We start from the raw sequence: 72,089 nt of genomic DNA, 5'->3' as shown, positions 1-72,089 counted from the left end.
CATTAAAAATCTATTTGTGCAGCCGTCATATTCTAGCTGTGAAAATAACCAACTAGCGCAATCATAGAGAGAGGTTTTCCCTCTGATGACAACTGTGGACAGCGCAAAGAGCACACTGTAAAAAAAAAAAATCCCGTTAAAAAACGGTAATTTTCTGGCAGCAGGGGCGCCAGAAAATGTCCGTTTAAAAACAGAAAAATACTGTCAGAAAAAAAAACATGGATAAACTGTAAAAAAAAAAATTTCTGGCAGGGGCGCCAGAAAAATTATGTAAAATAACCGTAAAATAACCGTTTATTTTAAGACATTTAATAATACATTTATTTTCCGTTATTTTACGGTATTTTTGGGCGCCCCCTGATTTTTTTTTATTTAAAAGAACTCATGCTGAAGTAACGCAGAATTTATAATGTAAATGTAGCCTCAATAGCTATCAATAGCACAACACAGTTGTTTGATTCAAATGATGTCAGTCCATTTCATAAAGCCCACAAAACAATCAACAGATAACCATCATCACCTGATGTAATTTTGTTTTAGCTTTCTTTACTACAGCGAACGTGTTTTACAAACACACCGTCACAGCAGCCAGAAAAAGTGATATTCTAATAAGAGTTGAGACCAACTAATGGAACAACTATTCGCCATTATGGTGACTTCAAATGAAACACATTAGAGTTAACCCTCTGCTAATTCTCAATAACAACCTTTGTTGATGTCTAACATAAAGTCAATCTGGTTAGTAATAAAGTGAAGCTGGGGATGCTGTTTGCAGTGGCGTAAATTAATATGATAGTTTCTTTCTTACATCTGCTACAATGCAATATGCCATTAGTACCGAGAGTATGTATTTTAGTTAATAAATACGAGGATCCGCTTTAAACAGCTCGTTGTCCTGATAGTCTCGTGGCAGTAGTTTCGTTTAGCATGCAAGAAGTTCTGGGTTCTTTTTTTTTCTCATTAAAACCAAAGATGTTCATCAGTGATTGTATATCAAGAGCAGGGAAACGTTTATGTGTAGCTATTTTGTTTTGTGATCTCAACCTAACAAATAGAGAGTCTCTGCAACAGAGCGATAGATTGAAGCGCTCGTCCATGTGAACACGGCTCAGTGTGCACGAGCGCCAAGAGAACACTGTAGCGCCTCTGATAGCAGCGACAACGAGCACTCAACATGATTTCAAAAACAACACATTCTAGCGCCAGATCGCCTATTATTAACTCAAACTGATAATCAACTAGAGGTGTTTCTTTTGTATTACATATCCGTGCCGCGAGAGGTTTCAAAAAGTGGTCGGGACAATATCGACCCTTTCAAAAAGTGGTAGGGACATGTCCCACCCGCGAATTACGCCTATGGCTGTTTGTGGAGTTGTTTAATCATCTTCTGTTGAGAAAATTATTACCCCTGCAGCCCTGCTGTCAGGAAATTACCTTTTTTACGGGATATTTTTATTTAATTTTGAATAAAATACAGTTTATAACCTTTTACATTAAAAAGCTAAAGAAAATACAGAACATTTTATGTAAAATTATGGTTATAAACTGTATTTTATTTTTTTAAAAAAAATCCCCTAAAAAACGGTTATTTTCTGGCAGCAGGGGCGCCAGAAAAATACCTTAAATTAACGGAAAATAAATGTCTTATTAAATGTCTTAAAATAACAGTTATTTTCCATTATTTTATGGTATTTTACTGGCACCCCTGCTGCCAGAAAATAACCGTTTTTTTACAGGATTTTCTTACTTAATTTTTAATAGAATACAGTTTATAACCATAATTTTACATTAAAAAGTTAAAGAAAATACAGAAGATTTTATGTAAAATTATGGTTATAAACTGTATTTTATTAAAAATTAAATAGTTTATAACCATAATTTTACATTAAAAAGCTAAAGAAAATACAGAAGATTTTAAATAAAAACGTCTGTATTTTCTTTACCTTTTTAATGTTTAATGAAGGACATTTACTTAAGACAATAAAACAATAAAATTCCCTATAATTAAGGTTAAATGCTGCTATATACAAATAACCAGTCTTAATTGCAAAATAATGTTTGTTATTAGTTTATTTTATAAAAAGTTTTAAAACTAGTAATGGTTTCAATTACAGCAGTATACTAAATATACAGATACAACAAAGAAAATTATTATTACAGTGGAATAATAATTAAACAGTCTGCCTTCAAAACCTGACCACTGGTCAACAGATGAATTACAAGGAGTCATAAAAAAACAAACAATTAAACAAAGCAGGAAATAGTGAGTGTTCTTAAAGTCCGTGTGACACTGATGAAGATTTCTGTGCAAATGAATGGAGGGCGATTGAAGAATGTTCTCCATGTTTGTCTTCTAGTCATAGTCTGCAGTTTCAGTTCAGAGTGTAAGAAGCTTTTGAATAAGGGTGTCAAACTCAGGGATGGAGCTAAACTCTGCAGGACAGTGGCCCTACAGAAACTAATTAAACACACCTGAACCAGCTAAACAATGTCTTTAGGATTGCTAGAAACTTCCAAGGCAGGTGTTCTGGAGCGGATTGGAGCACTTTGCAGGACAGTGGTCCCCCAGGAGCGGAGTTTGACACATGCTGTGGACTGAGCGTCATCTGCTTTCTTGAAGTTTCTTCTCAGCTTTTGATCCCTTGCGGTTTATCTTGAAAAGGCATCTGTCAATCAAACAACATGAGTAATGAAACACACTCTACTATAGAACTCTTTTAATAAATTAACAGTAAAAATATCAGAATAGTGGAAAAGGACACAAAACGTGTTTGTGGAGGGAATTTGCGAGAGAGACTGTATGAATGCCAGAGGATCTATGTCTACATTAACCCAGATACTTTTGCATATTTCTCTTTATGTTTTGGCCTTCCTTTCACACTGAGTGCTGAGAAAACATGATCATTTCTTACGTTTAACAGCACGCGCAGGAAGATGATTTAAGAGTCTTCCGACATCTCAGTGTGAAAGAGAAACTTTTGGAAAATGCTGGAACAATAATGTGGTCTAAGAACATCTCAAAATTAAAACAAAGTTTTCAAATGTGTCCGGATTAATGTAGATAGAGAGAGTGGATAGAAAATGTAGAGAGAGAGAGTTTCATAACTGTTTTGATGTATGAAATTAACTGCTGGTTTCATACCTCTGCAAGAGCTCCAGCATTGCTCCTTGGCCTATATTTCAGTCTAAAGTTTTATGTAATTGAATTACATTCAAATTTTCCACCCATTTGGATTACATAGTTTTTACACAAACTAATAAACTTAATGTGACTCATATTTGTAAGTCATATGCAAATGAAAGTAAGATTTATCTAATAGTATGCGGAAAACTGCCCAGGTTATATAACACTGCTTAGTGTTCATGTGTTTGCGCACTACTGAGTCAAAATATTGAAGCAGTGTCAGAGTTAATGAGATAATTAAGTGATTAACTGAGTGATGATTGACCATAATTGAAGACACCTGATGATAACAAGCAGAATCACCAAAGGAGAAAATCACTATTTTTAAGCCACCATCACAGAGATGAGTGTTTGTTTTAGTCGGGCTCTTGACCCTTGACTATTTAATGTTAGATTATGTTTGGGCTGTTGTAACAGCTAGTCAAGCAAAGAGAAAAGATGATCAGATGGTGCTGGTTATGATTTCACAAAATCATTATTTGATCTGAATCAGTGAACTCATTTAGAGCCCAATCTCTGAGTTAGATTTACATTATTGATTACAGCAGCACTGTGATTCTACAACACAAGATCAGCTTTATTGATATAATCTGAAGGATTTCACCAAAGTTCTTTTTTTTTTTTTTTTAAGAGACACAGACATCAAGAATCAGCCTGTGAATCTCAACAGCGGTGAGAATAATAAAGCATGTTGGGAGCCACCATTCTGGGAGCCACCAATCAAAATTCATCCATGGCTCCCATCATGCATTGCTGCATGAATAAATTATGAGCTGAATTGTCTTATTAATTTCTTTTATTCTCATATTTTGTTCTGTTTATGTGACTTTTTAGTAGCTTGTTTTCTAATGTTCAGAGTTGATCTGTTGATCAGAATATGTTGCTTGTCACCGTTGTTGAGATTCACAGGCTGATTCTTGATGTCTGTGTGTGCCTAAAAGAATTTTTTTTTTATTATTTATTCGGAACAACTTTTGTGAAATCCTTTGGATTATAGCGATAAAGCTGATCTTCTGCGGTAGAATCACAGTTCTGCTGTAATCAATAATGTAAATCTAACTCAGAGATCGGGCTCTAAATGAGTTCAGTGATTCAGGTCAAATAATGATGATGTGAAAACATAACCAACACCACCTGATTATCTTTTCTCTTTGCTTTACTAGCTTTTACAACAGTCCAAACAAAATCTAACATTAAATAGTCAAGGGTCAAGAGCCCGACTAAAGCAAACCCTCATCTCCACGATGGTGGCTTAAAAATTGTGATTTTCTCTTTTGGTGATTCTGCTTGTTATCATAGGCGGATTCCCTTGCACAAAACTGGACGCGCGCGCGCTCTCTCGCTCAGATATTACATCTGCATGCTCAAACTTTTGTCCTCCTGCATGCAGCCGTGAATCTATCTTCTCTCCAGGATTGAATGTTGCCATAAGCGCAACATTAGTGTTGGCACCCACCGGCAGAAACATTAATCGGCGTATATGCCAAGTTTGTCAACAAATGTAAATCAATATTTACATAGCGTAATAGTTGTAAATTTATCTGTTTCACTTTCATGTGTCCCGCAAAATCACATACTGTCCTGCAACAGATCAATAGCCAGGTGGTCACCCTAAGTCATGTATTATCATGTTTCAGAGACATGGCTCTCGAAAGTGTGGGGGAAACAACAATTTTACAAAAGAAAACTTGTAAATTGACATTTTTTCGACTTTAATCTGTCCTTTTTTAATTTTGGTTTATAAAGATGCAAAACGTAATAAACAAAAATCTGAAAATAAGTCAATATTTATTTTGTGCACATGAAATTTGTGTATTCGGTTTTAATTTAAATTTTGGTATTCACCATAGCATTTAAAAATACAACAACCGTTCGTTTTTTTTCGTTTTGTTTTTTCTTGACGTGGTTAAAAAACGAAAAAGGAATGGACGCAAAAGTACATGGACCCCAAAAGATACACGGACCCACCACCCACAGGACCCAATCGGAATATCAAGTGGTTTTTCTGATTTCTGTGCAAGAACGGGAAAACCAAAATTCAACCCACTGAGCAAATTACGTCCAGAAGACGTCTTTTTCAGGTCTTGTCTCAGGTTGAAAAGACGTCCACTGAGGGGCCAGAATGAAAGTTTTTATGACGTCTTTTTTGGACGTCTTCTGGACATCCGATATAGACGAACACGCACAATCACCAAAGGAGAAAAATCACAATTTTTAAGCCACCATCGTGGAGATGAGTGTTTGCTTTAGTTGGGCTCTTGACCCTTGCCTTATTAATATTAGAGTTTGTTTGGGCAGTTAACTGAGTCATAACAGCCAGACAAGCAAAGAGAAATGATCAGGTGTTGGTTATGTTTTCACATAATCATTATTAGATCTGAATCACTGAACTCATTTAGAGCCCAATCTCTGAGTTAGATTTACATTATTGATTACAGCAGCACTGTGATTCTACAGCACAAGATCAGCTTTATCAATATAATATAAAGGATTTCACAAACAGTTGTTCTGAGCAAAAAAAAAAAAAATTCTCTTAGGCACACACAGACATCAAGAATCAGCCTGTGAATCTCAACAACGGTGACAAGCAACATATTCTGATCAACAGATCAACTCTGAACATTAGAAAACAAGCTACTACAAAGTCACATTAACAGAACAAAATAAAATATGAGAATAAAGGAAATTACTAAAACAATTAAGCTCATAATTTATTCATGCAGCAATGCATGATGGGAGCCATGTGTGAATTTTGATTGGTTGCTCCCAGAATGCACTGCAACATGCTTTTTGATGGTCACCACTGTTGAGATTCACAGGATGATTCTTGATGTCTGTGTGTGCCTAAATTAGAATCTTTTTTTTTTTGTTCAACACACCTTTTCTGAAAAAAGCTGATCTTCTGCTATAGAATCACAGTGCTGCTGTAATCAATAATGTAAATCTAACTCAGAGATTGGGCTCTAGAAAACATAACCAACACCTGATCATTTCTCTTTAGTCTGGCTGTTATGACTCAGTTAACTGCCCAAACAAACTCTAATATTAATAAGGAAAGGGTCAAGAGCCCAACTAAAGCAAACACTCATCTCCACGATGGTGGCTTAAAAATTGTGATTTTTCTCCTTTGGTGATTCTGCGTGTTCGTCTATATCGGATGTCCAGAAGACGTCCAAAAAAGACGTCATAAAAACTTTCATTCTGGCCCCTCAGTGGACGTCTTTTCAACCTGAGACAAGACCTGAAAAAGACGTCTTCTGGACATAATTTGCTCAGTGGGAAGTCATAATTTCGTTTTTCTAAAAAACGAAAAAACAAAAAAGGAGTTGCTTTCTCGTTTTTTTCGTTTTCCTATGTGAAACCAAAAATAAATGAACGAACGATACCTGGACCCGGCATGCATCTGGCGGTGATCACCGGTGATCGGTTCTGTGCAGAATTTGCACATCTCAAACAAGAGATTTTTTTTGTTATGTTGAACACAAATATATTTTGAAGAATGTGTTAAACTGAACAGTTTTGGGGCACCATTGACTTCCATGGTAGTTTTTTTAGTAAATGGTGCCCCATAGCAGCCTGGTTACAAACTTTCTTCAAAATATCTTCCTTTTTGTTCAACAGAAAAAAGAAATTTATACAGATTTTGGACAACTTTAGGGTGAGTAAATGATGGTTGAATTTTCATTTTTGGGTGAACTATCCCTTAAAGCGATCAAATAACAGATGATTGAACATTTGGTAAAATCAGGCAGAGGAGGATTAACCAAACAGCATTACCAGCTTCACATATTATAATAACCAGATTGACTTTATCTCTGTCACACACCTACAGTAGATCTTATTGAGAATTAACAGAGGTTTAGATGTTGATGTTTGTTTCATTTGAAGTCACCCTCATGTAATAACTGTGTTTGTAAAACATGTTTGCTGTGGCAAAAAAAGCCAAGATGAAGCAGGATCAGGTATAATCAGCTCCTTAATTGTTGATAGCAAAATCGTCACAAAATGAGCATCTAATGTTCTGTTTTTAATTTATGAAAATGAAATCACTTATCCTGAAGGTGGGTAATACTGTGCACAAGATTTGATTGAGTTTATCATGAAGTCACACATGGACATCAATATTTTGGATATGATTCACAATAACAGTGACAATCAAAACTAAAAAAGCTTCAGTTACAAAACTCATCCTTGATTGTCACTGTTGTTGGAGGGTGACTTTAAATGAAACAAATATCAACATCCAAACCTCGGTTAATCAGAGGTGTAAAGTACTTGAGTAATTTTACTTGATTACTGTAATTATTTTGGGGGATTTTTACTTTACTTGAGTACATTTAAAAATCAATACTTTTACTTTTACTTGATTACATTTTTGGAGAAAAAAGCCCAGCCAGCAGAGCCATGTGGGGCCCAAATGGGTTTGACCTGGGCTATCTAACTGGGACCCAGCCAGTTTTGCACCCAGTTTCCATGTAGGCCCCACATGGATTTGCCCAGATGAAATGAACACTGCTTAGTGTGCACACTACAGGCTGTTTAATGTAACACTTAATCAGTGTTGGAGGTAATAGATAATTAAGTGATTGAATAATGATTTTGTATTAGTGAAGAACACCTGCTGTTAACAAGCATAATCACTGAAGGAAAGAGAAACACAAGAACTACTTCCAGCCACAGCCTTGGATGAAATCAACTGAAGATAAAATACATTACATCTCTCAAGATCTGATTAAACAACTCCACAAACAACATTAGCTTCACTTATTACTAACCAGACTGACTTTATTTCTGTCAGACATCTACAGAAGTTCGTATTAAGAATTAAGAAGAGTCTTAGATGTTGATTACTTATTTGAAAGTAATAGTTTTACTTGATGTTACCATTGTGGCGATCAGTGTGTGCTTTAGTCAGGCTCTTGACTTTTTAACATTAGTTTTTCTCTTGACAGCTGTGTCTGTTTGTTATGGCGAGAACAGCAAGAGAAAATATAATCAGATGCTGTAAGCTGATGGATGATTAGAATATAATCATCATATATTGGCTTAACTCATTGATATTATGTGGGAGATATGGGTAGTATGTTATTAATTGTGTTTTATTGTTATGATTCTACAGCAAGAGTATAATAGAATTTAATCAGAACAAAAGTGTCCAAAAGTGGGATTTATGCGATAACTGACACAGCAATGCATAATGTATTATAAGATCATTATGTTTGTAGCGTGATCCAATTAAATGTACAATATAGCTTATTTCAATTCAGACCTAGGTATTATTACTATTACTTCACTAAGTCTGAAATATACTGATCACTGTAAATATGATGATCTTAAATTTATTAATTATTAATTTACTATTAATAAATGTGTAAAGTTTCATAAAATGGAAATACTCAATAAAGTAGGCTAACTACGTTACCTCAGATGGTTGAATGGTTGGATTCCACAACTGGTAAAATAAAACATATATAAGACAATACAACATTTACTGTGGGAGCCATACAATTTACTGGTGACTTAAAGGTGCCCTAGAATTAAATATTGAATTTACCTCGGCATAGTTGAATAACAAGAGTTCAGTACATGGAAATGACATACAGTGAGTCTCAAACTCCATTGTTTCCTCCTTCTTATATAAATCTCATTTGTTTAAAAGACCTCCGAAGAACAGGCGAATCTCAACATAACACTGACTGTTACGTAACAGTCGGGATCATTAATATGTACAACCCCAATATTTGCATATACCAGCTCATGTTCAAGGCATTAGACAAGGGCAGAACGTCTGGATCTGTGCACAGTTGAATCATCAGACTAGGTAAGCAAGCAAGGACAATAGCGAAAAATGGCAGATGGAGCGATAATAACTGACATGTGTTACGTCATGAACGTATTTGTTTTATGTATGTACTGTTACGTCATAGACGTATCACTGTGTTGTGTTTTGTATACATTTATTGTAATGTATTATGTGTAGTGCACGCTCTCTCTCTCGCTCTCTCTCCCTCTCTCTCTCTCTCTCTGGCAGCACCGCTTGATTGAGAGACCAGCTGCGGCAAGTTACGTGGAAGAGCGGGAGCGCTTAAATGCAGGAAACGAGGACTGTGTTGTGAGCTGTGTCGAGCGCGTCGTGAGCTCCACACATGTCCTGTCCGCTGTCTCCTGCCCCAGACTGTTAATAATTGTTATGGTGTGACCGATGCTATTGTTGTCTATGTGTGAGAATTGTTTTCTCCCAGTTGTGTGACGGAGACTTTAAACAACGCCCAGTAAGAACTGCTCTATCTCATCATATACTCTTGTTAAATAACGCTTGTTTCTGTTACCCCTTTATATTATATGCGAAGCTGTAGGTGGGGGGAGCGCCACTTTTACTTTGTGCAATTTGTTTTCTCCTGTTTATGGTTTAGTTGGGGAGTTAGGGAAGTTTGTTGTACATTTGTTTATATTTCATTCGTAAGGTAAGTCAGCTTCTCTAAACCCTTAGGTAGATTCCCTTTTGTTTGTTGTTTTGGCATTTGTCCCCCTTCCGAGCAAATGCTTCTGTTCATTTTTGACTTGTGAGAAGAGAATAAAGAAAAGTTTCGTTTCAAAACGTGGTGATTCTTGTGAGGAGGAATTTTCGTTAATTTAGATCTTTTATTATTTTAATTTCTTTGTTACCGATCCGTCCAACCCCTAGATTAGGACGGGTCGTAACACATGATTCATGATAACATGATATTTTTAGTGATATTTGTGAATTGTCTTTTTAAATGTTTTGTTAGCATGTTTCTAATGTACTGTTAAATGTGGTTAATGTTACCATCGTTTCTTACTGTATTCACGGAGACAAGAGAGCCGTCACTATTTTCATTATTAAACACTTGCAGTCTGTATAATGCATAAACACAACTTCATTCTTTATAAATCTCTCCAACAGTGTGTAATGTTAGCTTTAGGCATGGAGCACTATCAAACTCATTCAGAATCAAATGTAAACATCCAAATAAACACTGTACTTACGCGATTAGACCTGCTGCATGACGAACACTTTGTAAAGATCCATTTTGAGGGTTATATTAGCTGTGTGAACTTTGTTTATGCTATTCAAGGCAAGCGCGAGCTCCGTGGGTGGAGAGCACGAAAATTAAAGGGGCCGCAACCTATATATCAGTGCATAGTTAATGATGGCCCAAAATAGGCAGTTAAAAAAATGAATTGAAAAAAATCTATGGGGTATTTTGAGCTGAAACTTTACAGACACATTCCGGGGACAACTTAGACTTATATTACATCTTTTAAAAAGCCGTTCTAGGGCACCTTTAATATAAAAAACTGTTCTATTGCGCTTCTGATTTGGCAGTGAAATTCGCCGATTTTGGGTGCGTAAGATGTGAAGGATTCAATGCTCCAGTTAGAATTTTCACCCCATAATGGCGGCCACGCTACCGGAGCGCCATCTAGTGACTGTTGCCTAAAAAGTGTCAGAGTGTCACCTCTTGGGTTCTACAGTGGGTATGGAAAGTATTCAGACCCCCTTAAATTTTTCACTCTTTGTTATATTGCAGCCATTTGCTAAAATCATTTAAGTTCATTCACACAGCACCCCATATTGACAGAAAAACACAGAAATGTTGACATTTTTGCAGATTTATTAAAAAAGAAAAACTGAAATATCACATGGTCCTAAGTATTCAGACCCTTTGCTCAGTATTTAGTAGAAGCACCCTTTTGATCTAATACAGCCATGAGTCTTTTTGGGAAAGATGCAACAAGTTTTTCACACCTGGATTTGGGGATCCTCTGCCATTCCTCCTTGCAGATCTGTCAGGTTGGATGGTAAACGTTGGTGGACAGCCATTTTTAGGTCTCTCCAGAGATGCTCAATTGGGTTTAAGTCAGGGCTCTGGCTGGGCCATTCAAGAACAGTCACGGAGTTGTTGTGAAGCCACTCCTTCGTTATTTTAGCTGTGTGCTTAGGGTCATTGTCTTGTTCAGAGGTGGGTAATCCAGGGGTCAAAGAGTAAAAGTCCTGCCATATTTTTATTCCACCCACTGAAGCATTAATGAGATAAATAAGTGATTAATTGAGTGATGATTGAGCATTATTGAAGACACCTGATGATAACAAGCAGAATCACCAAAGGAGAAAATCACAATTTTTAAGTTACCATCATCGAGGTCAGGGTTTGTTTTAGTTGAGCTCTTGACCCTTGACTTTTTAATATTAGATTTTATTTGGGCAGTTTTAACTGCATTAAAACCAACCAGACAAGCAAAGTTAAAAGATGATCAGGTATTGTTGGTTATGTTTTTACATAAACGTTATTTGATCTGAATCACTGAACTCATTTAGAACCCAATCTCTGAGTTAGATTTACATTATTGATTACAACACAAGATCAACTTTATCAATACAATTTTTTTTTTTTTGAGTTCTGATAAAAAAAAAAAAAAAAGCAGAGCTCATTTAGATGCACAGAGATCAAGAATCATCCTGTGAATCTCAACAGTGGTGGCCATCATAAAGCATGTTGCAGTGCATTCTGGGAGCCACCAATCAAAATTCATCCATCCCTCCCATCATGCATTGCTTCATGAATAAATTATGAGCTGAATTGTCTTAGTAATTTTCTTTATTCTCACTATTAAAATTTTGCTGTTTTTCTGTGACTTTTTAGTAGCTTGTTTTCTAATGTTCAGAGTTGATCTGTTGATCAGAATATGTTGCTTGTCACCGTTGTTGAGATTCATACGCTGATTCTTGATGTCTGTGTGTGCCTAAAATAAATATATATATATATTTTTTTTGTGATAAGGACAACTTTTAAAAAAAAAAATTCTGTATTGTAAAAGCTGATCTTGTGCTGTAGAATCACAGTGCTGCTGTAATCAATAATGTAAATCTAACTCAGAGATTGGGCTCTAAATGAGTTCAGTGATTCAGGTCAAATAATGATTATGCGAAAACATAACCAACACCTGACCATCTTTTAACTTTGCTTGTCTGGTTGGTTTTAACGCAGTTAAAACTGCCCAAACAAAATTTAATATCAAAAAAGGCAAGGATCAAGAGCTCAACTAAAACAAACCCTGACCTCGATGATGGTAACTTAAAAATTGTGATTTTTCTCCTTTGGTGATTCTGCTTGTTATCATCAGGTGTCTTCAATAATGCTCAATCATCACTCAATTAATCACTTATTTATCTCATTAAAGCTTCAGTGGGTGGAATAAAAATATGGCAGGACTTTTACTCTTTGACCCCTGGATTACCCACCTCTGGTCTTGTTGGAAGGTAAACCTTTGGCCCAGTATGAGGTCCTGAGCACTCTGGAGAAGGTTTTCGTCCAGGATATCCCTGTACTTGGCCGCATTCATCTTTCCCTCGATTGCAACCAGTCGTCCTGTCCCTGCAGCTGAAAAACACCCCCACAGCATGATGCCGCCACCACCATGCTTCACTGTTGGGACTGTATTGGACAGGTGATGAGCAGTGCCTGGTTTTCTCCACACATACTGCTTAGAATTAAGGCCAAAATGTTCTGTCTTGGTCTCATCAGACCAGAGAATCTTATTTCTCACCATCTTGGCAAACTCCATGCGGGCTTTCATGTGTCTTGCACTGAGGAGAGGCTTCTGTCGGGCCACTCTGCCATAAAGCCCCGACTGGTGGAGGGCTGCAGTGATGGTTGACTTTCTACAACTTTCTCCCATCTCCCGACTGCATCTCTGGAGCTCAGCCACAGTGATCTTTGGGTTCTTCTTTACCTCTCTCACCAAGGCTCTTCTCCCCCGATAGCTCAGTTTGGCCGGAGGGCCAGCTCTAGGAAGGGTTCTGGTCATCCCAAACGTCTTCCATTTAAGGATTATGGAGGCCACTGTGCTCTTAGGAACCTTAAGTGCAGCAGAAATTTTTGGTAACCTTGGCCAGATCTGTGCCTTGCCACAATTCTGTCTCTGAGCTCTTCAGACAGTTCCTTTGACCTCATGATTCTCATTTGCTCTGACATGCACTGTGAGCTGTAAGGTCTTATATAGACAGGTGTGTGGCTTTCCTAATCAAGTCCAATCAGTATAATCAAACACAGCTGGACTCAAATGAAGGTGTAGAACCATCTCAAGGATGATCAGAAGAAATGGACAGCACCTGAGTTAAATATATGAGTGTCACAGCAACGGGTCTGAATACTTAGGACCATGTGATATTTTAGTTTTTCATTTTTAATAAATCTGCAAAAATGTTAACAATTCTGTGTTTTTCTGTCAATATGGGGTGCTGTGTGTACATTAATGAGGAAAAAAATGAACTTAAATGATTTTAGCAAATGGCTGCAATATAACAAAGAGTGAAAAATTTAGGGTGGTCTGAATACTTTCCGTACCCACTGTATTTTTCAACTATTTTTATAAAGGTTGTTTAGTTTTTTAAAGACACTCAACTGAATGTGTTCACAAGACAACGTCTTTTACATCCTGTTCATTTATTTGCAATGCTCTATATAGCGTTTTATGTCTATTTAGTTGCTAATTTCTGTTATGTATTAAGTTGTCGACTGTGAACCTAGGTATCTCCTTAGTTTTCAGTGTTTCACTAAGTTTTGCTATGCTCCTTGAAGTTAATTGGTGCAGCTCCTTACTGTAAGGTTAAAGTCTAATTTCTTCTAAACTTTACCTTTTTATATTGTTCTATCAGTTGTTGTTAATACGTCTTTATCTATCATTACTCTCAATGCCAGGGGGATAAGGAATATTGTTAAGCGCAAGGCGTTATTTTTGTTTCTCAAGCAGCACAAATCTGATTTCTGTTTCATTCAAGAATCGCACTCAGTTCCGGACGATGGTAGATTTTGGAGATCCCAATGGGGGAATGATCTGTGGCAGGCTCATGGGTCTGAACACTCTGCTGGTGTTGCGACTCTAAAATAGACTGACTCTTTTATCTGTCAGTGATTCATCAGGTCATTTTATTTTTCAAGTATTAACCATTGAAAGCTTTACTTTGATAGTTATTAATATATATGGCTATAATTCTAACCATGAGAATGACATATTGCTTGAAACCTTAGAGGAGCATATACAAAATACCCTTAATAACTTTCCAAATTCAGGTATAGTAATAGAGGGGGATTTTAACATGATTCTGGATCTCAATATTGACTGTTGGCCTCCACATGTTTCCACTGCAGTAAATGATAACTTAATATTATTTATGAAAAATTTTAACTTGATTGATGTATGGAGATTTAACAACCCTAACATAAGTGCTTTTACTTGGAGTAATAGAAATACCACCAGACGTTCACGTTTGGACTATTGGTTAGTTTCTGATCATTTTAATATTGAGAAAATATCGGTTAATATCATCACAACCCCATTAACGGATCATAATGCAGTCTCCATTTTTATCCCTTTGCACTCTGCCCCCTCCACAAGATGTAGGAATGCTTACTGGAAACTAAACAGTTCGCTTCTAAAACACACTGTAGTAAAATCACATATAAAGAATTTAATAATGAAATTCTGGAATAAAGCAAAGTCCGAGGGTGCTTTTGGTAGCAATTGGGAATTTCTAAACTTTAAAACTGGCCAATATTTGAGGAATTATGGTAGTATTTTATCCAAAAATCGTAAATTGGAGGAAGAGAGAGTGGTTTCTAAAATAATTTCCTTGTACCAGAAGGACCCTGCAGATATATCAGAGGAGGATCGACTACCTTTAATTTCAGAACAACTTAAATTAAATGAGATCTTCTCCAACAAAGCAAAAGGTGCCTTTATAAGGTCAAGAAAAAGGTGGATTGAAGAAGGGGAGCAGAACTCTGCCTATTTTTTTGGCTTAGAAATATATCATGGGAAATTTAATTTGATCCAGCAACTTAATATTAATGATACTGGAACTGATAATCCGAAGAGCATAGCTGTTTTTTGTGCAGACTTTTATAGTAATTTATACAAATCTAAATATTGCCATCAATCATCCACCACATTCTTGAACTCTCTTGTCGTCACCCCAATCTCTCAAGATGATAGGAAACTCTGCGATGACCCTATAACTCTGCAGGATATTACATTTGCAATTGAACATTGTAAAACGAACAAATCTCCTGGTGTTGATGGCCTCTCTGCAGAGTTTTATCAGGCGTTTACACAAGAGTTAGCTCCCTTTTTACTTGAAGTAATTTTAGAAAGTGTTGGAAAAGGTTCTTTACCTCCTTCGCTGACCCAGGGCTTAATTACCTTAATCCCCAAACCCAATAAGGATCCACTGTTTATAGATAATTGGCGACCTATTTCATTACTAAACACTGACTACAAAATTTTTGCCTCAATTATTGGAAAACGATTAAAGAATGTTTTAGACCCTATTATTGATGAAGTCCGATCAGGATTCATGAGAAAAAGACACATCTCAAACAATATTCGGCTTGTCTTAGATATAATTGATTATTCATTTTTATGTCCTGATGATAGTTATATCTTCTTTTTTTTTTTACTTTTATAAAGCCTTTGACACAGTAGAACATAACTTTATATTTCAAACTATTGAGAAATTTGGTTTTGGTGATTTTTTTTGTAAAGCTGTTAGAACAATGTACTGCAAAGGCAATAGCTCTATTAGACTAAAAAATGGGACTTCACCTAGATTTGAGCTGCAAAGAGGCATTCGACAAGGCTGCCCTGCCTCCCCCTACCTATTCATTTTATGTTCTCAACTTCTTTCCACCCATATTAAAAATAGCAGAGGTGGACATTCCAGGGGTCAGAAAGTAAAAGTCCTGCCATATTTTTATTCCACCCACTGAAGCATTAATGAGATAAATAAGTGATTAATTGAGTGATGATTGAGCATTATTGAAGACACCTGATGATAACAAGCAGAATCACCAAAGGAGAAAATCACAATTTTTAAGTTACCATCATCGAGGTCAGGGTTTGTTTTAGTTGAGCTCTTGACCCTTGCCTTTTTAGTACTAGATTTTGTTTGGGCAGTTTTAACTGCATTAAAACCAACCAGACAAGCAAAGTTAAAAGATGATCAGGTGTTGTTGGTTATGTTTTCACCTAATCATTATTTGATCTGAATCACTGAACTCATTTAGAGCCCAATCTCTGAGTTAGATTTACATTATTGATTACAGCAGCACTGTGATTCTGCAGAACATCAGCTTATACAATACAGAATTTTTTATTTTTTTTAAAAAGTTGTCCTTATCACAAAAAAAAAAAAAAATTCTTTTAGGCACACACAGACATCAAGAATCAGCCTGTGAATCTCAACAATGGTGACAACCAACATATTCTGATCAACAGATCAACTCTGAACATTAGAAAACAAGCTACTAAAAAGTCACAGAAAAACAGCAAAATTTTAATAGTGAGAATAAATTAAATTACTAAGACAATTTAGCTCATAATTTATTCATACAGCAATGCATGATGGGAGCCATGGATGAATTTTGATTGGTGGCTCCCAGAATGCACTGCAACATGCTTTATGATGGCCACCACTGTTGAGATTCACAGGATGATTCTTGATGTTTGTGTGTTTAAATGAGCACTTATTTAAAAAAAAATCAGAACTCTTAAAAAAAAAAAAAAAAATTGTATTGATAAAGCTGATCTTGTGTTGTAGAATCACAGTGCTGCTGTAATCAATAATGTAAATCTAACTCAGATTGGGATCTAAATGAGTTCAGTGATTCAGATCAAATAATAATTCTGTAAAAACATATTCAACAACACCTGATCATCTTTTAGCTTTGCTTGTCTGGTTGGTTTTAATGCAGTTAAAACTGCCCAAACAAAATCTAACATTAAAAAGTCAAGGGTCAAGAGCTCAACTAAAACAAACCCTGACCTCGATGATGGTAAAAATTGTGATTTTCTCCTTTGGTGATTCTGCTTGTTATCATCAGGTGTCTTCAATAATGCTCAATCATCACTCAATTAATCACTTATTTATCTCATTAATGCTTCAGTGGGTGGAATAAAAATATGGCAGGACTTTTACTTTCTGACCCCTGGAATGTCCACCTCTGAAAAATAGTACCCTAAAAGGAATTTCAGTTGCTGAAAGAGAAGTTATCCTCACCCAACTCGCAGATGATACTACGTTATTTTTAAAAGATGCCAACCAAGTGCCAATTGCTATCAAAACAATAGAATTATTTTCAGCAGCTTCTGGACTCTGCTTAAATCTTTTTTTCCCTTAAAGAAAGCTACACTTCCCAGATCTGTGGCATACCAATCAAAGATAAGATCACTTATCTAGGGATTACTATAATGAAATATGAGGAGAGATGCTCTGTAAACTTTAATCTGATTAGTGATAAGACAAAGAAAAAGCTTAATCATTGGCTGCAGAGGGATTTATCCTTGAAAGGACGAGTATTGTTGACAAAGGCAGAAGGTTTATCCCATTTTACATATGCAGCTATCCCCTTGTTTGTCAACAAAAAGCTCTGTAATTCCATTGACAATTTACTTTTCAATTTTATTTGGAAAAACAAGATGCATTATGTGACAAAATCTGTTATCATGAACACATTTGAACGTGGTGGTTTAAACTTTATTGATTTTACAACCCTTAATAATACTTTTAAAATTAATTGGATAAAGCAATTTCTAAATAATCCCACATCTACATGGAATTTTATACCTAACTATATCTTCTCTAAGGTTGGTGGTCTAGGATTCTTACTTTTATGTGATTATAAAATAGAAAAAATTCCCTTAATTTTATCTAAATTCCATAAACAAATGCTCTTAGCATGGTCATTAATTTACAAACATAATTTTTCCCCACATAGGTGCTTCATCTGGAATAATCGGCTTATTAAATTCAAGAATAAATCCTTATTTTATAAGACTTGGTTCAATAATAACATCATTTTAGTGTCCCAACTAATAAATGATAGTGGATCATTGCTGAATTATTCTGAATTCCTTAACACTTTTGGCATTCTAATCATCCCAAGAGAGTTTGTAATTGTTTTGGATGCCATCCCATCTGGTATTTTAACTCTCTTAAAAGGGGCTGGAAAACCAGCTTGCCTACCAGATCTGGACCCTAAGTTGACCTCAGTTGGTAAAGTATGTTTTGCAACAACAATGAGGAATAATAATCGTAATATTCGCGCTTTATTCCAGAGAGATGTCACAAGCATACCTAATGTTGTTTCCTATTGGTCTAACTTTGTTGACAACCTGAATTGGGGGAACATTTGGAACCTTCCTTACAAATACCTCCTTACGAATAAAGTAAGAGAAGTCTCTTTCAAAATCATACATAGGTATTATCCTGTTAAGCATTATCTCCTTAGGTTTAAGTCTGACATATGTGTTAACTGTTCTTTTTGTGGAATATGTCCAGAAACAATGGTACATCTGTTCTGGCAATGTCCCTATGCCATCACTTTCTGGAAAGATCTATCCCGATACATTACTGTTAAACTTGTTGCTGATTTTTCTTTGTTTTGGAAAAATGTACTGTTTTGTTTCCATGATAACAAGAATAAAAAACACCAAGAAATATACCTAATTAATTTATTGATCATTTTAGGGAAATATCACATTCACAAAGCCAAATTTAGCAATTCTAAACCTTCTTTTATAGCTTTTGGTAAGGAGATGGAACAGTACATAAATTCCATTTATGATTCAAAAAATAAGAAGGCTGCTTCAGTTATGCTCTATCTTTAATGTATTTATTTGAAATTCCCCCTGGCTCTGCTCTTGTCTTATCTGATATTTCTGTATTAATGACTCTATTTGTTGTGTTCTTATTCTTTGTATCGTAAAGATTTAATAAAAATAAATAAATAAATAAATAAAATTTTGCTTCAAAACTGCTGTTCAGAACTCTATGGGTGACGTCACGGACACTACATCCAAATTTTTTTACAGTCTATGGTCCACATAAACTTCCCTCGTCCACTTCACAAAGTGGAACGCACTTGAAAATGGCGGCAGGGATTCCCCCGAGGGAAAGTGTTTAGGGAAGTTCGCGAGTGCGTGTCTAAAACTGGAGTGGAACGCATGCAGCCTCGGTCTCTCTCGCGCAGGTTCACTTGCTCTTGGACACACTCGGTCTCTCTCGCTCGCGGCGTTCGCCTCGCTTTTGTCCAGTTCGGCACCTCATAAGGCTAGGCCCATCTCAAACAAGCCTAATGTGTCTTCACACAACAAGAAGGTTTCTGGTTTCTGGTTTGAGTCTCAGCTGATCCAGAAAGTCTTTGTTCAGATCTGGTGGTTCAGATGAGGTTCAACAAACGTTGGACATTCAGAAGACGTCATAAAAACTTTCATTCTGGCTCCTCAGCGGACATCTTTTCAATGTAGGCCTAAGACTTTTGTGTAAAGACGTCTTCTGGACTTTTATTTGACAAGATTGTATTGGTAGCACTAATAACATAACCAATTACATATTTTGTGTAGTATAGACTTTATGCACCAGAGAAACAATCGCGCCGCCATCTTTATAATATTGACTTTGAACTTCCGTTTTGCGATAGCTCTGTACATTTAATATTTAGCTAGTGAAGTGGATTTACTTGTTGTAGAGTAGCATAAATCCGACGCTACCTGTATTATTAACTGCAATAGCTTGAAATAATGCATTTCTTTCGAGTGTAAAGTGCGTCACAGCACCATTTGTTTTTATCAGAGGTGGAGATTCCAGGGGTCAGAAAGTAAAAGTCCTGCCATATTTTTATCTCATCCACTGAAGCATTAATGAGATAATTAAGTGATTAATTGAGTGATGATTGAGCATTATTGAAGACACCTGATGATAACAAGCAGAATCACCAAAGGAGAAAATCACAATTTTTAAGTTACCATCATCGAGGTCAGAGTTTGTTTTAGTTGAGCTCTTGACCCTTGACTTTTTTAGTATTAGATTTTGTTTGGGCAGTTTTAACTGCATTAAAACCAACCAGACAAGCAAAGTTAAAAGATGATCAGGTGTTGCTTACATAAACATTATTTGATCTGAATCACTGAACTCATTTAGAGCCCAATCTCTGAGTTGGATTTACATTATTGATTAGCAGCACTGTGATTCTACAGCACAAGATCAACTTAAAAAAAAAAAATTGTATTGTAAAACACACAAACATCAAGAATCATCCTGTGAATCTCAACAGTGGTGGCCATCATAAAGCATGTTGCAGTGCATTCTGGGAGCCACCAATCAAAATTCATCCATGGCTCCCATCATGCATTGCTGTATGAATAAATTATGAGCTAAATTGTCTTAGTAATTTCATTTATTCTCACTATTAAAATTTTGCTGTTTTTCTGTGACTTTTTAGTAGCTTGTTTTCTAATGTTCAGAGTTGATCTGTTGATCAGAATATGTTTCTTGTCACCGTTGTTGAGATTCACAGGCTGATACTTGATGTCTGTGTGTGCCTAAAATAACCTTGTTTTGTTGTGATAAGGACAACTTTAAAAAAAAAAAAAAAATCTGTATTATATAAGCTGATCTTCTGCAGAATCACAGTGCTGCTGTAATCAATAATGTAAATCTAACTCAGAGATTGGGCTCTAAATGAGTTCAGTGATTCAGATCAAATAATGATTAGGTGTAAACATAACCAACTCCACCTGATCATCTTTTAACTTTGCTTGTCTGGTTGGTTTTAATGCAGTTAAAACTGCCCAAACAAAATCTAATACTAAAAAGGCAAGGGTCAAGAGCTCAACTAAAACAAACCCTGACCTCGATGATGGTAACTTAAAAATTGTGATTTTCTCCTTTGGTGATTCTACTTGTTATCATCAGGTGTCTTCAATAATGCTCAATCATCACTCAATTTATCACTTATTTATCTCATTAATGCTTCAGTGGGTGGAATAAAAATATGGCAGGACTTTTACTTTCTGACCCCTGGAATGTCCACCTCTGGACCTATGTTTACATGTGATCATGGAAGCGTTCAGAGTAGCAGTCTTATTTATGTTGGTGCAAACTCTTCTCGTGTGTTTGCATTTGCAAATACAGCTGCTTCATTATGTCGAGGAGCAGAGACGAATGAGTGCTCGGAGACCCGCAATTTTGCAAAACTTTGAATCACTTCAAGAGGAATTCGGGATTCTTTTTCGGGATTCTGATTGGCTTGCGTGGGCTTGAGCTGCTCGTTACACTCTTGACGTCATATATACACGGGTACGTGTAAATTAACAGTTTTCTGAAAACTGACATGTGTGCACGATGTTATTTTTGAAACCGGAGAGGTTGAAATGTCCGTTTATGAAAATAGCCGCCCACGTGTAAACGTAGCCTCACACTCTTATTTTAACACTTTAACACTCCGGAGTATGGTCTCACATATACTCCCAGGAGAGTTAATTTAACACTGCAGTTTTTGCTGTGTACTTAAGTCCAAAGTAAACTCTATTAACAGCTCAACGTACTGTACATAATAGTGTAGGGCTATCCATAACTGTACAGCGCTCTGGATGAATATTAACACACGCTCCACCCCCGGCGACACTGGTGGTACGATCCACCCACGAGCGCTCATTATTAATGGAAAATCAGAATAATGAATCATATTTTATGTTTGTTCAAAAATCAGATTCAGACGCAACAACCCAAACATGTAGAATCGAAAATTAAACTGAGTGACAATTATCCGTTTGTGATGTATCCTAAAAAAATGAAAGTTTGAAGCCAACTTTTCATTTGGTTCATTTTGATGGTGCAAATTGAACAAAGAACTGCAAAGCGTTAGGTCAGAGAAAATGTGATCCAGTCTCAACATAATTTGATGATGATATTGTCATCATGGCCTGATGTCTATTAGAGTCTAAATCTCTGACCATAGGCTTGATGTGTAGCTTTAGTATTAATGGTTGTAGACCTGTGATTTCACAGTTTGAGATTGTGGGATTACAAATTTAATAATCTGTTTAAGATCTGTTGATCCTACATACTGACATCACCTCACATGAATTACTAAGGTGAAGTACATTGTATTTAGCATTTTAAGGTAAAGATGACCACATCAGACGAATGATTCTGTTTAGCAAAGTTTCTAGCAAGAGTTTTCTGCCAGTTCCTGTTCTCTTTATTGTATGTCTAATGAGACAGATTACTGAGATTCTCACCTTTAGTCGTTAATGGCTCTTGGAGCCCCTCTCCCATTCTTTGAATAGGTATGCTGATTGGATTAGGACTTGTGACACTCTAGAGTCTAGAGTCTGGGGCCGGTTCCTATACCTGAATACTTCATTTGCATGCTTTGTTGTCTCCCTGGTGCTTTGTCTCTATCACTAAGCACTGTCCCATAAAATGTATATAAACTTCAATGTACACTGCCTTAGTCAGATTTTGGATGACCACAGCGACGCACAGCGTGTTTCTCAATAAAGAGTAATTTCTGCTTAAAGATATCCCAAAGTCTCCTGGTCTATGCTTCTGAGATTTCCAACAGTTTTGGTGCCGTGACCCGGATAGAGCTTCTCACCTCAATCCAGATTGAAACTTCAAGCACAACAAAGATCTGATCCAAAAGAAGATCCAGGCTGAATTTTCCTGTACACCCAAGGGTTGGTGAGTGATACTCTATCCAAAAGAACCATTAAGACCAGTACAAAGTTGTTATCCTCTGCGCCGTCAGAGAAGAGTTAACAGACAGCTGTAGGGTTTGGTTAACTAAGTTATCCTCTAAAAATGTTCTTTTAGAGATGAAGTTTATCCTCTGTTCAGGCAGGGAAGATTGGCATTAATTGCTAATATTGGTATCCTTTGTTCAGGAAGGGAAGTTTTAGCATTATGTGCTAATATTGGTATCCTCTGTTTAATAAGGGAAGATGGTGTGTTAACAGAATAGCCATCCTCTACTTGGCTAGAGAAGAGAGTTCATCCTCTGTTAATTCAGGGAAGGTTACAACTGTTACAGTGTGCTAGCAAGTTGGTTGTACTCTGCTCACCAGAGAAGGTTGAATACATTACGATGTGTATTAACTAGGTTAACCTCTGCTCTGTCAGGGAAGTGTTGAAGTGTATTGTTGTGCCAGAAAGACATTACAAAATGTTGAGAAAGAATGCTAGACTAATTCCATCAACTGAGAAAGGTGGACTAGCTACTCCTTTATGGACAGATAGTGAGTTCAAATCATTAAGTTGCGCTCCAGTTTTTTTTTTTTTTTTAATGTTTTTTTTTTTATTATTTATTATTTTTTTATATATATACATTTTTATTATTATTATTTTGTATCATTCCTCACTTGCAGGCATATAAGGGGCTAACACTATAGCTAAAATTAAACTTGTTCAGTCAGTTCTGGTTTTCAAAACCCCCAATAGCTTGTTCTCCATTGTTGCATTTCCATGGATGAAACATACAGATAACTACATACTGTAGTTCAAAGATTATTCAACCTTCATTGAATTTTATGTATAATGTATGTATAATGTTATGTATAATGAACAGAGGTGGGTAATCCAGGAGTCAAAGAGTAAAAATCCTGCCATATTTTTATTCCATCCACTGAAGCATTAATGAGATAAATAAGTGATTAATTGAGTGATGATTGAGCATTATTGAAGACACCTGATGATAACAAGCAGAATCACCAAAGGAGAAAATCACAATTTTTAAGTTACCATCATCGAGGTCAGGGTTTGTTTTAGTTGAGCTCTTGACCCTTGACTTTTTAATATTAGATTTTGTTTGGGCAGTTTTAACTGCATTAAAACCAACCAGACAAGCAAAGTTAAAAGATGATCAGGTGTTGTTGGTTATGTTTTCACCTAATCATTATTTGATCTGAATCACTGAACTCATTTAGAGCCCAATCTCTGAGTTAGATTTACATTATTGATTACAGCAGCACTGTGATCCTACAGCATGAGATCAACTTTTACAATACAGAATTTTTTTTTTTTTAAAAAGTCCTTATCACAAAAAAATTATATGTTTTAGGCACACACAGACATCAAGAATCAGCGTATGAATCTCAACAATGGTGACAAGCAACATATTCTGATCAACAGATCAACTCTGAAAATCAGAAAACAAGCTACTAAAAAGTCACAGAAAAACAGCAAAATTTTAATAGTGAGAATAAAGAAAATTACTAAGACAATTCAGCTCATAATTTATTCATACAGCAACGCATGATGGGAGCCATGGATTAATTTTGATTGGTGGCACCCAGAATGCATTGCAACATGCTTTATGATGGCCACCACTGTTGAGATTCACAGGATGATTCTTGATGTCTGTGTGTTTAAATGAGCTCTGTTTTTTTTTTTTTTAAATCAGAACTCTAAAAACAAATAAATTGTATTGATAAAGTTGATCTTGTGCTGTAATCAATAATGTAAATCTAACTCGGAGATTGGGCTTTAAATGAGTTCAGTGATTCAAATAATGATTATGTGAAAACATAACCAACACATGATTATCTTTGATTATCTAACATTAAAAAGTCAAGGGTCAAGAGCTCAACTAAAACAAACCCTGACCGCGATGATGGTAACGTAAAAATTGTGATTTTCTCCTTTGGTGATTCTGCTTGTTATCATCAGGTGTCTTCAATAATGCTCAATCATCACTCAATTAATCACTTATTTATGTCATTAATGCTTCAGTGGGTAGAATAAAAATATGGCAGGACTTTTACTCTTTGACCCCTGGATTACCCACCTCTGTATATATATATATATATATATATATATATATATATATATATATATATATATATATATATATATATATATACACACACACACAGATGTTCTTGAATATCAAACTTAAATTTCACATATTTCATCTTTTACATTCACACAATAAGATCTCACAGTATCAATGTTTGATTTGTGAGAATCTTTTATCTGTCAGATTCAGCATTAAAGCTGTGTTGTTTAGAGCAGAAGTCAGACTGTGAGGTTCATGTGAGCAGAAATGGAAAAATAAAAGCGCTTCATCCACACGCTATTCACACGTTCACAAACAATCATCAACCACAAACCTCCAGTATCTGACACATGCTCATGCAGAAGCTGTTTGTCACTAAACAGATCAAGACACATTTCTGTACAGGTATAAATACATGAATAAATAGGAGCCAGGTTCATTTCAACTCACTTTCATCTACATTTAGCACATGGAGATTTACAACTCAGTTCATAAACAAAATTCCATACGATGCACCAAATGATTTGGATAATTTGTTAAAAGTCCCTGCTGAAATTTCCTGATTGTACAGAGTAAATTACAAAACTGTAACTGAATTATCATGCTGAAAATAAAACCTTTTTTTTTATCATCTATTTAAAGAAAAAAAAAAAACATTTTTTCTTTTTGCCAGAATAAGTGCTACATGTTATGATTCTCACCACCCCCAAAATGAACAGATTGTTGCAGGAGGTTCCTATATTGATATCATCACACAGCTGATTTGATTAGAAAAAGTCTGATCATCTTCTAGTGACTAGTAATTATCTCATTAACTTTAACATCGCTTCAGTCAGTGGAATGAAAAATATGGCAGGATTTCTACTTTCTGACCCCTAGACTATACACCTCTGTTCTGCTGTAGAATCACAGTGCTGCTGTAATCAATAATGTAAATCTAACTCAGAGATTGGGCTCTAAATGAGTTCAGTGATTCAGATCAAATAATGATTATGTGAAACATAACCAACAACACCTGATCATGTTTTAACTTTGCTTGTCTGGTTAGTTTTAATGCAGTTAAAACTGCCCAAGTAAATTCTAATGTTAAAAAGTCAAGGGTCAAGAGCTCAACTAAAACAAACCCTGACCTCTGTGATGGTGGCTTAAAAATTGTGATTTTCTCCTTTGGTGATTCTGCTTGTTATCATCAGGTGTCTTCAATAATGCTCAATCATCACTCAATTAATCACTTATTTATCTCATTAATGCTTCAGTGGGTGGAATAAAAATATGGCAGGACTTTTACTTTCTGAGCCCTGGACTTTCCACCTCTGCGCGATACCTCCGTGGTGGATCCGATACGGAGTCCTTTTGCTGTGTGGGAGCATACGCAGCTCATCTAATAAAGTTCTTCATCGCTGGCAAACAATTGGATGCATTTGCAGATTTGCTTTTAATTGACTGTAGGTCCACTGCCACTTCATCCAACGCTCCGAGTGAGAAACCGCTTCAGACGATTCAGCGCGTGCAGGAACTGAACAAATCATTCAAACTGATTCGCAAATCAATTTAGACAGCTTTACTAACTTGTTTGATCAAGTCTTTGAACAGAATCGACTCAAAAGAGTGATTAATTTGTGAATGGGGCATCGTTCATGAAAAAAGAGACAGCGCGCATGGAATAAACTACGCATTTCTTAACATTTACAGTATTGAATTAAAATAAAGTAACGAGAGGAACGTTGCCCATTTTAGCGAAGTAAAAGTACAGATTTTTCATTACAAATGTACTCAAGTTAAAGTAAAAGTACCCACATTTTAATCTACTCTAAAAAGAACAAATTTTCCAAAAAACTACTCAAGTACATGTAACGTAAAGTAAATGTACTTCGTTACTACCCACCTCTGGTGCCTACATAGTGCCTTCTTTGAAAAAAGTATTTTGCAGTCTACACGTCCTGTTTGTTTGTTTGTTTGTTTGTTTGTTTGTTTGTTTGTTTGTTTGTTTTTATTGCCACATGTGTAATTTTTACTCATGTTGTGAGGGTATTATAATTTTGACTGAATGTCCCCTGAGAGACAGACAACATAAATTAGTAATAAATGATCTTACTGATTTATGTGAGTTTCTTTTGTAGAACATTGGCTCAGCATAGATTATCTCATCTTCATGTGTTTGAACTGTTTCAACAACAACAATAACAGATTAAAACAACTTAATCTTAACCAAACCAACACATGTTAATGTTAGGACTGTCAAAGTTAAAGCGAAGTAAAATCATAAAAACCCAACAAATGAATCATCATCAAATTGATCAAAATATTGAATATATTTTCAAAGCATTATTTGTTTGTTAAAAGCTGTATGAAACACCTGCCTTGGTCAGTTTTTCTGTATTTCCTACAGATCCAAATCATCCCGACTGCAGCTAAAATCAACAGAGATCCAGCAGAGATCGACACTATCAGAGACACTGAGTGTGAAGGAGACTGTCTGTCTGGTGCTGTAATGTTAATGAAAGAATGCAGATATCATAATGTAATGAAAGACAGAGATCAGGTCAGTAAATAATAAGTACATATATCAGCTCTGCCGTACCTGCACATGTGTGACAGAGGTGAGTGATGTCCAGATGTTGAGTCTGGTTGCTGATGGGATTGTTCAGCACACAGCTGTAGGTGTTTTTATCCTGATATTCCACCTCCAGAGGTAGAGAGAGACTGATGCTGAGATCAGACACACTGATGCTGGACAATAAACTGTTTCCTTTGTACCAGGAGAGAGTCACATGACTCACATTCACAGCTGAACACACCAATGAACAATTTGATGATGATGATGAAGAACATTGTGAAGAGTTGCTGATGATGACAGGAACAAGCAGACGAGCTGAAAAACATATAGAATAAGACAAATTTAAATATAATCATTTTATGAATAAATTAATAAATCTAATCATTTTCATAAGAAAATGAGCAAAAATGCTCCCATTACTCACCATAGACAGAAACATTGAATATTCTTGTTGTCAGTTTTGATCCACTTATCTTTACTTCATAACTTCCAGCATGTTCAGTTGTGATGTTTGTGATGGTCAGAGATCCAGTTTGATGATCCAGCTTCAGTCTGTCTCTGAATCTCCCATCAGTACCATCATATGTAGAGAAGATTCCAGCAGCTCTACTGATTTCAGCTATCAGAGATGTTTCAGCTCCATATTTCCACAGTATGTCATTGTCTTCATGTATTTCACTAAGATCAGTGTATAAAGTGACAGAATCTCCCTCTATCACTGACACTGAATCACCAAACACACCTGGAGAACAAACAGGGACAGATTTTGTCACAGATTAGTGTTAATGATGGTTTACAAAGCCTGATTGTAACTTTAAATGTAAACTGAATAAAATCAGCAGAGATACAAAAGCAAATAAGATAGCAAATAAAAGACAGATGTATGGGAAGTCATACTTTCATCTTTAATGTGTAATCTGCTGTAGACCAATAATAATTGATTTTAACAAATAATAATTACTACGGAAGCCCTAAACGGCCATGGATTACAATTTTTTTTCTATCTTGTTTTCTCGTGATCACGACTTATTTTCTCGTGATCTCGAGATAACAAAAGTTGTTTTCTCGTGATCACGACTTATTAAAAGTTATTTTTACAATAATTGATTCTGAAACACTGTACCGGATTCTACTGTTGCTATAGTAACGAACACAACTTTGACGCGCATCTGATCGACGGATAAATCATGCGCTCTTACTATATCTTGTGGATATTTCAGCTAAATGTTTACTTCACTTAATAATAAAGTTTACAATAAATAAATACATATAGGCTATTTAATCACTGTTCAGTAAATGTACGCTTAACATATTGTTTGTGTAATTATCATAGCTAATATTCAACAGAGCATCTCAAGCGCAGGCAGAGTGCACAGCAAAAACTGCAGTGTTAAATTAACTCTCCTGGGAGTACATGTGAGACCATACTCAAGAGTGTTAAAGTGTTAAAATACGAGTGTTAAATGAACAATGAAGCGCTGTTAAAGTTAATGAGTTAATTAAGTGATTAACAGTGATGATTGAGCATTATTGAAGACACCTGATGATAACAAGCAGAATCACCAAAGGAGAAAATCACTATTTTTAAGCCACCATCGTGGAGATGAGTGTTTGCTTTAGTTGAGCTCTTGTCCCTTGACTTTTTAAAATAAAATTTAGTTTGGGGTATTTTAACTGAGTTATAACAGCCAGACAAGCAAAGAAAAAAGATGATCAGGTGGTGTTGGTTGTGTTTTCACATAATCATTATTTGATCTGAATCACTGAACTCATTTAGATCCCAATCTCTGAGTTAGATTCACATTATTGATTACAGCAGCACAAGATCAGCTTTATCAATATAATCTGAAGGATTTCTCAAAAGTTGTTCTGATTTAAAAAAAAAAAAAAAAAAATTATTTTAGGCACACACAGACATCAAGGATCAGCCTGTGAATCTCAACAACGGTGACAAGCAACATATTCTGATCAACAGATCAACTCTGAACATCAAAAAACAAACTACTAAAAAGTCGCATAAACAGAAAAAAATAAAATAGTGAGAATAAAGGAAATTACTAAGACAATTCAGCTCATAATTTATTCATGCAGCAATGCATGATGGGAGCCGTGGATGAGTTTTGATTGGTGGCTCCCAGAATGCACTGCAACATGCTTTATGATGGCCACCATTGTTAAGATTCACAGGATGATTCTTGATGTCTGTGTGTGCCTAAAATGAACGTTTTTATTTGTTAAAATCAGAACAACTTTTGTGAAATCCTTCAGATTATATTGATAAAGCTGATCTTGTGCTGTAGAATCACAGTGCTGCTGTAATCAATAATGTAAATCTAACTCAGATAAGAGATTGGGCTCTAAATGAGTTCAGTGATTCAGATCAAATAATGATTATGTGAAAACATAACCAACACCACCTATTCATCTTTTCCATTTGTTTGTCTGGATGTTATAAATTCAGTTAAAACTGCCCAAACAAAATTTTATTTTAAAAAGTCAAGGGTCAAGAGCTCAACTAAAACAAACCCTGACCTTGATGATGGTAACTTAAAAATTGTGACTTTCTCCTTTGGTGATTCTGCTTGTTATCATCAGGTATCTTCAATAATGGTCAATCATCACTGTTAATCACTTAATTAACTCATTAACTTTAACACCGCTTCAGTGTTCATTTAACACTCTTATTTTAACACTTTAACACTCTTGAGTATGGTCTCACATATACTCCCGGAAGAGTTAATTTAACACTGCAGTTTTTGCTGTGTGCCTTCAGAAGGATGCCAGATTATTCTATAATTCTAAAACCTTTTAGATTAAACCAACTTTATTTTCCATACTCATTTAATATATATATATATATATATATATATATATATATATATATACACACACGACGAATAAAAATAACATACACATTATGTAATATATATATATATTACATAATGTGTATGCAGAGGTGGAGATTCCAGGGGTCAAAGAGTAAAAGTCCTGCCATATTTTTATCTCATCCACTGAAGCATTAATGAGATAATTAAGTGATAAATTGAGTGATGATTGAGCATTATTGAAGACACCTGATGATAACAAGCAGAATCACCAAAGGAGAAAATCACAATTGTTAAGTTACCATCATCGAGGTCAGGGTTTGTTTTAGTTGAGCTCTTGATCCTTGCATTTTTAGTATTAGATTTTGTTTGGGCAGTTTCAACTGCATTAAAACCAACCAGACAAGCAAAGTTAAAAGATGATAAGGTGTTGTTGGTTATGTTTTCTCAAAATCATTATTTGATCTGAATCACTGAACTCATTTATCTCAATCTCTGAGTTAGATTTACATTATTGATTACAGCAGCACTGTGATTTTGCAGAAGATCAGCTTATTCAATACAGAATTTTTTTTTTTTTTAAAAGTTGTCCTTATCACAAAAAAAATAAATTCTTTTAGGCACACACAGACATCAAGTATCAGCCTGTGAATCTCAACAACGGTGACAAGCAACATATTCTGATCAACAGATCAACTCTGAACATTAGAAAACAAGCTACTAAAAAGTCACAGAAAAACAGCAAAATTTTAATAGTGAGAATAAATGAAATTACTTAGACAATTTATTAATTTATTCATACAGCAACGCATGATGGGAGCCATGGATGAATTTTGATTGGTGGCTCCCAGAATGCACTGCAACATGCTTTATGATGGCCACCACTGTTGAGATTCACAGGATGATTCTTGATGTTTGTGTGTTTTACAATATAATTTTTTTTTTTTTTTTTAAAGCTGATCTTGTGCTGTAGAATCACAGTGCTGCTAATCAATAATGTAAATCTAATTCAGAGATTGGGCTCTAAATGAGTTCAGTGATTCTGATCAAATAATGATTATGTAACCAACACCTGATCATCTTTTAACTTTGCTTGTCTGGTTGGTTTTAATGCAGTTAAAACTGCCCAAACAAAATCTAATACGAAAAAGTCAAGGATCAAGAGCTCAACTAAAACAAACCCTGACCTCGATGATGGTAACTTAAAAATTGTGATTTTCTCCTTTGGTGATTCTGCTTGTTATCATCAGGTGTCTTCAATAATGCTCAATCATCACTCAATTAATCACTTAATTATCTCATTAATGCTTCAGTGGATGAGATAAAAATATGGCAGGACTTTTACTTTCTGACCCCTGGAATCTCCACCTCTGTGTGTATGTTATTTTTATTCGTCATGTAGGATAGGCTGTGACGATATGTGCTTTAAACTGTCTTCCTCCTATCTTCCATTAAAAAGGGGTGCAATACTCCAGATTTCCTGTTTGAGGAGCGTGTTTATGTGTATGTTTTCTACAAAGAAATGTAGAAAATACAATAGGTTACACACTATCACTGAATTAAATGACCTAGGCTATAAATCACATTTCTTATCAATATACATTGTGACATATTTAGGTAAACGAACACTGAAACTGCAATGATTAAAATAGCGTCTTAAAGATACACAATGAAGTTCAAACAGAATACTATACAGTGACATCAAAATTAGTTTTAATAAACAATAAGTTTAGTATCACACCGAACTGCGGTCGTGAAACTGTGGTGAGTCATGCAACTAGTCAGAACGATAACAGATACACTTTAATGCAAAATAATTATAATCAGTCATTTAACAGTAGAGTTAATCGCTTAAGGCACACAATACTGCACAAAATAAAGCGATCAGGAAAACTATCTCTGTCCGAAACTCGTACAATCTGAGCCAATATGAACTAATACAGTAAAGTGGATATTTACAGCGCATCACCAGTTATATTTGGTAATATACTGCCACCTGTTGGCACATTTGTGTAATGTAGAGCAGAGATTAAGTCGTGATCACGAGAAAACAACTTTTGTTATCTCCAGATCACGAGAAAATAAGTCGTGATCACGAGAAAACAAGATAGAAAAAAAAAGTAATCCATGGCCGTTTAGGGCTTCCGTAAATTACAGCTTTGAAAGTACAAGTTTAATTCGGGTGGATATTTTCAATAATTTTAGTTTTTCATTAATTAAAATTTTTCATAAATGATATAATATTATAAAACATGCTTACTGCTGCATCTGAATTCCTTAATGCACACCAATACTTTTGTAAATGTTTATGAATACTGCACACACACACACACACACACACACACACACACACACACACACACACACACATATATATATCACATTTGTAATCCTTGAAATTAAGATTTATTGATGTCCATTGTTTTCCATGACATTTAAAATTTTATCAAAACACAAACAGACTGAATCTGAAATCTGAATTCAAAGCAAGTAAATATCACAATAATGATTTTATTTCATACACACAACGGCAGATAAAACCTGAACTGCTGCAGCAGCTTTATTACTCCAGAAAGAAATTAAACCAAAAAATGTTTTTATATCTTACCTGTCAGACTCCACCAGCACAAACAGAACAAAATAAACATGTGAAACATTTTCTTCAGTAGTTCAGTGTCTGATCTAATAAACTATCAGCTGAAAACACTCAGTCTATATGTGAATCCTCCCACAACAGAGTTTGACCCTCCTAGATTCACTCTCTGCATTTGCATATAATAAAATATTATAGATCATCTGGATGTTATTAAGACTTTAACTGTTCTTAATGAATAAACATATTCTTTATTTTTTATAATTTAACATACTTTTAAAACCCAATACCCAGTCAGTGTTAAATGGCTAGACGAATATTATGTAAATGTATAAACTATATTTTATGATAAAATAGTGTGTAAATCTAGTGATTTTAAAATTGTATATATTTATTCAGTTCTTAATTTTAGTGTATTGAAAAACCAAAGTAAAAACTGTGTAGCCTCTCACAGGACCAGTTTTTTAGTTTGGTATCTGAGTCAAACTGAAACCTTCTGTGGTCATTTTTCTTCAGAAATGTGGTTTGATCTTTTGGGTGGACGAACATTTTGTGCGTGAGAGAATGGGCACTGAGAGCATGTTTGTTTGTAGGTGAAGAGTGTCTTCCTGTCCTGCCTATCAACAGCTTTTTAAGACACTTTTATCTATGGAAACAAAAAAACATGATGAGAAACAGTGTCTGACACAGCGGGGAAAGAAACAATAACAATAAAATTATCATATTTAAAAGTTTAGAATATATTTGTTAAGGTTTGACTGAAGAGATAATACGAGGATTCAGTAAAGGGCTTTTTATTCAAATATAAAATTAAACAAACATGACCACACAGGACAGACACACACCAACATGACAATACAAGATGGCAGAAGTCAATTCACAGAGACGGGGAGGGGAAGGAGGGAGGGCGGCCAAGCAAGTGCCGGCAGGAGAGCCCAAGAAGTCTCTAAAGAGTAAAGAACCCTGGTGGAAGTCCAGAGCAGAGCCGGAGAGACAGAACCAGGGCGACCAGGGTTGTGCTGGAGGGATAAACAAAGGAGACTCCAACGGCACAGGAACCCCAGCAGATGGCAATGGTAGTGCCTGGAGTAGGGAGCATGGATAACTCTGGAATGGCCATCGTGGAGCGGGTGGCTCAGGGAAGCAGGAGTGAAGGGAGCCAGCAGAGAGATATAATCAATGTAGATATAGTTAAATAATATAGTTATAGTTAGATGTAGGTAAATAGTCAATAAATATAGTTATTTTATTCTACAGTTATTTCTGATGCAGAAGCATGAATCTGAGTGTATGCAGAGGTCTGTGTAGGAATTGAATGTGCTCACATGTGGTAAACTGAGTTTCCTGTTTTGTCACTATAAAATATCTGGTAAGGCCCCTTCACAGAGGTTTCCTGTTCACTTATTAATAACAGATAAGTCACAGAACTGCTTCCGGGCTGGGGGTCGGGGCTGGCTGGCTGGTCTGGGGTCAGAGGAAATCAGCAGGGAGGTGTGTGTGGTCCAGGCATGCAGGATGCCCATAAAAAAGGCGAAGAAAGTCCTCTTGACCTTAGCAGGGCTGACAGGAATGGCCTCCGTGCTGTGACAGGGAAAGTGGGTAGCTCAGGAATGGCCTTGGTGACTTTTGACAGTGAAAGCAGGCAGCTAGGACGGCCTCCATGGCTGTTGCAGTGAGAGAGTATGGCTCTGTTACCTCTGGGACCACCAGACTTTGTAAAGCGGATGGATTTATCCTTGTAAGTTGCATTAGCAACACTTCAGAGTTTGTAAACACATCTTCCAACAAATATCAAGGGTGATGTAGGATCATGTGTCACCTCTGGGGCGGCTGCAGCAATTTTGGCCACCTCTTGCCCTTCTGCTGTAATACTTGTGGTGTTCCCTGTCAAAAATGCCCAGCCTATAAAAAACAACAAGAACTTATAACTCACTCATTACACTATTTTATCACCAAATATTGGATTCAATCTTTTTGTCACCTTGTTTTCTTTCAGTTAGGACAGGTTTTGTATTTATTTTTTGAAACTGATTGATCGTAGGCCTCATTGATCTGAGCCTCACTGATTTGAGGATAAAGTTCATCTCTGTGTAAAAGAAAGCCTTTAATACTCAAAATAGTTTGTTTGTGTACATGAACGTGGTATACACACATGCACATGTTCAGGGTCTTTATTTTGCAAGCCCACATGTATGTATATGTACATAAACACAATGAACACACTCCTGAACACTAATTGTTTCTCTGAATTTCTACTCTACGGTCATTTTTGATCAATATAAGCTCAGATCAATGAGGCCTACGATCAATCAGTTTCAAAAATAAATACAAAACCTGTCCTAATTTAAAGAAAACAAGGTGACAAAAACATTGAATCTGATATTTGATGATAAAATAGCATAGCACGAGATTTATAAGCTATTTTTTGTAGGCCGGTCATTTTTGACCATGAACACTGCAAGTGTGATTTAATTTGTGCCATTTTGTTAAAAAAATAAATAAATAAAAACATTTCAAAACAAATTTCCTGTTAGATTAAAACGCACTAGTGTGATAAACAGTGCAATTTTTTCATATTTTATGTAAAATTGACAAAATTATCCACAAATAACACTTTTTGATTTATATTTAACTATTATTATTATTTCTTCTTCAGATGTTTTCATTCTTCAGATAGACGTGGAATCAGAAATAAGATAGCCTGGATGGCAGCCGAACTTAGCCCCGCCCACAACATTTTGAGGTCGGGGAGTTCGGTCTGGACTCGATCCGTAGAGGAGTAATTATGCCCGAAAAGAAACTGTTCGGACCAATCACATTGTCAGGGCGATGATTGACAGATTATCACCAGAAACGTAATCAGCCACGTCATCAAAGAGCGCTTGGGGAGTTTGATTGACAAGCGATCTAACCAATCAGAACGCTGCATCCGCTATTTTGTCCGACAAAGCAGTCAGGAGTTAGAAGATTAACCTCGGTGGAGTTAAACTTGAAAAATTGTGCATATTGACATCTTTCCACGTTTGAAACAACATTCATTCTCATGTTCATTCATGTTTATTTGATCATACTATCGGTTCACGAGCCTCTTGAGCGGAGGCGCTACAGCAATCTGTCACGATCATGGTCACAACCCATTAAAGAGCCACAAAACGGTTTTTATTGTTTGAATTTTTTTAATAACTACACAGTTTGAAAGCTGGGACTTTGTTTAATATCATAAGTAACCTGTTCTGTCTTGTCTGTCAATGTGTTGTCAGTTTCCTCTTTGCTCCGCGATGTATTTTCCACTCTGTGTGGCGTGACAGTGCCACGGCTTGTCGGACAAAGCAACAGTAACTAAGGGAGGCGGGTCTTTGCGAAAGGTCAATTAGTTTACAACAATGATGGCTGTTGTTGAAGAACTGAGATGTGTAGATTCCGCCATCGCGTCCGTTATAGAAGATATCGACAGCGCATTCATTTTAAAAAAGGAACAGAGGACCGCGACCAAGGCATTTGTCGATGGGAAAGATGTCTTTGCCGTCCTTCCTATGGGATTCGGCAAAAGTTTGATTTATCAGCAGAGTTGGGTAATCCAGGGGTCAAAGAGTAAAAGTCCTGCCATATTTTTATTCTACCCACTGAAGCATTAATGAGATAAATAAGTGATTAATTGAGTGATGATTGAGCATTATTGAAGACACCTGATGATAACAAGCAGAATCACCAAAGGAGAAAATCACAATTTTTAAGACACCATCATCGAGGTCAGGGTTTGTTTTAGTTGAGCTCTTGACCCTTGACTGTTTAATATAAGATTTTGTTTGGGCAGTTTTAACTGCATTAAAACCAACCAGACAAGCAAAGTTTAAAGATGATCAGGTGGTGTTGGTTATGTTTTTACATAGTCATTATTTGATCTGAATCACTGAACTCATTTAGAGCCCAATCTCTGAGTTAGATTTACATTATTGATTACAGCAGCACTGTGATTCTACAGAAGATCAGCTTATACAATACAGAATTTCTTTTAAAAAAGTTGTCCTTACCACAAAAAAATAATTATTTTAGGCACATATCAAGTATCAGCCTGTGAATCTCAACGACGGTGACAAGCAACATATTCTGATCAACAGATCAACTCTGAACATTAGAAAACAAGCTACTAAAAAGTCACAGAAAAACAGCAAAAAAACAAAATAGTGAGAATAAAGAAAATTACTAAGACAATTAAGCTCATAATTTATTCATGCAGCAATGCTCCCAGAATGCACTGCAACATGCTTTATGATGGCCACCACTGTTGAGATTCACAGGATGATTCTTGATGTTTGTGTGTTTAAATGAGCACTGCTTTTTTTAAAAAATCAGAACTCTAAAAAAACTTGTATTGATAAAGCTGATCTTGTGCTGTAGGATCACAGTGCTGCTGTAATCAATAATGTAAATCTATCTCAGAGATTGGGCTCTAAATGAGTTCAGTGATTCAGATCAAATAATGATTATGTGAAAACATAACCAACACCACCTGACCATCCTTTACCTTTGTTTTTCTGGTTGGTTTTAATGCAGTTAAAACTGCCCAAACAAAATCTAATATTAAAAAGGCAAGGGTCAAGAGCTCAACTAAAACAAACCCTGACCTAGATGATGGTGGCTTAAAAATTGTGATTTTCTCCTTTGGTGATTCTGCTTGTTATCATCAGGTGTCTTCAATAATGCTCAATCATCACTCAATTAATCACTTACTTATCTCATTAATGCTTCAGTGGGTGGAATAAAAATATGGCAGGACTTTTACTCTTTGACCTTTGGATTACCCAACTCTGTTTATCAGCTGGCCCCGATGGTCGCTAAGAAGAGTTCTGTTGACAGCTATGCGTCGCTCAACATTCGTCACTTACTCTGTAGCTCTGATTGGTTGTAGGTCTATCCAATTGAGGTCTTTCCTGGATCGGTTGAAATACGCCCCCATAATCAAAGCCCAATGGAGCAGTATCAGACTCATATTCGAACTAGAATTGATTCTGTACTTTAACAAGTAAAGATTATCACCATCAGTGTAGTCATTCAGTGCAATTATAGTAATAGTTCAGCGTTTAACCGAGTTCAGTGTTGCTCTGCCCAAAGGATGGCCCTGTATCAGACCACATGAATATGACAGAATGGGAAAATATTGCATATTGCTGATTAAATAAGATTTAGTGTTTGAAAAGATTATTTAAAAGATGTGAAAATATGTTTTTTTTTTTTTTTAATGAACCAAAGTAACATGTTTAACTGAGCTTGTCATTGTTCAAACAGGATATAAGAGGCGCAGTGATCAGTAGGCCTGTGATCCTCTATCTATATGAGAACAACATCTATAGTGCCCTCAATCGGGTAAAAGTGCACTATTAATAGAGAGGGGTGATTTCTGCTTTGGACACTAGAGAGCGATGATGTGCTTGTTACATATACTTTGGAAATATCCAGCAGAGTGTATCGTGTGTGATGCAATGCACTTAATCAATTACTTTTTTTCTCAAAAAGAATAAAACAAAAACATTAAATGACAGACAATGACATGACAGCACACTGAATGATTAATATTTAATAATGAATGTTAGGTAAATTTCCATATGATAAACTAAAAATAGAACATTTTAGTCATTTTAGAGTTTCTAGGTGCTGATGGACCCTTAAATGCAAACAAAAATTCATACATCACAATAACACCAAAAGTTACAATTCAAAGAGTGAAGACTAAACAGACATATACTGTCAAAGAATAAATGTGAACAAAACCAAAAGAGTGAGTTATTGTCCTCTAACATCAGTTCCAGTAGATTCAGAATTTGATCACTGTTTTTTGGAGACATTTTCATACACAGCGTCCATCTTTGATTTCTGCAAGGAAACACAAACTCAATCAGAAACCTGCTGATGTGACAGTTTTAAAATAAAATTAAAATCAATGTTTGCAGACCAACCTTTGTATTATTCTGTAAACTCTTTTTCAGGACTGGGATCTTACTATTAAAGGTGCAGTAAGTGATTTCAGAGAAACACTGTTGATATTTGAAATCAACCAGAATAAACACGCCCCTCCCTTCATTGCTCCACCACCACAATGCATGAGCAATGAGCATGCAATGCAAGATGGATAGGCTTGTTCATCTTGATGCAACGCCACACAGACCGATCCGCGGCTGACTTGAAGCAGAGCACAATGTGACTGTGACGTATGATTTCAAAGTACCGTGTGCGATTCAACATTAGTTGCCTGAGTCAGCCAAGAGCTGCACAAGCTCTGATGATGACATCTGTTCCAGGATTCACCACATGACAACAATCACGTGTTTCATGTCTATTCTGAAAACTTTAGTTCCACTATATGCTCACAAATCTGTATTTTTATAACAGTTAAAGCTCTGTCATGTTTATAAAAATAAAACTGATAAAAAACATAAACCCCACAACATTGGTATTTAAATAATATATGCTTATGTGGAACTTTATTCTTATAAAAACAGATGTTGTATGTAAGCAGTACATAAGGTATTGAATGAAAATGTCTCTGAAACATCGGTGTATTAGTCAAATATTGCATTTATTTCACTTCAGCTGTGACTAAGTATGCAAATGCAGCATGAGCGTCACATTTCCATTTTCAGCTTCTCCCCACCTGCAAACAACTCTTGCACAAAGAATATGCAAGAGTTGGTTGCTAGCCACCAGCAGGACAGCAGATCCAGACAAACAAACAATGACACTCAAAACTGTCCTGTGAAACATAGCAAAACTAACTTTCTTGAAATCTCTCTTGCTTCAAATCTCTCCCCTCCCCCATCATGAATGTACACGTATGCTACTGCTGATTAGCTCACTCTGTCTCCTCCCACATCATGAGTGGAAACGCCCCTTACTGCCGAATATCTAACTCTAGGTGTGTTCGACAACGGCTGAGGTTGGATGTAACCGATCGCCAAGAGTAGCCACGTGCAGGCGGGGAGGAGCTGAAAACAGAGACGTATGGGGTCTACATTTTTTTATCAGTTTTATTCTGATGAACATGTTATTAGTTTTATCTGTACCGATGCTCAGTGTTTATATGCTGATGAGAGATTCAGAGACAGACTGAAGCTGGATCATCAGACTGGATCTCTGACCATCATGAACACTAAAACCACAGACTCTGGACTTTATCATCTTGAGATCTTCAGCAGCAGCTGAAAAGTGAATGAAAAGTTGTGATTTTCTAGGCCGATATGGCTAGGAACTATACTCTCATTCCGGTATAATAATCAAGGAACATTTTCAGCAAATTTTCATTTTTGAGTGAACTTTTCCTTTAACGTTTGTTTACTGGTAATACAACAATATGCAATTATTATTCATATGTATCAATATATATAATATGTATATTAATATATATTAATATGTATGCTTATGTATTATACTCTTCAGATGTCTGATACAGGATTTAAATGTGAATCATGGTGCTTATTTTTGTAAATGTTCTCAAAAAAGACATTTCATTGTCAGCGCCAACCCACACAGCAAAAGGACTCCGTGGCGGATCCACCGCGGAGGTATCAGGCAGAGGTGGAAAGTCCAGGGCTCAAAAAGTAAAAGTCCTGCCATATTTTTTTTTCCACCCACTGAAGCGGTGTTAAAGTTAATGAGATAATTAAGTGATTAATTGAGTGATGATTGAGCATTATTGAAGACACCTGATGATAACAAGCAGAATCACCAAAGGAGAAAATCACTATTTTTAAGCCACCATCACAGAGGTCAAGGTTTGTTTTAGTTGAGCTCTTGACCCTTGACTTTTTAGTATTAAAATGTATTTATTTGTATAAAATTTGTTTAACTGCATTAAAACCAACCAGACAAGAAAAGTTAAAAGATCAGGTGGTGTTGGTTATGTTTTCACATAATCATTATTTGATCTGAATCACTGAACTCATTTAGAGTCCAATCCAAGTTAGATTTACATTATTGATTACAGCAGCACTGTGATTCTGCAGAAGATCGTTTTTTTTTTTCAAAATAATTCAATCATCAAAAGTTGTTCTTAGAAGAAAAAAAAGGGCTTTCATTTAGACACACAGACATCAAGAATCAGCCTGTGAATCTCAACAATGGTGAGATTAATAAAACATGTTGCAGTGCATTCTGGGTGCCAACAATCAAAACTCATCCACGGCTCCCATCATGCATTGCTGCATGAATAAATTATGAGCTGAATTGTTCTGCTTGTTATCAGGTGTCTTCAATAATGCTCAATCATCACTCAATTAATAACTTATTTATCTCATTAATGCTTCAGTGGGTGGAATGAAAAATATGGCAGGACTTTTACTTTCTGACCCCTGGATACACCTCTGATTATTTGTGTGCATTATTAACATATGTTACTAACTGAAACACTACTGCCAGCCAGTGGGACATTAAAGAGAAAGTGTTTGTCCGAGCACACAGCAAGGGAACGATTATAACTTTGCGAGGGAACTCAAAAGATTTGGGAAAAAAAATCCTCCCATCCCATTTTTTTTTCTAGTACGCAAGATTTCCTCTCTTCCCAATTTGTTTTCTATCACCATGTCCCTTTAGGGGCTCCGTAGAAATCAGTCAGAAAAGTGCAGTGCTGAGGGGTGGGGCAACAGATAGTTTAAACGAAGTACATTTCTGTGACGTCATCAGATATACCTCGGCCACTGATGCAGACAGATGTTCTCCTTTACGGCAAAGTGCACTGATCGCGTTTATTTGATAAAATCTGAATTATTATGATGATCATGGTGATGGTGATGATTACTATTATGGATCTAAAAACATTATTGTTCCAGGATGTGAAAATTAACTGTCTGTGTCTCTGTATTTTGCTCTACTATGGTAAGACGTTTCAATGTTACATCCTCCTTCCGGTTTCATTTTGTACCACCTATAATCACATTTTATTCGACAGAAATGCATTCACTATTTGTAATTTTGCTTGCAGTGTGTTTTGATTGACGATTGCAGACATTTTTTTGCTACATTCTCTGTTCTGGTTAACAATAAAAGCGAACGATGAAGTGTGGCGCAGTTAGGCCTACACGACTAAACAATTCAGTTTCGGTTTAGGGGCGTGAATAAAAACATGGTGAAAATATTGAATATGGGGTCCCTATAAATGCTCCTGACAGCTCATTCAGTCAAACTGACGGATAATAAGCTTTATTTGTAGGGCAACTTTATGATTCGAAACGATTCGTTTCAGTCTTTTAACATGGAAGTTCCCCAAACCGAAAGTGCAACCCATAATTCGAAACGCAGTAGGCTAGTCATAATTTTTTTTTTATTGCAAACAATTTATAGTTGACATTAATGAAATAGAACGTATCACAGAATGTATCAACAATACGTCCAAAGTCATCTGACAACACGATCACACGAGAATGCGTATCAGTAGCACGAGTTTGTAATCTTGTATAATATATAGTGCATATGATGCGCACTTTATGGTGTGTGATGTGATACGCTCTTGGGTATGAGGGGAGGGGGGGTGAGGGTTGCGTACGTATAATACGCCATAAAGTGCGTATCATATGCACGCCAAAACTCATTTTGGCGTATATATTCTACGAGATTACAAACTCGTACTATTGATAAGCATTTAATTTTTCTAACCAATTCATTTTAAATGTATTGTTAGTATCATCAAAATTCAGGACTTCAGGACTCCCATCACTCCTTTTGTTTGCTAAAACATATTTCTTCAATTTGTGAGATTTATTACACCAAATAAAGTCAACAAAATTCAGAGGTGGAAAGTCCAGGGGTCAGAAAGTAAAAGTCCTGCCATATTTTTTTTTCCACCCACTGAAGCGGTGTTAAAGTTAATGAGATAATTAAGTGATTAATTGAGTGATGATTGACCATTATTGAAGACACCTGATGATAACAAGCAGAATCACCAAAGGAGAAAAATCACTTGTTTGGGCTGCTGTAACTGAATTATAACAGCCAGACAAGCAAAGAGAAAAGATGGTCAGGTAACATTGGTTGTGTTTTCACATAACCATTATTTGATCTGAATCACTGAACTCATTTAGAGCCAAATCTCTGAGTTAGATTTACATTATTGATGACAGAATCACTGAGATTCTACAGCACAAGATCAGCTTTATTAATAAAATAAGAATTGTTTTAAAAGTTGTTTTGATCAAAAAAAGAAAAGTCTGTCTTCTAGGCACACACAGACATCAAGTATCAGCCTGTGAATCTCAACAACGGTGACAAGCAACATATTCTGATCAACTGTGAACATTAAAAAACAAGCTACTAAAAAGTCACAGAAAAACAGCAAAATTTAAATAGTGAGAATAAAGAAAATTACTAAGACAATTCATCTCATAATTTATTCATGCAGCAATGCATGATGGGACCTATGGATGAGTTTTGATTGGTGGCACCCAGAATGCACTGCAACATGCTTAATTATTCTCACCATTGTTGAGATTCACAGGCTGATTCTTGATCTCTGTGTGTCTAAATAAGAGTCTTTTTTTCTAAGAACAACTTTTGATGAAACCTTTGAATTATTTTGAAGAAAACTGGATCTTGTGCTGTAGAATCACAGTGCTGCTGTAATCAATAATGTAAATCTAACTCAGATTGGGCTGTAAATGAGTTCAGTGATTCAGATTAAATAATGATTATGTGATAACATAACCAATGTTACTTGACCATATTTTCTCTTTGCTTGTCTGGCTGTTATAACTCAGTTACAGCAGCCCAAAAAAGATCTAATATTAAAAAGTCAAGGGTCAAGAGCCCAACTAAAGCAAACCATAACCTCTGTGATGGTGTCTTAAAAATTGTGATTTTTCTCCTTTGGTGATTCTGCTTGTTATCATCAGGTGTCTTCAATAATGCTCAATCATCACTCAATTAATCACTTAATTATCTCATTAACTTTAACACTGCTTCAGTGGGTGGAAAAAAAATATGGCAGGACTTTTACTTTCTGAGCCCTGGACTTTCCACCTCTGACAAAATTATGTACTGTGATTATGTTAAAGAAAGGGGAAGGGTACACAAATCTGGATAATTCTTCTGTTTTGGATAAGAAAACTCTGCCTAAATTTGATAAACCTCTTTTGGAGCCAATTATTAAAAATATATTTTGTTTTCAATAACTGTTGAGAAAAATTCAGATACTGTCTTCTAATTACATTTTTCGTTAGGCCCTATATGAATCCCCAAATATTTCACTTCATTTTTAATTGGTATATTCTCAATTTCAGTTTCTACAGTATCAAATAATCAAATAATTTCACACTTAGATAAATGAAGTTTGAGCCCAGAAGCATTACAGAAGACATTAATTGTGGTTAAGACTGGAGAAACTTGCTCTTTATCCTTCAACAATAAAGTAGTATCATCTGCTAATTGTGAGATTTGAATCTCTCTGTTAAAGATATTCAGGACAGCAAAGTTATTATTGTGCAAAATATCTATAGATAATGTTTCTACAACAAATAAAAATAAAAAGGGGCTCAAAGGACAACCCTGACGTATTCAGTGAAGAATAGGAAACCTTGGTGATGTACATGAATTTAAAATTATACAACTGTCTATTTCTTTGTACAACATCTGAACAATATTTATGAATTTCGAGGGAAATCTACAAGCCTCTAAAGAGTTTAGATGGAATTGGTGATTTACAGTGTCGAAGGCCTTATAAAAATCGATGAATAATATAATTGCATCAGACTTGATTTCATCTCTCAATAAGATCCAGAACAAGTAGAGTATTACAACTAATATGACGATATTTCATAAATCCGTTCTGTGTTTCATTAATGATATAATGTAAATTTTGTTTTAATCTCTTGGCGAATATGGAAGCAACTAATTTATAATCAAAATTAAGAGTTGATAGGATGCCATTTATCAATTATAGTTGCATCTTTGTCTGGTTTGGGAATGAGAGATATCACCAGAGGTGTATAGTCCAGGGGTCAGAAAGTATAAGTCCTGCCATATTTTTCATTCCACCCACTGAAGCAGTGTTAAAGTTAATGAGATAATTATGTGATAAATTGAGTGATGATTGACCATTATTGAAGACACCTGATGATAAGATCTTATTTGGGCTGTTAACTGAGTTGTAACAGCCAGACAAGTAAATAAAAAAGATGATCAGGTGGTGTTGGTTATGTTTTCACATAATCATTATTTGATCTGAATCACTGAACTCATTTAGAGCCCAATCTCTGAGTTAGATTTACATTATTGATTACAGCAGCACTGTGATTCTACAGCAGTAGATTAGTGATGTGTCGTTCTTGAACGATTCGTTCATTTTGAACGAATCTTTAATGTGACTCGGGAAGAACGAGTCATCTCGGGGGGTGATTCGTTCAGTCGCGCATGTGCAATATTCTACAGGTTCTGTGCTAGTAGTAGTTCACCTGATGATTCAATTGATTAGTTCATTTCATGAGTCTTTCGGGTTTTGAGTCGTTCCTTAATCACGTGACAGACCCATACGCTACCAATGCATTCTGAGCCGGAAAGAGAATTGATTAGTTCTTATGAGTCTTTCGGGTTTTTGAGTCGTTCCTTAATCACGTGACAGACCCATACACTAAACCAATGCATTCTGAGCCGGAAAGAGAATTGATTAGTTCTTTTTATGAGTCTTTCGGGTTTTTGAGTCGTTCCTTAATCACGTGACAGACCCCTACACTAAACCAATGCATTCTGAGCCGGAAAGAGAATTGATTAGTTCTTTTTATGAGTCTTTCGGGTTTTTGAGTCCTTCCTTAATCACGAGACAGACCCATACACTAAACCAATGCATTCTGAGCCGGAAAGAGAATTGATTAGTTCTTTTTATGAGTCTTTCGGGTTTTTGAGTCCTTCCTTAATCACGTGACAGACCCATATGCTATGCTGTGTGACCCAAGCACATTATATTTATTAGTAAATAACGTTAACTCTCCAGTTTTGTTTGAGTTTGTGTTACAACTGTTAAAGCTGAAGTTATCATACCCTTGATGTTTTAAACTAACATTAATAATTCAAATTCAAAATGTTATTTGCTTTTAATTTATGTCATTATGTCCTTTTTAAGCAATCTTCTTATACATATATTAGACCAATATGTCAAGTCTGCCTAGGAAAAGCAATTATTATAACAGCAAACTCAAAATTGGAGTAAAAATGAACAAACTAGGCTATAAATACTTTGTATTGTAGGCTTGGATTATTATATTATTATATAGCCTAGTGTTTATTTACAGATAGACAGTCAAAAATATAAATTAATCAATATTTTATTTATAACAGGGCTTTATTTATTTATAATAACACACCACAGATCCTCAAGAAACAGTAACAAAAACAGTGACATAAATGTCAGAAATAGCGTATGGGTCTGTCACGTGATTAAGGAACGACTCAAAACCCGAATGACTCATGAAGAGAACTAATCAATTCTCTTTCCGGCTCAGAATGCATTGGCTTAGTGTATGGGTCTGTCACGTGTTTAAGGAACGACTCAAAAACCCGAAAGACTCATGAAGAGAACTAATCAATTCTCTTACCGGCTCAGAATGCATTGGTTTAGTGTATGGGTCTGTCACGTGTTTAAGAAACGATTCAAAAACCCGAAAGACTCATGAAATGAACTAATCAATTCTCTTACCGGCTCAGAATGCATTGGCTTAGTGTATGGGTCTGTCACGTGTTTAAGGAACGACTCAAAAACCCGAAAGACTCATGAAATGAACTAATCAATTCTCTTACCGGCTCAGACTGCATTGGTTTAGCATGGGACTGCCTGTCACGTCATTAAGGAATGACTTAAACCCGAAGACTTGTCAGACAAGAGGTGAGGTGAGCTTAATCAGCTTGTCATAAACTGAAGACCCAGGTAATGAATTAATCATTTCTGAATCTTATAGCATTGTAGTTTTGTATTGTTTGTAGTGGGATCAACGTTTGCATAAGTAGTAGATGTGTTGGGGAAGTAACACGTAACATTTTAATTACATTTTGCTAAAATGAACGAAATGAACGAAACGACTCGAAAAAAGATTCGTTCATTTTGTTGAACGAGACTCAAAAGTCCGAGTCGATAAAATGATCCGAACTTCCCATCACTACAGTAGATCAGCTTTATCAATATAATTTTTTTTTAGAGTTCTGATTTAAAAAAAGTGCTCATTTAAACACACAGACATCAAGAATCATACTGTGAATCTCAACAGTGGTGGCCATCATAAAGCATGTTGCAATGCATTCTGGGTGCCACCAATCAAAATTCATCCATGCCTCCCATCATGCATTGCTGCATGAATAAATTATGAGCTGAATTGTCGTAGTAATTTTCTTTATTCTCACTATTAAAATGTTGCTGTTTTTCTGTGACTTTTTAGTAGCTTGTTTTCTAATGTTCAGAGTTGATCTGTTGATCAGAATATGTTGCTTGTCACCGTTGTTGAGATTCATACGCTGATTCTTGATGTCTGTGTGTGCCTAAAATATATATTTTTTGTGATGACAACTTTTTAAAAAAAAAAATCTGTATTGTAGAAGCAGATCTGCTGTAGAATCACAGTGCTGCTGTAACCAATAATGTAAATCTAACTCAGAGATTGGGCTCTAAAAGAGCTCAGTGATTAAGATCAAATAAATATGTGAAAGCATAACCAACACCTGATCATCTTTTAATTTTATTTGTCTGGTAGGTTTTAATGCAGTTAAAACTGCCCAAACAAAATCTAATATCAAAAAGTCGAGGGTCAAGAGCTCAACTAAAGCAAACCCTGACCTCGATGATGGTGTCTTAAAAATTGTAATTTTCTCCTTTGGTGATTCTGCTTGTTATCATCAGGTGTCTTCAATAATGCTCAATCATCACTCAATTAATCACTTATTTATCTCATTAATGCTTCAGTGGGTGGAATAAAAATATGGCAGGACTTTTACTCTTTGACCCCTGGATTACCCACCTCTGTCCCTTATTTAGTGTGCCGTTCGCTCCCTTCAGATTGGAATCTCACTTAAGATGGCAAAATACCCTGAACCTGTGAAGTCCACTTCGCAGTCCTCTTACTGTCGAATGGAACGCACATGAAGTCACTGTTTTAGGTGAACATATGAATGATCATTGATCATCGGCCTATTCGTCGTTCTGTTTTACTCATTGAAATACAGTGAGGCAGTTTTTTGTTTGAGAGGGAGGTGGGGGTTGTGTTTGGATTATCCCGAATAAAGTTGGGGAAGTGCTTAACTCTACATATTCTTAAATGTTTTCGAAATCTCTGTCTGAATGAAAGCTAAAATATAATTTTTAATATCTCTAAAATTGACCAAAATGAATATCTCATTCAAAAGCAAAGACATTGATAACTTCAACCTTTTGCTACAACTTGTATTTTGAGAATAAAAGCACTAATTTAAGATAACTAAAACAAGAAATAGTATTATTTGAGTCCATATGGAAAATACCATTAGGTTATTTGACAGCTCAGTGGTGAGTCTATGAAAATATACAATGATCACAAGCAGGTTGTATGTTTCCAATGTGCAATGTGATGAATCAGAATGTGGGTTTTAGGGTGTTCTATAAGATGTTCAAGATCTTCTGTGAGAGACACATGTATGTTTGATGAGTGAATGTGTAAATCAGTGATGTTCTGCTGTTTATTTGTTTGTTTGTGTGTGTTAGCTACATTATGAATCTAGCCATATTTTTCTGCTCACAATTTTGTTTTTTTGTAGAGAGAAAAAAAATCACAGCACTTTCCTGTTGTTTTTTTTCTGCCAGTCTTCCAGATGTGATTTATAATTAACTTTTCTTTTTTTCTCCAGGTGCGTCTGGTGTTGATACAAATAAAGTGTCAATGAAGGAGAGAAATTCAGTCACTCTAAACACTGGTGTTAAAGTAACCCAAAAAGACAGAATTAGATGGTTTTTTAATGGCAGTCGTATAGCTGAAATCATTGTAGATCAGAGTAAGATCTGTACAGATGTTCAGTGTGATGAGAAATTCAGAGACAGACTGAAGCTGGATCATCAGACTGGATCTCTGACCATCATGAACATCAGAAACACAGATGCTGGAGAATATCAACTACTGATCACCATCAACAGCAGCAGCAGTGTTAAAATCTTCAATGTTGATGTCACTGGTGAGTATGCATGGTACACTGTAAAAAAATGTCCTGTAGAAATTACAGTAACTTACTGGCAGAGGTGGGTAATCCAGGGGTCAAAGAGTAAAAGTCCTGCCATATTTTTATTCCACCCACTGAAGCATTAATGAGATAAATAAGTGATTAATTGAGTGATGATTGAGCATTATTGAAGACACCTGATGATAACAAGCAGAATCACCAAAGGAGAAAATCACAATTTTTAAGTTACCATCATCGAGGTCAGGGTTTGTTTTAGTTGAGCTCTTGACCCATGACTTTTTAATCTTAGGTTTTGTTTGGGCAGTTTTAACTGCATTAAAACCAACCAGACAAGCAAAGTTAAATGATAATCAGGTGTTGTTGGTTATGTTTTCTCATAATCATTATTTGATCTGAATCACTGAACTCATTTAGAGCTCAATCTCTGAGTTAGATTTACATTATTGATTATAGCAGGACTGTGATTCTACAGCACAAGATCAGCTTTATCAATACAATTTTTTTTTTTTTTTGTCAAAAAAAGTTGTCATTATCACAAAAAGACAATAAATAGTTTAGACACACACAGACATCAAGAATCAGCGTATGAATCTCAACAATGGTGACAAGCAACATATTCTGATCAACAGATCAACTCTGAACATTAGAAAACAAGCTACTAAAAAGTCACAGAAAAACAGCAAAATTTTAATAGTGAGAATAAAGAAAATTAATAAGACAATTCAGCTCATAATTTATTCATGCAGCAATGCATGATGGGAGCCATGGATGAATTTTGATTGGTGGCTCCCAGAATGCACTGCAACATGCTTTATGATGGCCACCACTGTTGAGATTCACAGGATGATTCTTGATGTCTGTGTGTTTAAATAAGTTCTACTTTTTTTTTTAAATCGGAACTCTAAAAAAAAAAAATAATTTTGTATTGATAAAGCTGATCTTGTGCTGTAGAATCACAGTGCTGCTGTAATTAATAATGTAAATTTAACTCAGAGATTTGTCTCTAAATGAGTTCAGTGATTCAGATCAAATAATGTTTATGTGAAAACATAACCAACAACACCTGATTATTTTTTAACTTTGCTTGTTTGGTTGGTTTTAATGTAGTTAAAACTACCCAAATAAAATCTAATATTAAAAAGGCAAGGGTCAAGAGCTCAACTAAAACAAACCCTGACCTCGATGATGGTAACTTAAAAATTGTGATTTTCTCCTTCGGTGATTCTGCTTGTTATCATCAGGTGTCTTCAATAATGCTCAATCATCACTCAATTAATCACTTATTTATCTCATTAATGCTTCAGTGGGTGGAATAAAAATATGGCAGGACTTTTACTCTTTGACCCCTGGATTACCCAACTCTGCTTACTGGCAGCAGGTTGCCAGTAACTTACTGTAAATTGAACTTACAGTAAAAATACTGTATTAATATTTACAGTACCATTTAACTTGCTGTAAACATATTTACAGTACACAGGGGCGCAGGGGCGCCAGAAAATGTCCCTTTAAAAACAGAAAAATACTGTCAGAAAAAAAGCATAGATAAACTGTAAAAAAGATCCTGTGAAAAGACGGTACTTTTCTGGCAGCAGGAGCGCCAGAAAATAGTGTAAAATAACTGTTATTTTAAAACATTTAATAAGACATTTATTTTCCATTATTTTACAGTATTTTTCAGACACTCCTGCTGCGCAGGGTTTATAATGTAGATGAATCAATAGCACAACACAGTTGTTAGATTCAAATGACAGTCCAGTTCATGATGCCTACAAAGCAATCAACAGACAGCCATCATCACCTGAAGTTATTTTGTTTAGCTTTCATTACTACTGCAAATGTGTTTAACAAACACACTGTCACAGCAGTCAGAAAAAACAAGGGAACATTAAGAGTGAAGAGCCCAGGTCCGTGTACGTTTTGATAGTTTGTTTTCCAATTTGAAATGAAATACGCAGAAACGAGAAAACGGTCGTTTCCCGTTTTTTCGTTTGTTAAAAAAACCGGAAAAACGAGATTTTGACTCGATTTTCTTTTTGTTCGGGTCACGGATAGAAAACGGAAACACGACTTCAAAACTCGTTTTCCACATGTGGGCGGTCATTACACGCCCCTTCAGCCGATTGGTCTATCAAATCTGAGCCAATGACGTCATCTTCAGTTCGTTCAACAAGTCAAGTCAAGTCAAGTCAAATTTATTTATATAGCGCTTTTACAATTGGTAATTGTTTCAAAGCAGCTTTACATATTAGAAGCACAGAAAAAAGGGAAGTGGTTAAAAATAAGCTGTACAAACCAATAGTATGTTCCTGCACAACCGGAGGCTGCAGTTTCAGGACCGCAGATCTAGGACCGCAGTTCTAGGACCCTAGTTATTCGTGACAGCGCCACCTACCGTACTGGATGATATAGCGATGGCTGCGGTTTCAGGACCGCAGTACTAGGGCCCTGTTGGTTTAGTTTGTAGTCAGGTTTGCATATAGCATCAATATATTAATCTCAGTAGTATTTGTTTTTAAATGTGATTTTTGATTCAAAATGCAACAGAGGTTAATTACTAAGTGTGCTTTGAGTCACAATTTTAAATTTAAACATGAATTTACACAAAATATAAATGAAAATTGTATATAAATTTTAAAACAATTGTAAAAAAAGGACTTTAACTTTAAGTCTTAGTCTCTTGAATTATACAGTATATTGATTAACCTCCTTAAAGTGAATAAGCTCATTATCAAGTAAGTTAAAGTTGGAATCAGCGTATGCAGTCACTAAATTACAGCCATATTTTAAAGGTTGTTGAGAGGCAAGACAAGACACAAGAATGATTCAAGAATGTTTGTTTGTTTGTTTGTTTATTTATATACATGTCATTTTTGCGACAACGGCACCAAAGCGAACCCCTTTTCCATCAGTTGCTGCATGGATAGAATGGCTGTAGGCTTCAACTCTAGAGAAAGATAGAGCGAGAGACAGAGAGAGAGAGAGAGACAGAGAGAGAGATAAATAAGAAACATTTGTTTAACATATTCAACTGGAATATATATGATTTAACACTTATGCACTGTTGGAGTTTTAGAGAGAGAGCCAAACAGAATATTCATGTTACTGACATCAAATTACAAACTTCAAATGTCCAAGTACATAATAGCAATACCCACCAATTGAATGGTCTCCCTTCTTTCCTCAATTGTTTGTAAATCTTTCTATTATATTCTTCCACTTCACTGAAATAGTTATCAGAGAACAATCACTTTGTGATAACAGAAATATCAGTAGCAAAATGGTGCACTAGGCATTGTGCAAAAATAATTCATATTGTACTCAGACCTGATGGGTGGAACAAAGCTGAACTACAGAACGGGCAGTGAAAGTCCTTGCAGCATGTGGTGCATCTCTTGAATTCGGGCAGGGATCTCCCTTTTTGGATTGTTATATGCATCTTGAAAAAGAGAGAGCCTACTTGTTAGAATATTTTAAGATCATGAAAATATCCCTAGTGCCTTAATCATCTGTCATACAATGAGCCAAACCAAATCCATAAAATCACTTCATATTGGCCAATGGCCATGCAGAACATGACAGAAACTAACAAATGATAACAATGGACTGTATGTGGAGTAGGCCTGCAGATTAGGCCAAACGCCTCATTCATCATTGCAAAACAATGCCAAAACAACACAGTGCAACTAGGCAGTTTAATTATGAAATATATTTTATACTTAAATATGGTAAAACAACGAATATTAAGCCACACTAATACATTAAGTTGCAGGTAAATCTTACAAACCTTACATCAACCATGCTCTTGTCACCTGATAAATTTAATTAATCTGCTGGCTAGATTCACTTATAATACTTCGTCATTAAAACTCAACAAGGATTTATGAAATCATGGCCACGAATTAACATCGTAGTAATTAATAAAACTAGCTCACAAATTCTTAATTTGGTGGGAATTAATTATTAATTAATAGTTAGCAGTTCTCAATATGTAAACTTCGCACCGTTTAAACGTTATCAAATAAAACTTAATTAAATATCGGTACTCACCGTCTGATTGCTGTCCACATTGTTCATCTTTAATTAGTGTTGATCCAGTACGGTAGGTGACTAAAACTAAGGTCCTAGAACCGCGGTCCTAGAAATGCGGTCCTGAAACTGCAGCCTCCGGTTGTGCAGGAATACCCTTCTCGTACAAACAAGCGTGGTAATATGTAACATATACAAGATGGTGCTACATTAAGCCAATTAATGTCGGCTGACTCCCAGGGGTGGAAAAAACCCCCTAGGAGAAAAACCCAGCGTGCTAACACTGGGAAAAAAGTCCTAGGAGGGAAAAAACCCCTTGGAAGATATATATAATATATGTAAATGGATATGGAGATCAAAATCTAAATTATACATTTTATTATAGAGATTAAAAATAGATTATATATAAATATATGTAAGCGGATACGGGGATTAAAAATCAGAATTATAGATGCAGCCAGAACTGGATCTGTAGGCCCATTGTCTCCTGGGCTACATTGTAGGCAGGTCCAGACACAGGTTCTCCATCTGATCTGGATACGGCCTGGATCCAGCACCCGGCAAACCTCAGGATAAGCAGAGAGACAGATATTAGCGTAGATGCCATTCTTATTCTGATGTACAGGTATATCTAGTGTTATAGGAAATGTTCTCGGTTCCGGCCGACCTAATTATTGCAGCGTAACAATCCTTTAACGGATTTGAAAAATGTTAATGTATTGATAATGTGTTATGTGTATGCAAGAGCAAAGAGATGTGTTTTTAGTCTAGATTTAAACTGACAGAGTGTGTCTGCTTCCCGAACAATGCTAGGAAGATTGTTCCAGAGTTTAGGTGCTAAATAGGAAAAGGATCTGCCGCCTTCAGTTGATTTTGATATTCTGGGTATTATCAACTGGCCTGAATTCTGAGATTGCAATAAACGTGAAGGACTATAATGCATTAAGAGCTCGCTTAGGTACTGGGGAGCTAAACCATTTAAAGCTTTATAAGTAAGTAGCAAGATTTTAAAATCTATACGATGTTTAATAGGGAGCCAATGTAATGTTGACAGAACTGGGCTAATATGGTCATACTTTCTGGTTCTAGTAAGAACTCTAGCTGCCGCATTTTGGACCAACTGTAGTCTGTTTAAAAGCCGAGCAGAACAACCACCCAGTAGAACGTTACAATAATCTAGTCTTGAGGTCATGAATGCATGAACCAACTGTTCCGCATTTGTCATTGAGAGCATATGTCGTAATTTAGATATATTTTTTAGATGGAAGAATGCGGTTTTACACCCAGCCAGCACAACATGGTGGGGCCCAGATGGGTGTCACCTGGGCAGCCTAACTGGGGCCCAGACAGTTTTGTCCATGGTTTCCATGAAGGCCCCACATGGGTTAGCCCAGATGAACTGAACACTGCTCAGTGTGCACACTACAGGCTGTTAAATGTAACACAGAAACATGCTGGAGTTAATGAGATAATTAGGTGATAATGAGCAGAATCACCAAAAGACAGAGAAACAAGAACTACAACTTCAGCCACAACCTTAGATGAAATCAACTGAAGATAAAAGACATTAAATCATTCAAGATCTGATTAAACAACTACACAAACAGCATTACCAGCTTCACTTATTACTAACCAGACTGACTTTATTTCTGACATTCATCTACAAAAGATGAGAATTACCAGAGGTTTAGATGTTGATGATTTGTTGAAAATAATAGTTTTGTTTGATGTCACCGTGATCGAGGTCAGCGCTTACTTCAGTTAGCCAGTTTGACTCTTACCTATAACTTTTAATTTATTCTCTGGCTGATTGTTATGGCAATAAAAGCAAGAGACAATGTGATCACCTGCTAAATGATAAAGATGTAGTCATCATTTAGTGGCATAATTCACTGATGTAGTGACTGAGCTTTTTATGAGCAAAAAATGATTAACTTTGTGCTAGATCTTTTCTTGAATACAACAATAGAAATATTTTAATTAGAAAGTTTGAAAAATACATTGTTCACTAAAAACCCCTTGCAAGCTTCACTTAAACAGACATCAAGAATCAGCATATGATTCTCAACAACGGTGACATGCTTCATGCTGCAATGCATTCTGGGAGCCATGGATGAGTTTTGTGTAAGGCACCCAGAATGCATTGTGGCATGTCACCATTGTTGAGAATCATACACTGATTCTTGATGTCTGTGTGTGAACAAGTTTTGCAGGTGTTTTAAAATATTTAATGTCCATTGTTTTTTTCAGATATATTCTTCTGCTCTGATTTTTGTAACTTTTTTTTTTAGTTGTTCTGGAGATGATCCAGCACAAAATGAATAACATTTTAATCTATGAACAAAGCCATAATATGATGACTATTAGAGTCATATCATTGAACAGCTGACAACAGCTAAACAAAACTTGCTTTTTTTGCCATAACAAACAGCAAGAGCAGCCTAAGAAACATTATTGCTAGAACAATTAAGATTCAAACTGCCTAACTGAAGTAAGCGCTGACCTCGATCACGGTGACATCAAAACAAACTTATTTTCAACAAATCATCAACATCTAAACCTCTGGTAATTCTCAATAAGAGCTTTTGTAGATGAATGTCAGAAATAAAGTCAGTCTGGTTAGTAATAAGTGAAGCTGGTAATGCTGTTTGTGGAGATGTTTAATCAGATCTTGAATGATTTAATGTCTTTTATCTTCAGTTGATTTCATTGAAGGTTGTGGTTGAAGTAAGTCATAGTTTTTTCTCTGTCTTTTGGTGATTCTGCTCATTATCACCTAATTATCTCATTAACTCCAGCATGTTTCTGTGTTACATTTAACAGCCTGTAGTGTGCACACTGAGCAGTGTTCAGTTCATCTGGGCTAACCCATGTGGGGCCTCCATGGAAACCGTGGACAAAACTGGCTGGGCCCCAGTTAAGCAGCCCAGGTGACACCCATCTGGGCCCCACCATGCTGTGCTGGCTGGGACAGATACTAGAAACATGACTTTCAAATGAAAGATTGGTATCAAAGAGCACACCCAGGTTCCTAACTGAGGACGAAGATTTAATGGAGCACCCGTCAAGTGTTAGAGAGTATTCAAGGTTTTTTCGTGAGGAAGTTTTTGGTCCAAAGATTAGGATATCAGTTTTTTCTGAATTTAATAATAAGAAATTTCTTGTCATCCAGTTTTTAATGTCAGCTATGCATTCTGTTAGTTTTGTGAATTTGTAGGTTTCGTCAGGGCGCGAGGAAATATAGAGCTGAGTATCGTCAGCGTAGCAGTGAAAACTAACACCATGCTTCCTAATTATCTCTCCTAAGGGCAGCATGTACAGAGTGAAAAGCAACGGTCCTAGTACTGAGCCTTGTGGTACTCCATATTGAACCTGTGATCGATACGACATCTCTTCATTTACTACTACAGACTGATAACGGTCAGATAAGTACGATTTGAACCATGCCAAAGCAGTTCCACTAATGCCAATATAGTTTTCAAGTCTTTTTAAAAGAATGTTGTGATCGATAGTGTCAAAAGCAGCACTGAGATCTAATAACACTAATAGAGAAATACAGCCACGATCGGATGATAAGAGTAGATCGTTTGTAACTCTAATGAGAGCAGTCTCAGTACTATGGTATGGTCTAAATCCTGACTGGAAATCCTCACAGATTCCATTTCTTTCTAAAAAGGAGCACAGTTGTGTTGAAACTGCCTTTTCTAGTATCTTTGACAGAAAAGGTAGATTCGAGATTGGCCTGTAATTTACTAAATCTCTCGGATCTAGTTGAGGTTTTTTAATAAGAGGTTTAATAATAGCCTGCTTAAAGGTTTTTGGCACGTATCCTAGTGTTAGAGATGAATTAATTATATCAAGAAGTGGACCTACGACCTCTGGAAGCATTTCTTTCAGTAGTTTAGTCGGAATTGGGTCTAACATACATGTCGTTGATTTTGATGATTTGATAAGTTTAGATAATTCTTCCTCTCCTATAGCGGCGAATGATTCTAGTTTTACCTCAGGGACACTACAATGCACTGTCTGAAGCGAAACTGTAGACGGTTGCATGTTTATAATTTTCTCTCTAATATTATCAATCTTGCAAGTAAAGAAGTTCATAAAGTCATTACTGCTGTGCTTTATGGAAACGTCAGCAATTGAATCTCTGTTTCTAGTTAATTTAGCCACTGTGTCAAATAAATACCTAGGATTATGTTTGTTTTCTATTAAGAGATTTGAAAAATAAGTAGATCTAGCATTTCTTATAGCCGTTCTGTACTCAATCATTTTTTCTTTCCAAGAAAGGCGAAAAACTTCTAGTTTTGTTTTCTTCCAACTACGTTCAGCTTTTCTCACAGCTCGTTTTAGAGCCCGAGTGTGCTCATCATACCATGGCGTTGGATTAGTTTCCTTAATCTTCTTTAGACGTAAAGGAGCGACTGCATCTAATGTGCTGGAAAAGAGAGAGCCAATAGTTTCTGTTGCAGCATCGAGTTCTTCTAAGTTGTCAGGTATACTAAGGCGATGAAACTGCTCGGGGAGATTATTTATAAAGCAATCTTTAGTGGTAGACGTGATGGTTCTACAATATTTATGGCTGGGTGGTGGTTTTGTAGCCTTGGCTAATTGTATTATACACGAGACTAAATAATGATCTGATATATAATTTATATATCTGATATAGAATTTCAACAGCATCAATATCAATTCCATGCGACAGTATTAGATCTAGGGTATGATTACGACAATGAGTGGGTCCTGACACGTGTTGTCTAACTCCAATAGAGTTTAAAATGTCTGCAAATGCCAATCCAAATGCGTCTTTGTTATTATCTACATGGATATTAAAATCACCAACAACAAGGACTTTATCCGCAGCTAGTACTAACTCTGATAGGAAATCAGCAAATTCTTTGATAAAGTCAGTATGGTGCCCTGGTGGCCTGTATACAGTAGCCAGCACAAATGTCAACTTACATAATGTTACATAAAGCACCATCACTTCAAAGGAATTATATTTGAAATTCTTTTGAATGATTCTGAATATATTACTATAAATTACAGCAACACCTCCCCCTTTGCCTTTCTGTCGAGGATTGTGTCGATAATCATAACCTTGAGGACTAGATTCATTTAAAGTAATGTAATCGTCTGGTTTTAGCCAGGTTTCTGTCAAACACAGCAAGTCTAGTTTATTGTCTGTGATAATTTCATTTACAATAAGTGCTTTTGAAGAAATAGATCTAATATTCAGTAACCCAAGCTTTATCATTTGTTTATCTGATTTATCTGTGATTTTCATTTTTTGAACATCAATTAAATTTTTACCCTTAAAAGGTTTCGGAAATTTTTTGTATTTACTAGTTCGAGGTACAGACACAGTCTCTATGTGATAATATCTAGGTGTCAACAAAATAATAGTCCTCAGTAGATGTCATCAATCGGCTTTCTTCTGTGCAACCTAACGCGTATTTCACAGAAATATGTTTGCACAGATAAAAAAAAAGTTTAAAAAACCTACAGTAAATTTAATTAAGTCTGTTTTTAAGCTGTCATTGTGTTTTTAAAATGTAAAATGTAAATGCCTCTACATCTGTTACCAAGCGCATGACATCCTTTGGGCTACTACCACCGATCAATAGGCTATACATAATGATAGACTATTCTCTATTATAGAACAGTGGCTACTGCACTCATTTTTTTTTCTTATTTTAATGTTTTGTTTACATTTTATACATTTAAATTCGATCATTTAGCAGACGCATTCCTTGCAGTAGACTATGCAGTCATATTAGAAAATAGGCACTAGGTGGCAACACCTAATAACGTTATCACCATCGGGGGGCTTTTTAGTTTTCCTTAGCTTATAAATGGCCATACAGATTTTATCTCTTAAATTAAACACTTTTATGAACACAGTGAACATTATTATATGTCACAGTTTACTTGCTATCCTCACTTTTTCTGTCTTTCCTTCGCTTTTGAATGAATTAGCTATAAATGGCCCTGAACATTTTACTTTCAATTTCGATTTAACGGCTATTGGCGATTCTGCGTCAATTGCTTTAGTGGACAACAGCAAAACAAAAACTCTCGTATATTAAACATAGAACTTTTATTATCTTTGTAATTATTTTATTATCTTTTATCATCTTTGTAATTATTTTATTTTGTAAATATTCGTGGCTTAAACAGCGGGAAAATTTACTGTATGCAGTTCTGTGGATGTTTTGAAAAACTTAAACTAAACGGAAATTATTGTTGCTTTGTCAATATAATTTCTGTTTTTCCCCCTGACTTTCAACTGGTGCGATCATCGTTTCATTAACCGACAAGATTATATTAAATTAGAATTAAACGAAATTTGATAAATGTCTGTGAATCATTAAAAAATCACAGGGGTTTAGTTTTAGCCTACATGAACAAATAGCAGAATAAACAACAGAACATGAGGATTCATCATCATCACGCACCTGCCGCGCTTCTGTGAACGGAGAACAAAGGATTCAATTATATAAAAGGAATAAATAGCCTATGTCTGTGCGCGAAATTTATTTAACTTAAGTAGGCTAATTAACATATTACCAAAATGAAAGGGGGAAAAATGCGACAATATGAGTGTCGGTTCATTTTTGAGAAGTTCATAGAAAGGAAACCGAGACGGCAGAACATTCATTTGTTTATTTTACGAGCAATGTTTTGTTTTTATTGTGAGTGTACAAAAATAATAGGCCTATTTAACCCTTCACAGATTCGAATGGTGTTACATATATTTGACCATAAATGTCTGAGTATTTTAAGTTGTTTCCGCTTTTAGGATAAGAAAATTCAAGTGAACGCGTCGGCGCCTCACGCGCAACATCAGTTTTAGTAACTTGACATCACAGCCTGTTAACTGCACTGTTAGCAATTTCTGTAAATTACACAGTATTTTACTGTAATATGAACTGTATTTTACTGTAAAACAGTTATACAGTATGTTACTGTATTTAAAAGTTGCATTATGGGAAATATCCCATTGGCGTCAATAAAATACAGTATTTTTCATTTACTGTAAACTGAAATACAGTAAAAACAAATGAGTGTGAAAACTGACCAATCACAGAGAGGCTTATTTTTCTGCTTGGAAAAAGAAGAAAAGGAAGACACCGATGCAAGAACCAGGCAGCAGCAAAGGTGTGTACAAATATTCCTGCTTTTTATTAAAATAATTTGTATTTTTGGTTTAACTAAAAGTGTACATATATGAGTCCATCTTGCCGGGTGTTAAAAATTAACACTGAAGCAGTGTTAAAGTTAATGGGATAACTGATTGATGATTGAGTGATGATTGACAATTAGTGGAGACACCTGATGATAATAAGCAGAATCACTGAAGGAAAGAGAGAAAAAAGGTGTTAATTAATGGAATGTTTCATTTCAAGTCACCATGAAAGAGGTCAGCGTTTGCTTTAGTTGGGCTCTTTACCTTTTATTATTAATTTTTCTCTGATTGCTCCAACTTTGTGTTTGTAAAGCACATTTGTTATGGTCAGAGAAAATATGATCTGGTCACAATATGTTTTGGTGGTGATATTGTCATCATGCGATGGCCTGATGTCGTTTAGTGTTGAAATCTCTGACCATATGCTTGATGTGTAGCTTTAGTATTAATGATTGTAGTCCTGTGATTTTACAGCTTCAGATCCAACAGTAGTAGAAACTTTTTTTTAAGAAAAATACATTACACACTGAAGCTTCAGTGTTTAAACACACACAGACATCGAGTCAGCATATGATTCCCAAGAACGGTGACGATAAATAAATACAAAACACTGACAAACAGATCAACTCTGAACATCACAAAACAAGCTACTGTCACAACAAAACAACAGAGAAATAAAGCAAACATGAACAATCTAGGAAAATTACAGGACAATTCAGCTGCATAATTTATTCATGCAGCAATGCATGATGGGAGCCATGGATGCGTTTTGATTGGTGGCTCCCATCATGCACTGCAACATGAAGCACTTTGTTTGATTGTCACCATTGTTGGGGGTCATATGCTGATTCTTGATGTCTGTGTGTGTTTAAAAAAAAAACCCTTCAGATTATAAAAGCTCTGCTGGATCAGTAACAGTGATGTACTGTAAAGAAATAGTATTACATCTATATCACCAGTTAATACTGGATGTTACTAATGAATCATCTAATGATACATACTAATGATCACAGTTTCTCTGACCATAACAATTGTGCTTTACAAACACAAAAAGTTTGAGCAGCCAAAGATAAATTAATGTTAATAGAGTCAAGAGCCCAGCTAAAGGAAATGCTTTTCACCATCATGGTGACTTCAAACTAAACTTTCATTCAAACATTAACATCTAAACATCTGTTCATTCTCAGTAAGAACTTTTGTTGATGTATGACAGAAATCAAATCAAACTGGTTAATAATAAGTGTAATAATGTTTAATGGCTGGAAGTCAGTTGTAGTTGTTGTGTCTCTCTCTTTTTCTCTTGTTGTTTCTTCAGTGTTTCTGCTTATTAACATCAGGTGTCTCCACTAATTGTCAATCATCACTCAATCATCAATCAATTATCTCATTAACTTTAACACTGCTTCAGTGTATGAGAGCAAACACGTTCCACTGCAGAGAGTTATTTTAAATTTGAAAGTTTTTAAGATTGTTCTTATGACTGAATTTGTTCATGAATTGTTTTAAAATGCTGTAATGTTAAACGTTTATGTATAAATGTTACTGCAGGCTTGGGGAATATCAGATTTTGTGAAGAAAACTGAAAGCTCAGTCTGCAAGAATATTAAAATGTTATTTCAAGTATTACAATTGAACAATTAAAAACAAAATTATAAACGTTATACAGTTGTCATTGTCTTTTTATTATTTACTGAGACCTATTAAAATACAGTAATTTACAATTTGTACAGCTTTATAGTAAATAGAAACAGTGGACAATGAATTACAGGAAATTTTACAGCGTAAAGTTATATATTTTTGATTGTATTAAAATATATTTCTAGAGAAAAGACCTTAAAATTATTGTATTTTTTACAGCAAAAAATACTATACTGTAAATATGTTTACAGCAAGTTAAATGGTACTGTAAATACTGTATTAATACAGTATTTTTACTGTAAGTTCAATTTACAGTAAGTTACTGGCAACCTGCTGCCAGTAAGTTACTGTAATTTCTACAGGAAGTTTTTTACAGTGTACCACTTTTTGAAAGGGTCGATATTGTCCCGACCACTTTTTGAAACCTCTCGCGGCACGGATATGTAATACAAAAGAAACAGCTCTAGTTGATTATCAATTTGAGTTAATAATAGACGATCTGGCGCTAGAATGTGTTGTTTTTGAAATCATGTTGAGTGCTCGTTGTCGCTGCTATCAGAGGCGCTACAGTGTTCTCTTGGCGCTCGTGCACACTGAGCCGTGTTCACACGGACGAGCGCTTCAATCTATCGCTCTGTTGCAGAGACTCTCTATTTGTTAGGTTGAAATCACAAAACAAAATAGCTACACATAAACGTTTCCCTGCTCTTGATATACAATCACTGATGAACATCTTTGGTTTTAATGAGAAAAAAAAATACATGGTTGGGTTAGAACCCAGAACCTCTTGCATGCTAAATGAAAATGCTGCCACGAGTCTATCAGGACAACCTTATAAGAATTGTGGATCCTCGTATTTATTAACTAAAATACATACTCTCGGGACTAATGGCATATTGTATTATAGCAGATGTAAGGAAAAAACTATCATATTAATTTACGCCACTGCAAACAGCATCCCCAGCTTCACTTATTACTAACCAGATTGACTTGATTTATGTTAGACATCAACAAAGGTTGTTATTGAGAATTAGCAGAGGTTTTAACTCTGTTTCATTTGAAGTCACCATAATGGTGAATAGCTGTTCCATTAGTTGGGCTCTTCACTCTTAACGTTCACTTGTTTTTTCTGACTGCTGTGACAGTGTGTTTGTTAAACACATTTGCAGTGTTAATGAAAGCTAAACAAAATAACTTCAGGTGATGATGGCTGTCTGTTGATTGCTTTGTGGGCATCATGAACTGGACTGTCATTTGAATCTAACAACTGTGTTGTGCTGTTGATTCATCTACATTATAAACTCTGCGCAGCAGGGGCGCCCGAAAAATACTGTAAAATAATAGAAAATAAATGTCTTATTAAATGTTTTAAAATAACAGTTATTTTACATTATTTTCTGGCGCTCCTGCTGCCAGAAAAGTACCGTCTTTTCACAGGATCTTTTTTACAGTTTATCTATGCTTTTTTTCTGACAGTATTTTTCTGTTTTTAAAGGGACATTTTCTGGCGCCCCTGCGCCCCTGTGTACTGTAAATATGTTTACAGCAAGTTAAATGGTACTGTAAATATTAATACAGTATTTTTACTGTAAGTTCAATTTACAGTAAGTTACTGGCAACCTGCTGCCAGTAAGTTACTGTAATTTCTACAGAAAAATTTTTAACAGTGTGTCAAAATAACATAGGCTACATTCAACCAAATATATAAAAAGTTATACTGCTCATTTTAAGTAGTCTGTGTAGGCTACAATAAAAGCGTTTAAATAATAAATAGTGAATCGTGAATATTGAAACATTTGGATTTGTGTCAAATTAGAGAGGTAGTTATAACGCCAGATTCTGTTTCAAAACAGCTTTAAATTAATTTGTTTTGGCTTAACATTTATATATTATTTTTGTCATAACTAAAATAGCTATGTAGCTGTAATTTTGATCTTTAATGTTTGATCTTTACATATTCCCTCAATCTTTTAACCAAAGGGTTATTAACATTAGCCTATATTCAGCAGGCAATGTTAGGCTATATAAAATAAATAAATAAAGAGAGATGAGAGTAAAATAAATAAAGAGTTTGTTTTTCAAAATTGCTAGTTTTCAAAACTGTAGTTTTTTTTTTTTTTTTTTTTTTTTAATCTGTGTGGGTAGTGCAGTTTCACTATGCATATTAAACTACAAACAGCATTACAACAGTCTGTGTGTTGATTAACATTTCTGAAATAAATATTTCTGTGAAATACGCGTTAGGTTGCACAGAAGAAAGCCGATTTATGACATCTACTGATATAGCGGCAGAGGACTGTTATTTTGTTGAACGAACTGAAAATGATGTCACTGGCTCAGATTTGATTGACCAATCGGCTGAAAGGGGCGTGTAATGACGAGTTTTGAAGTCGTGTTTCCGTTTTCTATCCGTGACCCAAAAAACCAAAAAACGAGTCAAAATCTTGTTTTTCCGTTTTTTTTAACAAACGAAAAAACAGGAAAGGACCGTTTTCTCGTATCTGCGTATTTCATTTCAAATTGGAAAACAAACTATCAAAACGTACACGGACCAGCCCAACTAATGGAACAGCTATTCACCATTATGGTGACTTCAAATGAAACAGAGTTAAAACCTCTGCTAATTCTCAATAACAACCTTTGTTGATGTCTAACATAAATCAAGTCAATCTGGTTAGTAATAAGTGAAGCTGGGGATGCTGTTTGCAGTGGCGTAAATTAATATGATAGTTTTTTCCTTACATCTGCTATAATACAATATGCCATTAGTCCCGAGAGTATGTACATTAGTTAATAAATACGAGGATCCACAATTCTTATAAGGTTGTCCTGATAGACTCGTGGCAGCATTTTCATTTAGCATGCAAGAGGTTCTGGGTTCTAACCCAACCATGTATTTTTTTTTTCTCATTAAAACCAAAGATGTTCATCAGTGATTGTATATCAAGAGCAGGGAAACGTTTATGTGTAGCTATTTTGTTTTGTGATTTCAACCTAACAAATAGAGAGTCTCTGCAACAGAGCGATAGATTGAAGCGCTCGTCCGTGTGAACACGGCTCAGTGTGCACGAGCGCCAAGAGAACACTGTAGCGCCAGCGACAACGAGCACTCAACATGATTTCAAAAACAACACATTCTAGCGCCAGATCGTCTATTATTAACTCAAATTGATAACCAACTAGAGCTGTTTCTTTTGTATTACATATCCGTGCCGCGAGAGGTTTCAAAAAGTGGTCGGGACAATATCGACCCTTTCAAAAAGTGGTACACTGTAAAAAACTTCCTGTAGAAATTACAGTAACTTACTGGCAGCAGGTTGCCAGTAACTTACTGTAAATTGAACTTACAGTAAAAATACTGTATTAATACAGTATTTACAGTACCATTTAACTTGCTGTAAACATATTTACAGTATAGTATTTTTTTGCTGTAAAAAATACAATAATTTTAAGGTCTTTTCTCTAGAAATATATTTTAATACAATCAAAAATATATAACTTTACGCTGTAAAATTTCCTGTAATTCATTGTCCACTGTTTCTATTTACTATAAAGCTGTACAAATTGTAAATTACTGTATTTTAATAGGTCTCAGTAAATAATAAAAAGACAATGACAACTGTATAACGTTTATAATTTTGTTTTTGATTGTTCAATTGTAATACTTGAAATAACATTTTAATATTCTTGCAGACTGAGCTTTCAGTTTTCTTCACAAAATCTGATATTCCCCAAGCCTGCAGTAACATTTATACATAAACGTTTAACATTACAGCATTTTAAAACAATTCATGAACAAATTCAGTCATAAGAACAATCTTAAAAACTTTCAAATTTAAAATAACTCTCCGCAGTGGAATGTGTTTGCTCTCATACACTGAAGCAGTGTTAAAGTTAATGAGATAATTGATTGACGATTGAGTGGTGATTGACAATTAGTGGTGACACCTGATGTTAATAAGCAGAATCACTGAAGAAACAACAAGAGAGAAAGAGAGAGACACAACAACTACAACTGACTTCCAGCCATTAAACATTATTACACTTATTATTAACCAGTTTGATTTTATTTCTGTCATACATCAACAAAAGTTCTTACTGAGAATGAACAGATGTTTAGATGTTAATGTTTGAATGAAAGTTTAGTTTGAAGTCACCATGATGGTGAAAAGCATTTCCTTTAGTTGGGCTCTTGACTATTAACATTAGTTTATCTTTGGCTGCTCAAACTTTGTGTTTGTAAAGCACATTTGTTATGGCCAGCGAAACTATGATCTGGGCTGTGTTTTTCAAAAGTGCTGTGGTCAGATTCATTAGTAACAGCCAGTATTAACTGGTGATACAGATGTAATAACATTTCTTTACCGTACATCACTGTTACCGTTTGAGATCCAGCAGAGCTTTTATAATCTGAAGGTTTTTTTTTTAAACACACACAGACATCAAGAATCAGCATATGACCCTCAACAATGGTGACAATCAAACAAAGTGCTTCATGTTGCAGTGCATGATGGGAGCAACCAATCAAAACGCATCCATGGCTCCCATCATGCATTGCTGCATGAATAAATTATGCAGCTGAATTGTCCTGTAATTTTCCTAGATTGTTCATGTTTGCTTTATTTTTCTGTTGTTTTGTTGTGACAGTAGCTTGTTTTGTGATGTTCAGAGTTGATCTGTTTGTCAGTATTTTGTATTTATTTATCGTCACCGTTCTTGAGAATCGTATGCTGACTCTTGATGTCTGTGTGTTTAAACACTGAAGCTTCAGTGTGTAATGTATTTTTCTTAAAAAAAAAAAGTTTCTACTACTGTTGGATCTCAAGCTGTAAAAACACAGGACTACAATTAATACTAAAGCTACACATCAAGCATATGGTCAGAGATTGCAACACTAAACGACATCAGGCCACTGTATGATGATAATATCATCACCAAAACATATTGTGACCAGATCATATTTTCTCTGACCATAACAAATGTGCTTTACAAACACAAAGTGGGAGCGATCAGAAAAAAATTTAATAATAAAAGGTAAAGAGTCAAGAGCCCAACTAAAGCAAACGCTGACCTCTTTCATGGTGACTTGAAATGAAACATTCCATTAATTAACACCTTTTTTCTCTCTTTCCTTCAGTGATTCTGCTTATTAACATCACGTGTCACCACTAATTGTCAATCATCACTCAATCATCAATCAATTATCTCATTAACTTTAACACTGCTTCAGTGTTAATTTTTAACACCCGGCAAGATGGACTCATATATGTACACTTTTAGTTAAACCAAAAATACAAATTATTTTAATAAAAAGCAGGAATATTTGTACACACCTTTGCTGCTGCCTGGTTCTTGCATCGGTGTCTTCCTTTTCTTCTTTTTCCAAGCGGAAAAATAAGCCTCTCTGTGATTGGTCAGTTTTCACACTCATTTGTTTTTACTGTATTTCAGTTTACAGTAAATGAAAAATACTGTATTTTATTGATGCCAATATTAATACTGTGTAATTTACAGAAATTGCTAACAGTGTAGTCTTTTTGAAAAAGTGAGATTTTACTATTTAAAAATATAACTTGTTAAATGTATGCAAAACTCAAGGTATTGGAAAATGGAAATAAACACATTTTCAGCTCTTGAATTATTTCCAACTTCAATACAATACCATTTTCAATATCACCAGAAAAACTGCCATATATTACTGTCTTTCAGACATTTTTATTATCTCTTGTTTTTGATAATTTGGGTCATTTTGATGTAATAGCTTACACAGCACATGGAGGGTGGCTTTTTTGAATCTTTGAACTAAATTGTAAACTAATAAAATAAGAACAAATAAACAGAGGTGTATAGTCCAGGGGTCAGAAATTAGAAGTCCTGCCATATTTTTCATTCCACCCACTGAAGCGCTGTTAAAGTTAATGAGATAATTAAGTGATAAATTGAGTGATGATTGAGCATTATTGAAGACACCTGATGTTAACAAGCAGAATCACCAAAGGAGAAAATCACAATTTTTAAGTTACCATCATCGAGGTCAGGGTTTGGTTTAGTTGAGCTCTTGACCCTTGACTGTTTAATATCAGATCTTGTTTAGACTGTTAACTGGGTTGTAACAGTCAGACAAGCAAAGAAAAAAAGATGATCAGGTGTTAGTTGTGTTTTCACATAATCATTATTTCATCTGAATCACTGAACTCATTTAGAGTCCAATCTCTGAGTTAGATTTATGTTATTGATTATAGCAGCACTGTGATTCTACAGTAGAAGATCAGCTTTATCAACATAATCTGAGGGATTGTGCAAAAGGTGTTCTGATTAAAAAGAAAGCAATATTTAGAGACACAGACATCAAGAATCATCCTGTGAATCTCAACAGTGGTGACCATCATAAAGCATGTTGCAGTGCATTCTGGGTGCCACCAATCAAAATTCATCCATGGCTCCCATCATGCATTGCTGCATGAATAAATTATGAGCTTAATTGTTTTAGTAATTTCCTTTATTCTCACTATTTTATTTTTTTTTTTCTGTTTTTATGCAACTTTTTAGTGGCTTGTTTTCTAATGTTCAGAGTTGATCTGTTGATCAGAATATGTTGCTTGTCACCGTTGTTGAGATTCACAGGCTGATTCTTGATGTCCGTGTGTGCCTAAAAGAACTTTTTTTTTTATTATTTATTCAGAACACCTTTTATGGTCAAGAGCTCAACTAAAGCAAACACTCATCTCCACGATGGTGGCTTAAAAATTGTGATTTTCATCAGGTGTCTTTCAATAATGGTCAATCATCACTCAATTAATCACTTAATTATCTCATTAACTCTGACAGCTGCTTCAGTGGGTGGAATGAAAAATATGGCAGGACTTCTACTTTCTGACCCCTGGACTATACACCTCTGTGTAAATGCGGTTGTCACTACCTGTATTTTTCGTGAGTTAATACGGTTGTAGAATGTGGTTGTCACTCCCGTATTTTACTGAACTGTGTGTGTACAGAACGCGATTAAGCACTGAAAGGTGAACTGACAACCGAATATAGCTTCAGTGTCATGGCCATTAGCAAAAAAACAAACAAACAAACAAACAAACAAAAAACTTTCAAATTATGAATGGGTAATTTATAGAAATTGAGTGGCATTATGGTCAATGAAACTGACTTTACTGCATAATGAAACTATTATGTACTTTGTGTCCCCTCATTGTTGGATATATTGAGAAGCTATAATTGTCATGTTTCAGATGTTCCTGCTGCTCAACGAGATGAACAGAAGACCAAGTCAGTGAAGGAGGGAGAATCTGTTACTTTAGGTTCTGATGCAACGAAAAACCCAAAAGATTTACTGACATGGTATTATAATGACACTCTCATCGCTGAAATCACTGGAGATCAGAGTAAGATCTGTACAAATAATCAGTGTGATGAGAGATTCAGAGATAGACTGAAGCTGGATCATCAGACTGGATCCCTGACCATCATGAATATCAAAACCACTGACTCTGGAGAATATAAGCTAGAGATAAGCAGTAACATCAGCATCCAGCGTCGTCGTCGCCGCAGCGTCACCATCACCAGTGTAAAGAGCTTCAGGGTTTCTGTAATTGGTGAGTATAATCACACTTTCCCTTGATGAATTTTTAAATGCAGTTCAGTATGTTTAAATCCAGTAATAATGTCTGTTTGTCTTTATCTGTTCCAGATCCAGGTCTGTCTCCAGGTGCTGTTGCAGGAATAGTTGTTGTTGCTGTTCTGCTGATTGCAGCTGTAACTGTTGCTGTTGGTATGATTTACGGTTGCCGCAGGATCCATACACTAGTGCCTGAGATTTAATATTTAAAAGTAAAAGACTATACTGTAAAAAAATGGTCAAAGTTGTAAATAAAACAACAAAAGATTATTGTTATATATTTTACATGAAAAAACTATTTCAGTCTTGGTACTTCAAAATTTCACATTTAATTTCACATGGTTTATTAGTAATTATTTGTGAAATTTGCTATAAATTTCACAATCAAACTCTTTTCACTGTATGAATACATTTATATATTATTTTGCAAACAAATTCACAGATGAGGCAGTGCCAAAAACACAATTTATCTCTTGAATAAACTAAATTACCAATAAAATGAAAAAAAAAAGTGCAATAGCTAGTAAGGACATCAGTAACCAATACTCTTTTTAATACTTAACAATATTTCAAGCATTTTAGGTGTGCAGGTTGTTTGTAATTACATGCAAACAAAATATCACATGACGCCATTTTTGTGGGGTGGGCTTCCTGAATAGTGTGTGATATATTTAAGGATGAATCACTGTCTGAACATCTGAGTTTTTGATATGAAGGGTTCAGATCATGAATTTTACAGCAGATACAGTTAGTGTATTTGCACCGTTTGTTGCTTTTGGGATCTGCTTTTAGATAATGTTTGAAAATGATGATGTGTGACAACAGACTTAACAAATATTAAACAACTCCAAAAGTCTAGTATTTAGTGTATTCATGAAACATCAATCCTCTCATTTCTTTTACCTTCTATGAATCGGTTTTCTTAGAGGAGGATGATCATGTGTACTCGTTCCCTAAGCAGACTGAATCTCAACGATGGCGACAAGCAACATATTCTGATCAACAGATCAACTCTGAACATTAGAAAACAAGCTACTAAAAAGTCACAGAAAAACAGCAAAAAAATAGTGAGAATGAAGAAAATGACTAAGACAATTCAGCACATAATTTATTCATGCAGCAATGCATGATGGGAGCTGTCGATGAATTTTGATTGGTGGCACCCAGAATGCACTGAACATGCTTTATTATTCCCACCACTGTTGAGATTCACAGGCTGATTCTTGATGTCTATGTTTCTAAAGTAAAGGTTAAAAAAAAAAAGAAAAAAAAAAGAAATCCTTTGTAGTAATGTTGATCTTCTGCAGTCATCATCATGGTGACCAGTGTCTGCTTCAGTTGGGCTCTTGACTCTTTAACATTAGTTTTCTCTGGCTGCTCTAACTGAATGTTGCTGTAATCATCTTGGACTTGTTTAATTCACTGATTTCTTTCTATTTTATCTTTATTGATTGTGTACTATCTGTGATTCAATTGCTTAAGAACCAGCAACACTTCATAAAAAATATAGAAGTCTTACAATGCACAAAATATTTTGATCTCCTACATAACTTGCACAGCAGAAACATCAACAATCAGAGTAAGAATCTCAACAACGGTGACATCCAAAAGTTTAAAGGTGCTGTAAGGCTTGATTTTCCTGCTAAACGAAAACTGAGATCAAGCATCCTGCAATAAAGCAATAAACCGTATCTGGAGAGAAGATCTTAAAAGAATAGCATAGGACAACACCTTGCCCCCACACATCTACAGTATGCAACCCCCCCCCCCCCCCCACACACACACACACACACACAAACTCTCCTTCCCCCTGCCTCAAGTCACTGAAAATTTATATTCTATGTATAATGTAACTTGTGTAAAATTTATATTCTATGTATAATGTAACATGTTTGGTATAATTTTAAAAGTCTCAGTGCGGTTGGTAAAATGGTCTCAATTTCACAGCAGTCACTACAATTATGAAGAAGATGGAAAACTGAGGGAAATTCTGTCCTCTTTTTGGGTGGTGTCTCTTCTCCTCTCCCCCAAAACAGGTGTTGGTGTAATAAACATTTACGATCCTTTTGTTCTGGTCCTGGTATAAAAGGTAAAGAGCAAAGCAGTCATGTGGGAACTTCTGTAACCAGAACCCCCATACAGAGATGGGTGAATGTCTGAAGATATTCATGTATCACTGTGTGTATATGCATTTCTTTGAGTAATCGATATTATGCATTTAACATTTCTGAATTGGCTTCTAATTGTCTAATTGTAATGTAATTGGCATGATATATTTTACTTGACAAATAAAATGTTATATTTGATTTACTCTGGATTCTTCTGAAATCATTATGACCGGTAGATTATTGGAGTCCATTATTTCCGTAAATCTGCGTCAGGGCAGGTCAAACTAGAGAGCCTCATGAAAGGAGCATGTTGCACATCATGGGACTTTTTGAGTTAGTCTGTTATTGACTTAGCAAGTTGCAGTATCGTGACTAAGAAAACTGTATTTTTGTATGAACAAGCATGTGGCGGTTCGACTCAAATGCATTAGTAAACTCTGCACCCTCTGACTACCCTTACGAAAAAGAAGTTTATTCAAGTGTGCAATTAGTATACTTCTTTTAAACTAAAAATAAGAAAGTATACTTTCAGTCTAC

At 35.5% G+C, this 72,089-nt stretch overlaps 1 protein-coding gene across 1 annotated transcript; it reads left to right on the top strand.

Moving 5' to 3' along the window:
- The first annotated feature begins 41,474 nt into the window (after positions 1–41,474).
- Positions 41,475–71,750, top strand: LOC137029255 (carcinoembryonic antigen-related cell adhesion molecule 1-like). The gene is made up of 5 exons (XM_067398828.1): positions 41,475–41,665; positions 48,641–48,961; positions 69,059–69,421; positions 69,517–69,597; positions 70,371–71,750. The coding sequence occupies exons 1-5, from the start codon at positions 41,560–41,562 to the stop codon at positions 70,466–70,468; spliced, it is 969 nt and encodes a 322-aa protein (XP_067254929.1). The 5' UTR covers positions 41,475–41,559; the 3' UTR covers positions 70,469–71,750.
- The last annotated feature ends 339 nt before the right edge of the window (positions 71,751–72,089 follow it).

This window comes from Chanodichthys erythropterus, chromosome 10, assembly GCF_024489055.1.
Source record: "Chanodichthys erythropterus isolate Z2021 chromosome 10, ASM2448905v1, whole genome shotgun sequence".
NCBI lineage: Eukaryota > Metazoa > Chordata > Actinopteri > Cypriniformes > Xenocyprididae > Chanodichthys > Chanodichthys erythropterus.
The sequence above is the reverse complement of the archived record's forward strand: the minus strand, read 5'-3'. Positions and strand labels throughout refer to the sequence as shown.

Excerpts from the sequence above, each read along its gene's own strand:
- LOC137029255 (XM_067398828.1), top strand. The coding sequence starts at position 41,560 with ATGATGATCATGGTGATGGTGATGATTACTATTATGGATCTAAAAACA. Across the intron at positions 48,962-69,058 it reads CTTCAATGTTGATGTCACTG|ATGTTCCTGCTGCTCAACGA; the intron begins GTGAGTATGCAT and ends GTCATGTTTCAG. Across the intron at positions 69,422-69,516 it reads CTTCAGGGTTTCTGTAATTG|ATCCAGGTCTGTCTCCAGGT; the intron begins GTGAGTATAATC and ends TATCTGTTCCAG.